General features: G+C 40.2%; 3 protein-coding genes, 1 long non-coding RNA gene, 1 other non-coding gene and 1 pseudogene across 6 annotated transcripts; 1 reads left to right on the top strand and 5 right to left on the bottom strand.

Moving 5' to 3' along the window:
• Positions 1-25,084: 25,084 nt before the first annotated feature.
• On the bottom strand, positions 25,085-50,085 carry LOC133804935 (uncharacterized; annotated as a pseudogene).
• Positions 33,899-34,849, bottom strand: LOC133804944 (uncharacterized). The gene is made up of 2 exons (XR_009878713.1): positions 34,664-34,849; positions 33,899-34,365 (listed from the first exon to the last, which is right to left on the bottom strand). It is a non-coding gene; the product is annotated as an uncharacterized LOC133804944 (long non-coding RNA).
• A 180-nt stretch (positions 50,086-50,265) lies between the features above and the next one.
• LOC133804921 (uncharacterized) lies at positions 50,266-53,013 on the bottom strand. 2 transcript variants are annotated; one of them, XM_062243029.1, is made up of 3 exons: positions 52,648-53,013; positions 51,174-51,931; positions 50,266-50,898 (listed from the first exon to the last, which is right to left on the bottom strand). In XM_062243029.1, the coding sequence occupies exons 1-3, from the start codon at positions 52,933-52,935 to the stop codon at positions 50,382-50,384; spliced, it is 1,563 nt and encodes a 520-aa protein (XP_062099013.1). In that variant the 5' UTR covers positions 52,936-53,013; the 3' UTR covers positions 50,266-50,381. The 2 variants fall into 2 exon arrangements, with proteins under 2 accessions (XP_062099013.1, XP_062099021.1); XM_062243037.1 differs by having other exon boundaries at positions 50,700-50,884.
• Positions 53,014-53,384: 371 nt separating this feature from the next.
• Positions 53,385-57,422, bottom strand: LOC133832006 (uncharacterized). The gene is made up of 4 exons (XM_062262403.1): positions 56,962-57,422; positions 55,440-56,844; positions 54,357-55,340; positions 53,385-54,209 (listed from the first exon to the last, which is right to left on the bottom strand). The coding sequence occupies exons 1-4, from the start codon at positions 57,420-57,422 to the stop codon at positions 53,385-53,387; spliced, it is 3,675 nt and encodes a 1,224-aa protein (XP_062118387.1).
• A 6,670-nt stretch (positions 57,423-64,092) lies between these two features.
• Positions 64,093-64,821, top strand: LOC133832000 (uncharacterized mitochondrial protein AtMg00810-like). The gene has a single exon (XM_062262399.1). It carries the CDS (start codon positions 64,093-64,095, stop codon positions 64,819-64,821), a length of 729 nt encoding a protein of 242 aa, XP_062118383.1.
• Positions 64,822-70,522: 5,701 nt separating this feature from the next.
• LOC133813753 (small nucleolar RNA R71) lies at positions 70,523-70,629 on the bottom strand. The gene has a single exon (XR_009884753.1). It is a non-coding gene; the product is annotated as a small nucleolar RNA R71 (small nucleolar RNA).
• Positions 70,630-72,089: the final 1,460 nt, after the last annotated feature.

Genomic DNA, 72,089 nt, shown 5'->3' with positions numbered 1-72,089 from the left:
CGCATCTCCGGTCAGGCATCCTCCCTCACCAATAAGATATCCATCTCCACCTCGGCCCATCCGAGATATTCCAGCTTATGGAAGCATTGGGAGAAACCCGCCATCCGCGGGACCTTCCCGACGTAGCAGGGCGCCGAGAGAAAGCCCGGATCCTCACCCCCAAAGGCGGACTCCGAGCATTTCTAACGGGAGCTACTGGACCGGCAGTCGCCAGAGCAACCTTTCTAGCGGAGACCTACGTCAGCGTTTAAGCTCGGCACAAAGTCCTCAAACCACCCAGGGGGGCGACCTGCGAGATCGCCTTAACTCTCATAGAGGAGAGCCAGTAGGAGGCGGCAGCCATGCTCGTTCAGGGGGGGACCTGTCCGAAGTGCGTAACGGCGGGAATGACCCAAATAACCTATCTCAAGATAGGAGGGGCAATAACCCACCAAATATGTACAATGGATCCGGAGCTGTTGAGCAGCTCCGGAATAACCAAGGAAATCAGGACAAAACCCTCGAGCGCCTGGCTCAGATGAAGGAGCTAATGAGGAAGCTCCTGTCGGAGAAAGAGAAAGATGAATATGATTCGGGGGACGAGATGGAGCTCTTCGCCCCCAGCATAGCAGCAACGGCTTACCCACCCAGTTTCCGTATGCCGCACCTGTCCAAGTTCAATGGAGACGGGGATCCGTCGGATCATCTGGGGATGTTCAACACCCTGATGATGGCCCACAACATTGGCCCCGAGCTGAGGTGTCTAATATTTCCCTCCACACTGACTGGACCAGCCAAGCAGTGGTTCAAACAAAGCAAAAGGCAATCAATTAGCTTCTGGAAGACTTTCTCTGCTGACTTCAAAAGGGCATTCCGAGCCTCCCAGGCTGCCCGCGTCAAGGCCGATTCTCTGGCTAACGTGAGGCAGCAGCCCGACGAACCTCTAAAGACTTACCTGGGCAGGTTCGCGAGCGTTGCTGCTCGGGCCAGAGACGCGGATGACAGCTCCAAGCTCATGGCCTTGAGAATTGGGATCCTCGTCGGAGGGGGACTCTGGAAAGATATACAAATGAAGGGAGTTAGCTCGGTGAACGAGTTCCTAAATAAAGCCCAGGAATGGATCAACTTGGAGGAGGCCGAAGCCTCATCTGCAGGGACCAGCCAGGTCCCTGAGCAGCCCGCTGGAGTGGGGACGGAGGTCGCGACAGTGACCCAAAACGTCACACAGAACAACCAGCTTGGTGGAGGCAAAAGAAAGGGGAACGGCGAGGGCAGCCAGCACAGCCCAAAGAAGAATAAGTCCGTAGACAAGTTCAAGCCGGTCTACGCGACTTATACAGAGCTCACCAACTCTAGGGAGAACATCTTCCTGGCGAACTCTACTCGCCTCCCCTGGAAAAGACCGGAGCCATTAAAACACCAAAAGGGGAAGAGAGACACCTCCAAGTTTTGCCATTTTCACAACGACGTTGGCCACAATACCGATGATTGTAGGCATTTGAAAGATGAGATTGAAACTCTCATCCGAGCCGGCCCCTTGGCCCAGTACGCGCGGAACAGGGTTCCAGCGAGTCGACCTGCTCCGGAAGTCCCGGTCAGTCAGCCCGGGTCTCGGGTAGATCAGGACGTCCCTCCTCCCGTGATAAGAGGAGAGATATCCACAATATCTGGAGGTCCGCATTTAGCTGGCGTGAGCAGAGGTGCCCAGAAGAGGTACGTAAACGAACTCAAGGCGCATAATGGAGTAGAATTCGTCCCGGAACAGCGTCTGCCAAAGCAGCAGCGATTGGAGAGGCCACCGATCATTTTTACGGAAGAAGATGCGGGCCATGTCCAGCTCTCTCACAACGACCCTCTGGTCGTAGCAAGTCAGCTCGCTAATCAGAGAGTTAGGAGGGTGCTGATCGACAATGGGAGCTCGGTAAACCTTCTATTCCGGTCCACATTGGAGAAGATGGGTTTGACTATCGCCGAGCTGAAGGCGACCTCCATGATGTTGTATGGTTTTTCGGGAGAAGGATTAGCGGCTATAGGGACTATTGAGCTGGTGATCACCCTAGGAGAAGGACCTCGGACAGTCTCCAAACTCCTCGAGTTCGTGGTCATCGACTGCTCCGCTGCGTACAACGCAATTTTGGGACGACCCACGCTCATAGCTTTTGAGGCCATCACTTCCATTCGCCACCTCGCAATGAAATTCCCTACTTCCACGGGAATATGCACTGTTCGTGGCGATCAGCTCGCTGCCAGGGAATGCTACAGCATTTCCATGAAGGGAAAATCGAAACCCGGGCAGCTAGCAATGGCCATCCAAGGTGGTGGAGAGGAATCTCAGGAACCCTTAGCTGGTCCTGAGATTGAAAAACCTCAGAGCGCCGAAGGGGAAAATATCGTCTTAAGTGAGGATATTGACCCCCGAATAGGCGAGGACAGGTCCGAGCTCCAGGCTATTGAGGAGCTCGAAGAAGTAAACATCGATCCGCAGAACCTTTCACGGATGGTCAAGCTCGGGAAAAACCTCTGTAGCAAGAGGAAGGCGGAGCTGACTAAATGGCTGTAGGACAACCTAGATGTGTTTGCGTGGTCTCATGAGGACATGGTGGGAATCAGCCCAAGTGTCATCATGCACACCCTTCATCTGGATAAAAGCGTTCCTGCGAAGTCCCAGAAGCAGAGGCGCCTCGGAACAACCCGGGCTGAAGCCTTAGAGGAAGAAGTAGCCCGGCTCAAGAAATGCGGCTTTATCCGTGAAGCCAAGTTTCCGATTTGGGTCGCCAACCCCGTGCTGTTCCCGAAGCCCAACGGGAAGTGGCGGACCTGCATCGACTTCTCCGACCTGAATAAAGCCTGCCCCAAGGATTGTTTTCCATTGCCAAGGATTGGCCAACTGGTGGATGCCACGGCGGGGCACGAGCTCATGTCCTTTATGGACGCGTACTCAGGCTACAATCAGATCGCCATGATTCCGGCGGACCAGGAGCACACCAGCTTCATGACCCCGACTAACGTTTATTGTTACAAGGTCATGCCATTCAGGCTGAAGAACGCCGGTGCTACGTACCAAAAGTTAGTAAATAGAATGTTCGCAAACCAGATCGGGAAGAACATGGAAGTGTACGTTGATGACATGCTAGTCAAGTCAAAGACTGCCGATAACTATGTTTCCGACCTGGAAGAATGCTTCAAGATACTACGGGAGTATGGCATGAGGCTTAATCCACAGAAGTGCACTTTTGGAGTCACATCGGGAAAATTCCTGGGTTTCATCGTCAATACCCGAGGAATCGAGGCAAACCCCGACAAGATCAAATCATTACTCGAGCTTCCCTCACCCAGGTCGCGCAAAGACGTCCAAGGCCTGACAGGAAGGGTGGCAGCCCTCAATCGGTTTATTTCAAAATCCACCGATAAGTGCTTGCCATTCTACAACCTGCTTCGAGGAAGTAAGAAGTTCGAATGGACAGAAGAGTGCGAAAGCGCTTTCCTCGACCTGAAGGCACATCTGGCCGAGCCACTCGTATTATCCAAACCAAAAGCAGGAGAGCCTCTTTTTCTCTACTTAGCTGTCACAGAGGATGCAGCTAGTGCTGTATTGGTCCGAGAAGAAGACCGGGTTCAGAGACCTGTCTATTACATCAGCAAGAGACTTCTCGAAGCTGAATCACGGTACCCGTTGATGGAGAAATTGGCGTTCTGCCTTATCACGGCCTCTCGAAAGCTCAGGTCGTACTTCCAATCCCACTCAATACACGTCATAACCGATCAGCCTTTAAGGCAGGTTTGGCAAAAACCTGAAGCATCGGGACGTCTGTTAAAGTGGGCTATCGAACTCAGTCAGTTCGAGATTTTGTACACCCCACGAACTGCCATAAATAGTCAGGCCCTGGCCGATTTTGTAGCAGAGTGCACAGGATTCCGAGAGGATCCTACAGAAGACTTGCCCCAGGTCACCTCGGCCCAGGCGTCATGGAGGATCTTCGTGGATGGTTCATCCAATGAGAACGGCTCTGGGGCTGGAATCATTTTAATATCCCCTGAGGGACATAGATTCCACTCTGCGCTGAGATTCGGATTCAAGGCCTCCAACAACGAGGCCGAACACAAAGCTTTGCTGGCCGGGCTAAGAATAGTCCAGGAGCTGAAGACGAGCTCCGTCCAGTGCTTCAGTGACTCCCGGCTCGTGGTAAACCAGGTTCTGGGCGAATATCAAGCACGAGGACCCAAGATGGCTGCCTATCTAGCAAAGGTAAAAGTTGAACTGTCCGCGTTTGGGCGAGGCTCAATCGAGCAGATACCTCGGGAACAGAACGCTAACGCAGACACTCTTGCCAAGCTCGCCACCTCCGGGGAGACGTAGGTTTTGGGGTTAGTTCTGGTAGAGTTCTTGGAAAAAACCAAGTATAGAAGAAGCCGGGGCGGAGGTCAAGATGATTGACGCTAGGCCGACCTGGATGACCCCCATCCTTGAGTATCTCACCGAGGGGAACACACCTGAAGGGCGTAATGATGCGCGGCGAGTACTGTACCAGGCCCCAAGATATACGATGGTGGACGGGGTGCTATACCGACGTGGGCACTCCCTACCTCTCCTACGATGTGTTCTTCCAGGCGAAGCAAAGGCCATCCTGCAGGAAGTGCATGAGGGTTTTTGCGGAGATCACACTGGGGGGGCAAAGCTTGGCCCTAAAGGTCCTTAGGCAAGGATATTACTGGCCCACTCTGTCCAAGGATTCGATCTCGTATGTCAAGAAGTGCGACAAGTGCTAGCAATTCGCCACCATTTCCCGAGCTCCCCCGGTCGAGCTGAAGATGATCTTGTCCCCATGGCCGTTTGCAGTTTGGGGGATCGACTTGGTTGGCGCCCTCCCTAGAAAAGGCGGGGTTCGTTACGCCGTGGTGGCCATCGACTACTTTACGAAGTGGGCTAAGGCAGAACCTTTGGCAATGATAACTTCCAAAAAAGTCCTCGACTTCGTGGTTAAGAGCATTATCTGCCGATTCGGGCTGCCCAAGAAAATCGTTTCCGACAATGGGACTCAGTTCGACAGCGACCTCTTCACCGAATTTTGCGAAAGGTACGGAATTGTGAAGAGTTTCTCCTCCGTGGCCTATCCTCAGGAAAATGGCCTAGTCGAGGCCGTTAACAAGACGTTAAAGGCGAGCCTCAAGATAAGACTAGACGAAGCGAAGGGGGTCTGGCCAGAACAGCTCCCCCAGGTTCTGTGGGCATACCGGACCTCACATCGGACTCCTACGGGTCATACTCCTTTCTCCCTGACCTTTGGGAGTGAGGCAGTCCTCCCTGTGGAGATTAAGGTACTTTCGCATAGGGTCCAGGCATATGACTAGGACCGCAACCACGAGCTACTTTGCACTTCCCTCGACTTGGTTGATGAAAGACGAAAAGATTCGCAACTCCAGCTTGCACATTACCAGCAAAAAATCACTCGTTATTTCAACTCAAAAGTCAAAAAGCGCGCCTTTAGCATGGGTGACCTGGTCCTCAGGAGGGTTTTCTTAGCCGATAAGGATCCCAAAGATGGAGTATTGGGACTGAACTGGGAAGGGCCATATCAAATCATCGAGGTCATTGAAGAAGGAACTTACAAATTAGCTCGGCTTAATGGAGGGGCAGTCCCACGGACTTGGAACGCCATCCATTTGAAGAGATATTATCAATGATTCCCTTGTAAGGCCTAAAAGGCCATTTTCTATGTATTACACAATGAGAATTAACTTTTCGTTTATGATTGTACATATTTACAAGTGTAATCTAAAGTAACCACGAAAGACCCTTTCCCAATTACTTGGGGGGCATATGGTACCTAGATATAACCAGGTCGCCTTAAAGACTTAGAAGTTAATTTAAATCGATTGATCGTTGTTTTTCTTAAAGAGCACGAGATATTGATAAAAGTTAACACGAACTAAGTTTTCAAATTAAGTTCCTGGACATAACCAGGTCATAAAACTTAGAAGTTAATTTAAATCGATTGATCGTTGTTTTTCTTAAAGAGAACGAGATATTGATAAAAGTTAACACGAACTAAGTTTTCAAATTAAGTTCCTGGACATTACCAGGTCATAAAACTTAGAAGTTAATTTAAATCGATTGATCGTTGTTTTTCTTAAAAAGCACGAGATATTGATAAAAGTTAACACGAACTAAGTTTTCAAATTAAGTCCCTGGACATAACCAGGTCATAAAACTTAGAAGTTAATTTAAATCGATTGATCGTTGTTTTTCTTAAAGAGCACGAGATATTGATAAAAGTTAACACGAACTAAGTTTTCAAATTAAGTTCCTGGACATAACCAGGTCATAAAACTTGGAAGTTAATTTAAATCGATTGATCGTTGTTTTTTTTTCACGAGATATTGACAAAAATTAACACGAACTAAGTTTTGCAAAATAGTAACTAAAGTGCGTAAAGACAAAAGGAAATAAATCGATTAAAAATAAAATTGATAGTTAGATGTCTCGAGGTGAAAAACCTCATGCAAAGTTACAAAAAAAAAAAGTGAATGATAATAAAAGAGTGGGAGCAAAATGGAAAGGCCCTAGGCTCCACCAGTCGGCCCCGTGGAGGTCGCCGTCTCGCCCTCTTGCTCAGCTACGCCGGAGACTTCCCCGGTCTCGGAAGGTGCTCCTTTCTCGAGGCGAGCTTTAAACCCCTCCAGCAAGGGCTCCCAGACGTCCGCTCCCAAGAAGGAGAAATCACCGTCCGAGTTGTAGATCCAGCAGTGGTAGAGCATGTCCTCCATGGCGGTGCTGGAGGCTGCCTTCTCGGCTTCCAGGGCGGCCTTGGCCTCCTCGGCCCCAGCCTTCACAGTGTCTAGATTTGCCCGCGCAGCTGAGAGGGCGGCTTTGGTCGCCTCGACCTCTTGAAGCTTGGGACGGGCTTCTTCCAGCTCAGCCTGCGCGGCCGCCAGGGCATCCTTAGCCGCCTGCAAAGAAGTCTGGTGGGTGGCCACAACCGCCTGATGCTCGCCCCTCATATCCTCGAGCTGGGCCTTGGTCTGGGCTATGCTCCTGTGAAGGGCCAAGGCACTCTGCAAAAACGGAGAGGCAACTACCTTAAGAAAAAAAAAAGGGAGAAAGGAAAAACAGGGCAAGGCATGATAATCAAAAACCATAAAAGGGTAAGGTCAGCTTACCATTAGGGCCATGCCTAATGAAGATTCCAGTACGCCCACCGGGCTCCTTGTTTCGATGGCCCGCAACTCCCTCTCGTTGAAACGGTAGAAGTGGCTGTCGGCGTAGTTCCCCGTCTCATACACCGTCGCCCGAAAGACATCTGGAATCTTCTCCAAGTCCTGGGGGTCAACCGGGATGCGCACCTCGGGAGGCACAATCTTAGAAGCCCCGGGCTCCACCCCTATGTCCCGGACGAAGGCCAGAGCTCGCGGAGGGGGTGGGGGCATGCTCCCCCCTGCAGCAGGAGGTGCAGTTTCCTCGGCCTGGGCGGCTGGGGGCTGCTCTTTCTCCTTTGCAGGAGACTTGGTTGGGGTCCTGGCGGCTTTCTTCGCCATCCGGAGCTTCTTCATTTTGGGCCCAGAGGCCCCAGCTAAGGAGTTCCCCCCGGTGAACACGGCCTGCAGATTTTTTCCCCAGGGCTGAGACATCTCCTCTGGCAAAACAAAGATATGGTTAGTACACAAGTTAGCAGTCATGCAAAAACAAAAACAAAGAAAAAAAAAGCGAGATTCAAGTATATATATATATACTAAAGGGAATCCTACCCCCCGAGCTAGAGGAAGAATCTATGGTTACGACCATCGGCCCCGGAGCTTCCGCGGGGGAATCTAAGGCAATTACTTCTCGAGCTGGCGCAGGTTCTGGATCCGAGGCTGTCTCAGGACTAGACTCTTCTACGTATTGCCTAAGACCTGGAGCTACGGCACCCTCGCGGAGTGATGGCCATGACCGAAGGTTAGTCCCGTACTCCTCGAATAGGACCGACCTAAAGGCTAGGGTATTGTCTACAATTACGGTACCCCTAGGGCGGCTACTTTCGTAATCCAATACGAGCTGGTCGACGCAGTGGAGCAAGGTTTCATCTAAGTCTGGGTCACTTCGATGGCGTTGGACGATCTGTCTGGGATTGACCTAGCTAGCCGGGGGTCTGTAGTGGCCCTATCTAAGTTCCTAAACATGTAAGGGTTACCTTGGCCGGAGGGACCTGCAGCTGCTCCGGACCGGATCCTCTCCTCGTCCGTTCTTTGGGCGACCTCCAATGCCCGCTTCCTCGTCCTCACGAGGGGCACCTCGTCCTCCTCATCCTCATCCCCCGCGACCCTACGACCTCCTCCACGATGATAGGCCTTGTATCACGAGCTGGGGGAAGCACCCGGGGCCTCCTCAGGTTCAGAGTCTGGCCTGGGGAGATCAGCTTACAGGCCAGCATCGTCTCGTCCGTCACGAGCTGACGATAGTCCTTTTCACTGGGGGCAAGCCCGCCAGTGTCTCGTACTGGCTCCCGAGGATCACAGACTTCTCTGTCCTCGCGAAGATAGCTGCAGAATTATTCTAAGTCAGAAATGGATATAGGGGGAGCTAACCGATACTTAACTTACGAGCTAAGGTTGAAAGGCACTTACGAGGACGGTTAAAGTAGTGCAGCTCGCAGTTTCGGAACCCCATCGACATAAAGAATTGATCTTTGAAGTCGTTGGGGTGGTTGGGCAGCTCGATGACCGCAGTCGTGTTGGGGAACCGGGTTAAGTAATAGAACCCGTCACCTCGCCCCTGCTGCTCCGGGCTGGCCTTGAGGCAGAAGAAATACAGAATGTCTGCAGGAGTGGGGACCTCCCACTCTTGTTTCAAGAACAAGTATCTTAACCCAGCCAACAAACGGTAAGAGTTAGGGGGGAGTTGGAAGGGGGCCAACCTCACGTAGTTGACGAAATCGGCAAAGTACTGGTCCAACGGGAGGAAGGCCTCCGCCTTGAAATGTTCGTCGCTCCAGGCCGAGAACACCTCATCAAGCGGCGCGCAGCTCCGCTCGCCTTCTAAGGGAGGTCGGGCAATCACGATTCCTCTCCCCAGCTCGATGTTATGGGAGGGGAATATTTTGTTTACCCTCGCCTGGTCAATGATCTTCGAGACGATCCTCTCCGCCTCAAAGAATGCGTCGGGGGCCACCCCGAGCTCCTGTTCCACTGCTGGCCCGAAGTTGGGAATTGGGGATTCAACCATCACCTCATTTCCCTTGTTTTGTTAGGAGGACGAGCTGCCTACGGACTTCTTGGGAGCGTTCTTCTTGGATCCCATCTGGTCGCCTAGCGAACAGAAAGAAGAAATTTTAGAAGAAGGCGACCTAAAAATGGAGAAAAATCTGAATGTGTTTCCTTGGCACGAGCTGAGGTAAGCCCAGCCCGTGGAGAGTGAGACCACGCAGTTCTATGAACACGCGCCTGTGCTCCCAACAGATCCCCGATTACTCGGAATTCGTGTGTCAGGAGGGTCAGGATAGAATTTGCCTTGGAAGGAAAGTTTCAGTAGGCGAGAAAGGCAAAACTGCCTGTGAAGCGTGTCCCCTAAGCTACCCGGTTTCGCACCCAAAATACTGGGTACTTTAAACCAGCATACCTAAAATCCTACCCAGAAAATTTCCCCAGAAAACGCACCCTATAAACAATGCTCCTAAATGGTTTTCTACTGCAAACGATACCCTAACCTAAAAGGCTTTTACCCTTCATGCCCACAAAAAACCAAAAAAACCTTGCATGTGGCTACAGTAAATATTTACCTAAGCTACAGTGAAAAATAATTTCAAAACATGCACAGTCAGGAGACTTACGGAATGTTCTGGTTGAGAAGAGGATGAAGGGATCGCCTGGGTTGGGGCTTCGTCGGAGTAGTTGATTCCAAAGCTTCGAAGGAGCCCTTACACCTGAACTTCTTGAGTGCTGGGAATGGTAGCCGGAAAGAAGAGAGTTTTTTCTTTTGAAAATGAAGAGAGAAGAAGAAGAAAATTTATGAAAATTTTCAAATGAGCGGGTGGCCCATGCGTAAGGTGGCCACCCCTTTTACATACGTGAAGGGCCACGTGAGGAGGGCCGTTGGATTGCCCTGATGTGGGATCCAAGGCTCTCCACTCGAAAAATGAAACGACGGCTGAGTATAGGCTAGGCCATTAAATGCGGTTCTCGGAAGACGTACCGTCACCAACCACGATGTTCCACGTATTCGGGGCTTGCGTAAAATGTGGAATATGAAGAGTTCATGGGGAAGCCTAAAAGCCCCTACTGTGGCCCTATGCGACGTCGTGTACCACGAGCAGGGGCTTGGGGGGCAAATGTACACCCTGGTTTTCCCACGGGCTGTTAGCAAGCTGAGATACGGCCTAATCATAAGATACGACCTAATCACGTCTACCACGTGGACATCCCCAAGACCGGAGCTGCCACTCGAAAGATCCTACCTCCTCAGCTCAAGGTAACCTAAGGGTTCGCCAAGATTAGACTGAGTTTGGACTTTGAAGGCCAAAGGTCGAGGGAAGCATCCAGCTCGTGGTGCGAGCTAGAGTTGGAGGCTATGACCTTTTATAAAGTCAACCACGCAAGGTAAACGTGCATATATCAGACATCACGTGTCTGATATATCCCTGACTTCTCGGACACGCAGCATGAACGTGCGCATTCAGACACCCACGACTGGGTTGGGCCGTGCGGCCCATTATCCCCCTTACCTATTGATTAGACCACACTTCATGTGTCAGGTTTTAGGAATTAATCATGAATGTCACAGAGTTGACATGATAGGTAAGAAGGTCACGGGATGACCTTCTTACCAACTCCCAGGTGCCCTCTCCTATAAATATGGAGACCCTGGGAGTTGCAAAGGGTTGGATTCTATCGTGTAAGAAATACCCTGTAAAAGAATACCAAGCATATAGCAATAATATTGACTGTTGGAGTATAATGATTTTAACCTTTGAACCACCTAAAAACGTAATTGTGTCACCAGCCCATTTCTAAAAAGATCATTCATCTATTTCGGTTCAACATAAGCACTAATCCCTTCCTCTTATTTTCTTAATTACCTGTTGGCGAATAACCGCGTCAACAACAAGATTATGCCAAAAATGAAATTTTGATGCAGATAACACACGAGTACATGTTTGTATGGGTAAAAGTGTGTAGAGACAAGGTGTGCTGACCAAGAGATTTAAAGATATAGTAAAATAATATACATAATAAGAACAAAGTTGAGGTGCCCGAGTTAAGAAAAAGAAAATTGATCATCATCGTGATTATTTGAAGGAGTTGGGTTTTTTTTTGGCTTCTTGTTGTTTTGTGCATTTTGATACTGTTTTGCCCCAAAACACCAGTTGATAGCAGATATAGATAGTGTTATCCCTATTTTCCCCTGGACACGTGGCATGACACAATGGATCCATGTGCTCTCTCGAAGAGATCAAAGGCCCAGCCTAAGCCCACTGGATGAGGAAAAAGAAAGTCCTATTGGCCCAATCGTCAATAAGCCCAACATTGTTCGATGGACGTCACCATAACGAGGGAATCGGGAGCAAGATGTGGACCCAATTCGTCTTCCCAGTCTCAACCTAATGGCATCATCTGGGATGCGAGTAAGGGTGGCAGGCTCAACAGTCTGAGAATGCACCCTTGTCAAGAATGAACCCAAGCTCTGGTAAACAAACCAGGGTCCCGATGAATGGACCGAGATGTTAATAAATGAACCCGAACTAGACTTTTGGATAAGGCAGGATTGAACTTCCCGGACGCTGACACATTCCCAAGAAATGCAGAATTTGGTCTCCTTAACTAACCTGCAGAAGAGGTTACATACGAAATGCACGTTGTTATTGGGAAACAATACTGCCACTACCATGACAGATCCTGTCCTCAGGATCTCCTTAGAAGTCCACGCGGACCAGTCTGAGGCTACATACTGCTATCTGTTGTAAAACTTGGTTATGCTCAAGTCGACCCAATGGGCCCTGATTAATGTATATTATTTAGCAAAATCCTTTGTATTAAGCCTCCATTAGTGAGCCAACCATGGTTACATCCCTATTGGGCCCAGATTAGTCCGGTCAAAGCCCATTGCACCCAACTGCCTATAAATAGGATCAGTTGTGTGCTATAGGGGGGATCCCCAATTTTCTCTTGTAAGAAATTACTCTGCTCAAACTTGCAGAAAACTCCATTGTCAGAAGCTCTCTAAGCTCTAATACAACTGACTCGTGGACTAAGGCTCATTAATGCCCCAACCATGTAAAAACCTTGCTTGCATATTCTAAATCCTTTCTTTTTAAGCTCTCTTATCTTTCATAATTCTAGTTTCTGAAAAACTCGGAAAATATTTTGGTGCTTTCATTGAGAGCCGAAGAAAGTTTGAAAAGATCTTGAATGTCTGCAACAATGGTGAACACCAAGCACATCATATTTGATCCTGCTCACCACCAACAACAAGGAAATGAAGGACCATTGCCCAACCAACCATTCCCTTAGGACCAACCTGAGAGAACACCCTATCAAGAGCCCTTACCTGACGACTCCCAGAACTTTGAGGACGGGGCTGACTGCGACAAGGGTTACTATGAAGAAGACGAAGAGAATAAGGGGGAATATCCGGATTACGACGTTGAAGATCTTGGTCCTGAAGACATGAACCCCAAATAGGAGGACCCAGAAGTGGCCTGTCTGAGATGACAAGTCCTGGATCAAGAGGCTAGGATAGTTGAACAGAAAAAGGCCACCTGCCAGATGCAAGAGTCCCTCCTGGCTCTTCAGGCCTTCATTTCTGCCCAAGGATCGACAGACGATCCTCCGACCGTTCTGATTCCAGGAATGCAATTGCCGGCCCCACCGGTTAGGACCGGCGCGCCTAAGAACACTAGCCCAATCCCTCATCCGGGACCACATCCCGAAGATGGCCCGCTGAATCCGGCTCAAGAAAAAGGAAAAGCCAAGATGGTTGATCCCGTGGGAAAAACAAACCCACAGAGGAAAACTCATCCCGTTCCAAAAAGTGGGGTGAACCCAGGGCAACTCCCTAGGAAAGAATGGATGCGTCCTGTCCCAGGACGGGATCATCCAATCGATCCACAAGGGAAGCGCTCGCAGGGTGCCAAGCACTGGACTGTCCCTAGATAGACCGGACGAGAATAGCGTTTTCATCTCAGTGCCTCCATGAACAAGGATCACAGAGGACACCAGCGCGCAGAGATACAGAAGCTATCAGTTCGGGAGACGATACTAGACTTACGCGATGGCCTAAATGACCGAAAGGAAAGGGCCCGCAAGGAGAATATTTTCCCTTGAGGGGGCGATCTGAGGAATAATCTCAACGACAGGAGGAACGAAAGAGTCCCCCTGGACGATGGAATGACCAAACAGTTCATGGAACAGTTGGCCGCATTAAAGAAGGTCACAGACCGCTTGGTCCGGAAACAAGAGGGAGGAGGCTTCGATTCCGAAGAGGAGGAAAAAGAGCCATGCGCCAAACACATCCTGGATGTGGCGCTACCAAAAGGGTTCAAAATGCCAAACCTACCCGCCTACACCGGGAACGCAGACCCTAGGGACCACTTGTTCCACTACAACCACCTGATAATCGTATCCCACGTCTATGACAACAACAAATGCCTGTGTTTTTCGATCACTCTAGTTGGACCCGCAGAGAAGTGGTGGAAAAGACTGAAACCAGAATCAATCCAGTCCTGGTCCGGATTACAATCGACATTCCGCAAACAATGTGGCTGCCATGAAGATGGATATGCAGATCAGTGCCCTTGCGAATGTTAAACAACAACCCACATAGACCCTCATGGCCTATATCCAACGCTTCACGGAGGAAGCATAAAAAACCAAAGTGGACGATGGACAGCGCCTGGTGGCTCTCCAGGCCAGGATCAGGGTCATATCCCCTCTCTGGGACGATATGCAGCGCAGCAAGGCGACCACCCTCAAAGAATTCATTAGGAGGGTACAAGGTTTTATCAATTAGGAGGAGACCCGAATCCAAGCTTTCGGGTGGCTTCCGGCCTCCTAGTCGAGTGCCCAGACCTTTCCTGGATATGGGATGCAGTATCCCACAAACCATTATCCGACATCCCCGGCAGCGAAGAACCTCTTGAGGAAAGGTCTTCGCGGACCATGTATATCCGACATCCCCGGGTAATGTTCGAGCTATTCGGCATGAGAGGGTCTTTGAATGCAAGTTAGTGGTTTGGTCATAACGGGGTTAATTTCGGGGCTCGTGGTGAGTCTCGGGGTGATTTGATGATTAGTAAATTATCGGGAATTAAAGGGTAATTGGATATGATTTATTAGCATTTGAGAATATTGAGAATAACGAGAATTGGAGGACATTAATTATAATTAACGAGATAGACGGGAAAAGACGATTTTGCCCTAGCTAGCCTTGAAAGGGTTTTACTTAACCTAGGGGCATTTTGGTCATTTGACCAAGGGTTATATTTAACTAGAAAGGTGTAGAAAACCAAACCAAAACAGAGCACGTTTCTCTTCCTCCTCCCGATCCTTTTTCTTCTTATTTTCCTTTGAATTTTTGAATCTCCAGTTGAGGATTCAAGCTAGGGAATCAAGCCTTGAGGGTCTAGGATTATGTTCAGCCATTGAAGAGGGTTTAATCTTGAGCTTGAGGTAAGAATTCAGCCATGGAAACTCTGGTTTTTGCCCTGTTTTTCAATTAGTTTTCAGTTGGAATTTTTGGATTGGATAGTTGAAAATTCAATGAAGTTTTTGGGAAAGCTTGATTAGGTTTTGATGCCTAAGACTTGTAGAATGAGTTTTTGGGTTCATTTGTGAGTTTGGTTGAGGTTTGGAATCAGTGTTTGAAGTTTGGAAATTGGAGAACTCAAAGGGGAAAAACCAAGGCTGAAACACCCTAGTTCTGGCGCTACAACGCTGTCCAGGGCATGGCAGCTCTGGTTGTAGCGCCATGGCGCCTGGGGGGCAGCGCTACCCTGTTTTTCCAGAGTACTATTTTGGCTACTTTTGAGGGTTTTTGGCTCGAAGTTTCAATTCCTAAGGCTTGTGATCGAATCTACTAATAGTTTTAGTACGATTCGAGGTCTCGGGAGCGAGGTTTAGATCACAAAACCTTTTATTATTGATTTTATTGATGGAATTCCATATTTGGTTATGACTAGGTGACTGCTAAGGGATTTAAGGACCGATTGTTCTCAAGGGTCGCTCTTTTATTGTTTCACCTCAAACCGAAAGTAAGAAAACTGCACCCAGTATGTGACATGCTGGTTATTAATGAGGCATGTTGAGTGCTCTATATGTGGACATTGATTGCATATTAAATGCTTAGCAATCTTGCTTATTTGTGAATGGTACTGAATTATTAGTCAGAATCGGCAATGGTGTCAGTATTGATTATCATAATCATCTGTTGATATTGAATACATGCAGTAATGAGTTTTCTTGCTGAGCCTTGGCTCACGGGTGCTATGTGGTGCAGGTAAAGAGAATGAAACGCTCACCTAGCCTTGAGTGGAGAGCTTAGGTGGTGATGTGTACATATGTGGCTGCTTGACCACCACGGCCAAGGTGTTTCTCAGAGGAACTAGGGGTTAATCCTATTTTTGCCGCTTAGGTTAGCGGGTTGTAATTTTTACACTATAATGACCATTTTGGATTGTAAATAACTTGTAAACGCTTTTATGGGCCCATGTACAGTTTTATGTTATAAATAAAATATATCATTTCCTTTTGATCGAGATTTTTCACCTTAACCTATTAATGACACCTAGATGCACGTTTATAACCAAATGACTCGTTTAGCGAGTTAAGCACGGTTTAAAGTTCACAGTAGCGGTCTTGGAGTAACCAGGGCGTTATGCTCCCTACTCAGTGGTATATAGATGTGAAGCTGTCATCCTAGTGGAAACGACAGTCCCATCTCACAAACGAGACACGTATGATCCCGTCCAGAACCACGCCTTACTCCAAGAATCCCTAGACCTCATTGAAGAGATCCAGGAAGAATCTCAGGTCTAGCTGAAGATGTATCAGGGAAAGATCGCCAGGCACTTTAACTTTAAAGTTAAAAGTCAAAAATTTGAAACCAACGATCTAGTCCTTAGAAGAGTCTTCCCTGCAACCCAAGATCTGGGAGTGGGGCTTTGAGACCGAACTGGAAAGGACCCTACGAAATCCAAAATGAAGTATGTCCGGGAACATATTGCTTAAGGCGACTAGATGGAACAGAGGTCCCAGGGGTCTGGAACGCAGAACACCTCTACTAGTACTATCAGTAGTCGGGAGGGCCGGATTCTATTCTTAATTTTTCTTGTAAACAATGTACGCCCCAAGACGATTTCTTACTTAATAAAAATGGTGTGTGCAAAACATAATAAAGAAATATTGTAAAGAAATAAAAGTTCGCGTCCATCTTCGTTCTTTTTCACACTGACAAGTTCGATCACTTGGGGAGTATGACCATCTATACGAACAAGTCCAGGAATAAAAACAAAACAAGATACAAAACGCAAAGTTTAGTCCTAATCTGGATCGTATAGACGGGGTAGCAAAACCCAACAGGATGCAAGGCTCAGGCCTAGTCCTAACTCGGACCTACATGGTTCGGGAGGTACAAAATCCAACAAGACGCAAGGCTCAGGTCTAGTCCTAACCCGGACATACATGGTCCGGGGGTACAAAATCTAAAGGGACATACGGTTTAGGCCCAGTCCTAACCCGGACATACATGGTCCGGGAGCATAAAACCTAGGACTTACGGCTCAGGCCCAATCCTAACTTGGAATACATGTTCTGGGGGTACGAAATACCTAAAAAATCGATTGACCCAGCGTGGTCTCAAATAACCGAATCCCTATTCATGTCTCCTCTATAATGGTCCAGAACCATTGGAACATGAGCGTCTAAGTTGTTTAAAATTACTTATAAATAGCACAGGCCATTGGAACCTAACCCCTAGGTTAAAAATAAGCTAATCAACCAATCTTTGATGGCCCAGACCGTTGGAACCTGAACATCAGAATCAGGACAAATAAATATGATGATAATTATTAACTCCCCAGCGGTCCAGCCCATTGGAACCTGTCTCAACCTAATGGCATCATCTGTGATGCAAGTAAGGGTGGCAGGCTCAACAGTTTGAGAATGCACCCTTGTCAAGAATGAACCCAAGCTCTGGTAAACGAACCAGAGTCCCGATGAATGGACCGGGACGTTAGTAAATGAACCCGGACTAGACTTCTGGATAAGGCAGGATTGAACTTCCCTGACGCTGACACATTCCCAAGAAACGCAGAGTTTGATCTCCTTAACTAACCTGCAGAAGAGGTTACATACGGAATGTACACCGTTATTGGGAAACAGTACTGCCACTACCCTGACAGATCCTGTCCCTAGGATCTCCTTAGAAGCACACCCAGACTAGTCTGAGGCTACGTACTGCTGTCTGCTATAAAGCTTGGTTATGCTCAAGCCAGCCCAATGGGCCCTGATTAATGTATATTATTTAGCAAAATCATTTGTATTAAGCCTCCATTAGCGAGCCAACCATGGTTACATCCCTATTGGGCCCAGATTAGTTCGGCCCAAGCCCATTGCACCCAACTGCCTATAAATAGGATCAGTTGTGTGTTGTAAAGGATCCCAGATTTTCTCTTGTACGCAATTACTCTGCTCAAACTTGCAGAAAACTCCATTGTCAGAAGTTTTCTAAGCTCTAATACAACTGACTCGTAGACTAAGGCTCATTAATGCCCTGACCACATAAAAACCTTGCTTGCATATTCTAAATCCTTTTTTTTTAAGCTCTCTTATCTTTCATAATTTTAGTTTCCAAAAAAATCGATAAACAGATAGCTATATATACCCTGCTGCTATACCCTTTTACTTTGTTATGTTCAATAAAGAAAAAAAAAACTAAACAAAAAAAGATTTTTCTCTCTAAAAAACATACATGTTCAATCACATACATACAGTTCGTGATGTATAGATATATAGATAATGCTCAGTGAGGAATTTTATCAAACACCTATGGAGTATTGACTTTAGCACCATAAGAACTACATCTCTACAAAAGCAAAAACAATAATAGAATAACTGATTGTACACACATGTCAATAAGATATCCACCTAATGATCTCTCTAGAACAGTCAGTGAAGGGACTCAATGAACACAAGAGTTAACAACAAAGCAAAGATAAAATTTTAACATACCAATTCAGTAAAGTTGGAATCTGATGACTCATGAAATTCAAATCGTCGCATTGTTCGGTTTTTTACTGATGGCTCAGATGGTGGTGAAGGTGGCCTCATTAGTTGTGGTAAACAATATTGTATTGAATGAGTTGGTGATACTGATGATGGAGGTGGTTGCAACGGTGGAGGAGGCAACGATCGTGGCAATGGAGGAGGTGGTGGTCGCGCCGGAGGAGGTGGTTGTCGCATTGGAGGAAGAAGTTGTGGCTTCATCGGTGTGTTGAAGGAGAATGAGGAGAGTCGAATGTTTTCTCTCTTTTTCTCTCAGTTTCCTCACGAAAAAATGAGGAAAATGAAATCCAAGTTTTGTATAAAGTTTTTCCCTCACTTTTCCCTTGATATATTTTCCCCCAACTTTTATAATACTCCAAATAGAAACTCTTTTCCCTCACTTTTTTTTTTTTTTCCTTTTTCCCTTGTGAAATCCTAACTCCAAAGAGACCCTTAGATTATTAGGTGGGAAGATACCAAAGCTACTAAGTTTCCAAACGAATTTGGGAAACAAAATATAAATATTGGTATTATAACACATGAAATGAAATAATCTATATAAATATTAGTATATAATATAAAGCTTTGTCAAGTGAAGATATTGAGATATTGTGTAAAATGATTCTATCAGCTCAAAATGTTGCTGACAGAGGAGAATTGCATTTATACTGATAGGGCCAAGGCCGTACACAAGGGAGAACCCAATACAATGATTACACGTATATCAAGCATAACAGAATACATATTTCTATGCATAACCGAATGAAAAGTGGAATATACAGATTGTACAAAAGTGCCTAACAGAATGGAAGGACCCAGAGCAGTAAAACAATTGTTCCTAATGTGCCCCTGTATATTTATTTCTTGACACCACCCCTCAAGCGAAGAGGAGATGAAGTGATTCTGAGCTTGTCAATCAAGTACTGGAACCGAGCGTGTGGAAGTCCTTTCGTTAGGCAATCAGCTATCTGGTCATGTGATGGCACATAGCGTATCTCAAGTTCCTTTTGTATGACTTTATCTCTTACAAAATGGACATCCAACTCAATGTGCTATGTTCTTGCGTGGTAGACGGGATTGGTTGCTAGTGCACTTGCACTCATATTATCACACCATATTACTGGAGCTGCTGGTGATTTAAATTTGATTTCTCTTAGTAACTCTTGAATCCATGCGATTTCTGCTGCCAGCTGAGCTAATGCTCTATATTCAGACTCGGTACTTGATCTAGCCACCACAGTTTGCTTCTTTGAACTCCATGATATGAGGGAATCACCCAGAAATACACAATAACCAGCAGTTGATCTTCGGTCATCTGGGCAACATGCCCAATCGGCATCTGAAAATCCAATAAGAGACAGCCTATCGCAGGGAGCAATGTGAATACCGTGACGCAGAGTTCCTTTCAGATATCTCAGAACACGTTTGGCAGCACTCCAGTGAGTATTTGAGGGACATTTTAGGAACTGACTGAGTTTGTTTACAGCAAAAGAAATGTCAGGTCTAGTGTGGCTGAGATACTGAAGTGCTCCTATGACGCTTCGATATAGAAATGGATCTGTCATGGGTTCTTCGTCTTGTATTGAAAGTGGTTTGCTGGTTGTCATTGGAGTAGAACAGGGCTTTAAATTTTCCATGTTAACTCTCTGTAATAGATCTGAAACATACTTCCCTTGAGATAGATATAATCCAGTGGCATCTCTGAAAACTTCAATTCCAAGGAAATAGTGTAAGGCACCTAAATCCTTGAGGGAGAAAACTTTGTTCAGCCGATTAATGAACTGTCCTAGTTCCTTTGAATCACTCCCAGTAACAATTATGTCGTCCACATAGATTAGAACCATGATTACATGCCTAGGATGTCTCATCATGAACAAGGAGGAATCTGCCTTTGAACTTGTAAATCCCCATTGCAGTAAAGTGGACTTTAACTGATCATACCAAGCTCTTGGAGCTTGTTTTAATCCATAGATTGATTTCTGCAACTTACATACATAATGAGGCTTAGTAGGTTCTTCAAAACCTTGGGGTTGAACCATATATACATCTTCATCCAATGTTCCGTTCAAGAAAGCGTTATTTATGTCAAGTTGTCTAATGTCCCAGTTATGAGCGATTGCAATAGTGAGTATAACACGAACTGTAGAGACTTTAACCACTGGACTAAAAGTTTCTCCAAAATCTACTCCTAGGCGTTGATGAAACCCCTTGGCTACTAATCGCGCTTTAAATCTTTGAAAGCTGCCACCTGCGTTATACTTAATTTTGTAGATCCACTTATTTCCGACCACATTGTAGTTTGGAGAAGGAGGCACTAGCTGCCATGTTTGATTCCTTTTAAGGGCTGTCATTTCATCACTCATGGCATTTTTCCACCCTTTATGTTGCAACGCTTCTTGAACGGAATAAGGCTCATGACAATCTAGAGAAAACCCAGCTTGGCCGATGTAAGTTTTGGGTTTGAAAATCCCTGCTTTGGAGCGAGTGAGCATGGGATGTGATGGCTGTAATGACTTTGTTGAGGCTGAAACAGTATGCGAATCGTGGCTGGTATCATCTGGGGCCCCAATATTTGATGAGGTAATCTGATCCTCAAGAGGTGAAAGTGCTGTAGCCGAACCTGTGATAATATCCTCATTTTGTTGTTCAGAAATCACACCAGAAACACTATTAGGCATGCCAGATTTTTTACTGTCATTATCTGAGATAGGCGAAGAATGTACCTGTTCTGGGGATGCATTGACCCGATTTGGTGGTGCTGCAAGGAACTCATTCAGGGTAGAGGATGGAAATGGGAGATTAAACCAGCTGGAAGGAGTGGAAATCAGCACTTGTTGTTCAGCCTGATAGTTGTTTAGAAACCCAGCAGAGAATGGAAACTCCTTTTTGTTGAATATTACATGCCTAGAGATGTAGATTCGGCCATGAGGACTTAAGCATTTGTAGCCTTTGTACACATCACTGTAACCCAAGTTAACGCATTTGATGGAATGGAACTGGAATTTGTGTGTTTGATAGGCACGAAGGCATGGGAAACAGGCTGACCCGAACACTTTGAGGAACTTGTAGTCTGGGGTTTTGTTATGAATTATTTCATACGGTGATTTATGGTGAAGAGTTGGTGAAGGGAGCCTGTTTATTAAGTAAACAACGGTTTGGAAAGCATCAGACCAGTACTTTAGTGGCATTTGTGCCTGAGCAAGTAGTGTTAATCCAGTCTCTACAATGTGGCGGTGTTTTCGCTCAGCTCTACCGTTTTGAGCTGATGTATGAGGACATGTGTGCTGCATTGTAATACCATGATCTTTGGTAAAGCCAATAAACGCTTGATACTCTCCTCCTTGGTCTGTTCTAAGGCATTTAATTTTCCTCCCAAACTGAGTTTCTGCCATATTCTTAAATTGTATGAAGGCTGATAATGCATCAGATTTCTTTTTGAGAGGATAAAACCAGGTATAGCGGCTATAATCGTCAACAAAATGTATATAAAATCTAAAGTTGGTGTGAGATGCTATTGGTGCGGCTCCCCATAAGTCAGTATGTACCAAGTCTAATAATGCAGCAGCTCTAGTATTAGATTGTTGGAAAGGAAGTGCATGAGACTTGCCGAATTGGCATGCATCACAAAACATATGAGTTTCATTAATTGGACATTTTACATTTGACAATCTCAGGACTTGATTTAAAACATTGCTAGAGGGATGTCCTAATCTTTGATGCCAAAGGTCCTTGAGGGAAATAGCATAAACTGGATTAACTGAAGAGGAAGCCACAGCAGTAAAATGTCTGGGAGAATGAGATGATTTATGTGAGGTGTTGGAGCTGGTTTGAAGTTGATACAATCCATCCTTAAGAGTTCCTTGCAGTACCACCTTCCCCGTTGTTCGATCCTTCACACAACAAGAATCAGAGAAGAATTCAATGAATACATTATTGTCTGCTGTTAGTTTAGAAACACTGATAAGATTCTTCGATATTTTTGGAACATGCAACATATCATGTAATATCAGGGGAAACTTATTATTGGAGGAAATATAACCAGTGCCGATTTGTGTGATTGGAAGTTGACTGCCATCTCCAATCATAATCTGTTCCTTACCACCATATTCAGTCTTCTGCTCCATTTTGGTAGGGTCAGATGTGAGGTGGTTGCTCGCCCCACTGTCGGCATACCAGCTTTCATCGGACAGTATTTCAGGAGTTGCGATAAGTGCTGAGAACTGTTTGTCTTGCTTGCCACCATTGCTGGGTTGTTGTCCCATATAACTTTCGTCATACCTGTTATAACATATGGCAGCCGAATGTCCATATTTACCGCACACTTGACACGTCGGTTTAGAGTTGTTTGTTCTTCCTCCACGACCTCTACTTCTGAAACCTCCTCTGTGATTCCCTGCTTGAGGTTGATAGCCACGTCCTTGTGACTGTTGAGGAGCAAAACGCCTTGATTGATTTGAGTTGATTGTATTTGGGGGTTTATGAGCGAAATTGGCAGAGGCATTTGCAAGAAGTCTTTCAGGAGGTGAGGCAGCATTGAGTCTCTCAAGTCTTCCATCAAAACTGAGTAAAATATTCTGTAGTTGCTGCCAAGTGGTGTGCTCACGAGCTTCAATCAGCACCACTATGGATAGATAATCTGCATCTAAACCAGATAGAACATTAGAGATTAAGTGTTTTTCAGGATAGGGGTCACCTGCGAGAGCCAAGGAATCGGCCCACATTCGTTTCATCTTCAAGTAATCAGCCATGGAGTGGGTTCCTTTTCGTGCAGTCTGAATCTTCGTACGGAGATCATCCATCCCCGCCTGAGCGTGAGCTCCATAGAGATCTTCGAGAGCACGCCACAGCTCTGCAGCAGACTTGCAACCCATTACTTCGGAGGCGATGCCCTCGGTCATGGACCCGTACAGCCACCCCATGAGCAGCTGATCTGAGACGAGCCAAGCTTCATAGTCAGGATTGACTTCCATAATAGGTTCTGTAGTTCCTTCAAGGACGGAGCGAGTGGGTCGAAGTTCCGGCGGAGGAAGTCGATGTCCAAGGATAAACCCATCTAATCGGTGACCACGGATGATGGTATTTACCATCGTTTTCCAGAGAGGATAGTTATGGCGATCAAGTTTGAGAGAGAAAGGTTGGCTCAACGTATTGCTAAAAGGGTTAGCAATCGGAGAAGGAGTGGGAGCATATGGTGTGTGAACCATTGCTGTAGCTGGAGCTGAATTCTGGACAGTTGGTGTTGATGGAGTCTGATTGTTGTCTTCGCTTACTGAGTGCGTCGGAAGAGGCTGGTCCGAGGGAGTGGCCATGGCGGTTGCCGTGTACGGCTCTGATACCAAGTGAAGATATTGAGATATTGTGTAAAATGATTCTATCAGCTCAAAATGTTGCTGACAGAGGAGAATTGCATTTATACTGATAGGGCCAAGGCCGTACACAAGGGAGAACCCAATACAATGATTACACGTATATCAAGCATAACAGAATACAGATTTCTATGCATAACCGAATGAAAAGAGGAATATACAGATTGTACAAAAGTGCCTAACAGAATGGAAGGACCCAGAGCAGTAAAACAATTGTTCCTAATGTGCCCCTGTATATTTATTTCTTGACATGTCATCACTCGAGCTCGCGCTGTTCTAGCTAGACTCGTTTTGTAACCGTTAAATTTAGCATATAAGGGATGATCTGATAAGGATTTTTGAACAACGAAGATAAAAATTCCAAAATAGATCTATTCATACCAAATTTTAATTAGATTGATCATATAACAGAGCTAACCATTATTGATTCAAACTAGCTCTCTCTATTAGGTTAGTTTTAGTGATCTTTGCAGGCTTAGTTTTGTGCGTGGACCAACTATATTGATAATCAAAATGAAATTTGATTGCTCATCCAAATCAGCTTTAACTGGGAAAAAGAATAAGAAAAAGGAAGATAAATGGCTACAAGATATTGGTCTATGAATGAACGTTGTCGATAAATAATCAATTAATCACAAGACAGCATAACAAGTCGCAAGATGGGATTCTAACAATTGATTTAAGATTATCCCCAAAATCAAAGAACTTTGCCGAATTTGAACGAACACTTACTGTTTTAGTTTAGAGAATCATGAATACTTCGCAATTGTCCAACAATCACAATAAGTGCTGCCAGAGATGAAAAGCAATTCTCCAACCAGAACTCTCATGAATGATGTTCAAGCAATTAGCATAGCACAAAACCAACGTAGATTGAGACAATGAGACGAGTTTTCGATTCAGTTGCCTCCATCCGAAAGCTCTCACACGGTTGCTGAGATCAGTTGTCTTCAACAACGGGGCTGCATGTTTGGTACCAATGCCAAGTCCAATCCAATTTAGGCCGTTTAATATTTCCACTAAATAGACCAAATCACCAAATTAGGAAACTGAAGATACTATTAGAAGTTAGAATAATAAACGAGATATTACATTGTCAACGAGTTTTTGTATGAACACTGCCAGTGAATGAATGGCTTAATGCATGAGCCATTCTATGTTGTATTTACCATTAGGATATTTGTGCATTGGCAGCTAAATAAGATGAAATGGTTACCAAAAATATTACTCAATTACTTGACAGATGAAGCCAATATATAAGAAAATAAACTAAAGAATAAGTTTATGTTTAGTAATTAATGATATGTTAAGTAATGTCGTTTTTTATCTTGTAATATATCCCTTTATGTTGTTATTGATTGATTGTAGGATCTACTTGAGCACCAAAGAAACTCAGATGCAATTCAAAGTATGAATTTAATTATATAAAAAAAAAACATGTTTAGATTATGACAAAAATCAACAAATTGAGATCATAATAGATGATGTTATTCTTTCTCAAATCGTGAGTACATAACAATAGAATGGTATGATATACAGAACAAATCTATGATTTTGTACTCATAGAGATGACATAAGCTAATACTGAATGATATCAAAGAATGAGGATAAAACTTTTTCATCACTCAATTTGAAAAATCAATTTCTGCCTGCGTTGTTTGAAAGTGGTAGCTGACGGGAAAGCAAATATTTAATATCACTATTATCCAATTCAATGCCATCTTCTTCCCCATATTCTGTGTCTATTTTATTTCTTTCTTTTCCTTTCAACTCTTGTTTCGATTCGAAAACACGGATTTCAGTATATTCTTCTCTTGAAAGAGAATCGTCTTCCTCTAGATGTTCCATTTCGGACTCTACCAAAACATCCATTCTTGCTCGTTCACGGTCACTCGGATACGTGCAATAGAGGAATGAATAAATGAAACAACAAATTGCCATTGGAATGCCCATTGATGCATAGAGTGCCTTAGCTAGTGATGCAGCATTCTCTCTGTCTGTTTCAACTTCTACTGCATCTGAAGACCCTATCGGAATTGGTTTATATCCATAAACATGCTGCGCCAACACTCCAACAACTGCAGGAGCAAATGAGGCTAAGATGCTTTCAAAAGAACAATCCAGAGCATAGACGCTTGTCCGAGACTTCTCAGGCACTATCTCTGCAAATATTGGACTGTGACAGCACTAAACAACATTGGTAGAGTTATATTTTCATTCTTTGTTAGTCAGATCAGGATTTTAAGCGATTAGTACTAACCCAATTTAGCTACAATTTACAAACACAGCAGTTCAGACCAACTCTCAATCAAATTAATCCTATAAAAGCTTCAACAATTACTGCTTCACAATCCTTGAATGGTCAGTGATGTTTAAATGTGTCTCTCATGTTCACAATAGGTCAATGATAATCAGAGCAATTTTTTTTTGCTTTTGTTTTTTGGTCATCCTCCAAATCAGTTCTAAAGATGGAACAATGGAAAAGGCTAATGTGGATGAAAGATACGTACTTGTTTGTAGCTGGAGCATTCCAGGACATTGCGAATCCCATAATGAACAAAACTAATCCATGAACAAACGCTGTCGATGGATCATCAGGCAGCACTAGCATCAAAACCGCAGCTAAAGGAATGGCCGACTCAGAACTAATCTGCGAAGAATAATTCTCCCTGTGTTGGGTAAGCTCTTCGCTAAGATATCCCCCATTTTTCCTCTAAATAGTCCTCCTAACGAGAAAGCAACTATGAAAACAGTCCAAAGGAAAGCAGTTTTTTCACGAGAGAATCCTATGAGTTCCAACCACGTGGGAACAAACGAAAGAGACGACCCGGCAAAAGAACCAGAAATACCCTGACCCACAATGATCTGAAAAGATGGGATTCTAAGAACTGACTTTGTTTCATTGATCATATCTTTCATGTCTACGAGGAAAGATTTCCGTGAATTTTGATCCTTAGCTCTAGTATCTGCCTCAGAGAATCTTGGATCGTTAGCATACAATACCAATATACCAACTATTACACTGATAAGACCAACCAAGTGAAAAGCAATTCTCCAACCAGGTATTCCCAAGAACGATTTTGAGGCTAGCAAAACGGAGCAAAGGCCGCCGACAATTGAGCCAACATTGCCTGTCAGTTGCAGCCATCCAAAAGCAGTCCCACGGTTGCTTTCATCAGTTGAGTCTGCAACAAGTGATTGAATGGCTGGTATGACAATGGCGAGTCCTATTCCATTCAGGCCTCTTGAAACTGCTACCTAATAATATAGGCAACCAAATATGATATTACAAAATTTCACATTATTAGATCTTATGCTGTTTATGAAGTTTTTGATTGAACAATCCAAAAAAAATGAATGAATAAGTGAGTAATACTGATATTAGTCAATGCATATGTATATAATAAGTATCCATATGAAAAGACATGAAGCATTCTATTCCAATTCAAAGAAAGCAGTTGAGATTGTTAAGAGATAAGTAGTTAGTAGTTAGGCGATTGCTATTATATACTGTAATTTCTGTTATCCTCAACAGTATTCTGTTAGAGGTTTATTTCTTGTATTGTTCTAATATACAAAAACATTACAATGTCTTGTTCTCATCTCTGGTTTAACATAGTATTAGAGCTCTAACTCTTTCTGAGCTCATTTCATTGCTCTTCGTCCGCCATGGCCAACCAGTCATCTGCTGGGGTTTTATGTCCTATTTAAAACTCAAATTCTTTGTAATCTCATTTATTATCAATAAAAGAATAGAAATTATTTTTTGACTTGGTCAATCATTTTGCTCGAATGTTTTATTTTCATGATTATTTGTTTAATATAAACTTCTATTAAATCCCGAGCATATAGCTAATCTTATTTATAGTGACGTAATCACAGTGGAATATAAATATGATTATATGTTCAAAATAAGTTAGTCCTAAGATTAGTCAGTGCACAGGATTTACACTGACTTGTCAATCTACGATATGATCTACTTACACATTACAGTGTTATGTTCTTTTGAGAACATTAGCAAAGTAGATAAGATCAGATGTATTTGTTACATCGGACTGGACTCATATTGGCAGTTGATAAGATAAGTAAATATACTGTTATTATCTATTCTAGTCATATCATATAGTTGACCATAAGTCAATTCAATCTCAATTCTGAGTGGTTAATATTCTAACTGATTGTATTATTTGAGTTCTTTGACTTGTTCGTTACCAGCTTACCCTACGGACTAGCCCATACTTACATCTTGGGAACTCGGTAGTATGATTGAGTGGGAGTGTTAATCATAGATATGAACATCTATAGCTTCTGATAAAGAAGTGAAACAATGATTTCCTTTTAGTTTAGTTCAAGGTGTTAAATGATAGATATCTCATTTCAGTAATTAAATTAGTTTACTGAAATATCATTTACAAGGAACTAAGTGCTTTAAAGATAAAATACAATGAGGGGTAAAACGGTATTTTAGTCCTATCTCATTGTAGACCGTTTATAGAGGATTGAGTGACAATTATGGTTGTAACAATGGATAATTAATAGCGTATCTATATTTGTTATAGAGCGTTCTATGAATTCAAGAGTGCAATTCCGAGTCTATAGTGGAATTACGAGGAATTAATAAGTTAGTAAATTTATTTGTTAGATTTATGATAACTTATTGGAGCTTGATTTCATAGGCCTATGGTCCCCATTGTACCTTGGATAAAATCATCTAGATAGTCTCAATTAATTGATTTAATTATCAATTAGAACTATCAAAGTTGACTAGGTCAATTTTGGATAGTTTCACAGAGTTATGTAATTTTGAGAAGAAAAGATAAATTATGGCAGATTTATTAATTAAGATAAATTGGTATCTAAATTAATAAATAAGTTTAAATCAAGGTTCAAATTATAAATAATTAATTTGATAAATGATTTAAATAATTATTTAATTAATCAAATCAATAGAAAATAATACAGGCCTTGATTTTAAGTCCAATGGGCTTATAATCAAATGGGAAATTTCACGGGCCTAAAGCCCATGATAATTTCGACTTAGGGCTTCAAATTGGCTATTATTTTATTGATTTTTTAATTAAATTAAATGGCCTAATTGAGTCTATAAAAGGAGTGCTTAGAGAGAAGTTAAAACATAAGTTTGATAAGTCACAAGTCAGAAATTCTTATAGTTTTAGATTCTCTCTAAACACAAGTCATTTTCTAAGTCTCTTTGATTATTTTCTCTTCTTCTCTTACCAAGTCAGAAATAAGGAAATTTTCTGATATATTATTTTATCGTGAATGATACAATATATACACATATAAGAAGTTGCCCTAAAACAATACAATAATATTCTACTTTAATGTCAAATCACCCTATTTAACAATTTTCCTAAAATAAATAAAATCAGCAAACAAATCAGTTATTTTACAGCTTTAAACAATCATTCTAAAATTAGAAAACTTCCTAAAATAGTTTGATTTTCTCCAACACTCCCCCTCAAGCTGGTGTAAAGATGTCTTCCATAGCCAGCTTGCTACTCAGAAAATCAAACTGCTTTTTGAATAATCCCTTCGTAAAAATGTCTGCTACTTGCTCTTCGGTTGGAACATAAATCATGCAAATCAGGCCTTCCTCTATCTTTTCTTTAATGAAATGTTTATCCACTTCTACATGCTTTGTACGGTCATGCAGAACTGGATTATGTGTAATTGAGATAGCAGCCTTGTTATCACAGTAAAGTTTCATAGGGGATGCTTGAGATACCTTCAACTCTTCAAGTAACCTTCTTATCCATAATATCTCACACATACCATGAGCAACAGCTCTAAGCTCAGCCTTAGCACTACTTTTGGCAACTACATTTTGTTTTTTACTCCGCCATGTGACTAAGTTACCTCCAACGAATGAACAATAACCTGAGGTAGATCTTCTATCAACTATACTCCCAGCCCAATCTGCATATGTATAGGCTTCAATTTGTAAATGGCCTCTTGACTTAAACATGAGTCCTTTTCCAAGTGTTCCTTTTAGATACCTTAAGATTTTGTAGATTGCTTCGAAGTGTTTAGGTCCAGGTGCATGCATGAACTGACTCACCATACTCACTGAGAATGCTATATCTGGTCGTGTGTGTGATAGATAAATCAGTCTCCCTACTAAACGTTGATAACGTTCCCGATCCTTCACATTCTCAGCTTGTGTGGATTGCAATTTGACATTTGGTTCAATGGGTGTTTCAACAGGTTTACACTCTAGCATACCAGTCTCTTTAAGCAGATCAAGAACATAATTACGTTGATTAACAAAGATTCCTTCCTTGGACCTAGCAAATTCCATTCCAAGAAAGTATTTTAAAGTACCAAAGTCTTTGATCTCAAACTCTTGAGCAAATCTCTTTTTCAACTCATCAAGTTCATCATGATCATCTCCAGTTAAGACAATATCATCCACATAAACTATTAAGATAGCTACTTTTCCTTCCTTTGAATGTTTATAGAACATGGTGTGATCTGCTTGACTCTGAGTATATCCATGGCGCCTCAACACTCTACCAAAGCGCTCAAACCAGGCTCTAGGAGACTGCTTAAGCCCATACAAGGACTTTTTAAGTTTGCAAACTCTCCCAAAACCAACAACCTCTTCAAAACCAGGTGGAGGACTCATAAACACTTCTTCTTCTAGATCCCCCCATTAAGAAAAGTATTTTTAACATCTAATTGGTATAAAGGCCAACTAGAATTAACAGCAAGAGAAAGTAAAACCCGAATGGAATTTATTTTTGCAACTGGAGAAAAAGTTTCTTGATAATCAATTCCATAGGTTTGAGTAAACCCTTTTGCGACAAGCCTAGCCTTATACCTTTCAACACTCCCATCAGCTTTGATTTTTATTGTAAAAACCCATTTGCACCCAACAATCTTTGTCCCCTTCGGTACTCTTACAATCTCCCAAGTACCATTTTTAATCAAGGCATTCATTTCCTCCATAACTGCCAAATTCCAATTCGGATCATCCAATGCTTCCTGTATATTTCTAAGCACAACAAGTTCTGAAATATTCGCAATAAATGCTCTATGGTGGTTTTGACAAATGATTGTAAGAAATATATTTAGCAATAGGATACTTAGTGCAAGTACAGGTTCCTTTTCTTAAGGCAAAAGGAAGATCTAAATTGATATTTTCTGGAATTACTCCTAGACTAGATTCAAGTTCAGTAAGAGAAGTAGAAGTAGGAGAAGAATTACCTGAAATATTTGGAAGACCGTCGCTTAGGGCTTTTGTTTGACCATGTGCTGGGATGATTACCTGGTCTTTATTTCTTTCAGGTACATTTCTCCTAGAATAAACCAAAGGCTCAAGATTTTCACAATTTTTAATAAATCGTAGTATTTCTTTTTCTGACAAACCAATTTCAGATTCACATTCAGTAGGTTGAGCTTGAGCTGTTTCTAGAATGATATTAGGGAGCGGATCAATTTCCCAAAAATTTGATTTCACTACAGTCTCCCCCTGAATAAAAATTTTGGTAAAAAAGGGAGTTTGTTCCAAAAAAGTAACATTCATAGTCATATGAAATCGTTTGGTAACAGGATTAACGCACTTGTAACCTTTTTGATTGGGTAAATATCCAATAAAAATACATTTTTCAGCTCTTGGTTCTAATTTGGACCTAGACCTTTTTGGAGTGTGAACATAGGCAGTACAACCAAATATTTTCAAAGGAATATCTGAATTAATTCTACAACCTGGAAATAATTTTTTCAAGCAATCAAGAGGAGTAGTATGTTGTAAGACTCTAGTAGGCATCCTATTAATTAAATAGGAAGCAGTAAGAACAACATCTCCCCATAAGTATTTTGGAATATTCATTTAAAACATCATAGCTCTAGCCACTTCTAATAGGTGTCTATTTTTTTGTTCAGCTAAGCCATTTTGTTCAGGTGTATCAGGACAAGAAGATTGCTGAATAATTCCTTTTTCCTTTAGAAAACTGCCTAATGTACTATTAAAATATTCTGTTCCATTGTCAGATCTCAAAATACTGATTTTACTCTGAAATTGTGTTTCAATCATACAGTAAAAATCTTTAAAAATTTGAGCCATATCAAATTTTTCTTTCATTAAATAGACCCAACAAAGACGAGTATGGTCATCGATAAAAGTAACAAACTATTTCTTACCTGAAAATGTGGTGACCTTGGAGGGTCCCCAAACATCGCTGTGAAAAAGGTAAAAAGGTTGTGAAGGACAATAAGATTTTTTAACATAAGTGTTTTTATGGCTCTTGGCCAATACACAACTTTCACATTGAAAAGATAAATGATTTAATTTTTTAAATAAACCAGGGAACAAATGTTTCAAATAGGAAAAACTAGGATGGCCCAACCTATAATGCCATATCATTATTTGATCAAAAACAGAAAAAGAACTGATACTACTAAGTCCTTGAGCAATTTTATTAATAGATAGAGTATCCTCAAACTAGTAGAGACCATTAATCATCCTAGCACTGCCAATCGTCTTCCCCGAGCGTTGGTCTTGAAAAATACAATGAGATTCATAGAAAACAACACAACAATTAGAATCTCTAGATAGTTGACTAACAGATAAAAGATTACAATGAAGTTGTGGAACATGGAGAACAGATTTAAGATCTATTCCCTCAGATATTTTAACAAGGCCTTTTCCCGCAATAGGTGCGAGAGTTCCATTGGCTATCCTAACCTTTTTATTACCTAAACATGGGATATAAGATTCAAACAGTTTAGAAGAATTTGTCATATGGTCAGAAGCTCCAGAATCAATTATCCATGGAGTAGAATTTAAAAAGGAATGGAGAGCATATTTTTCAATACCTGTTTGTGCCACAGATGCAACAAAAATACCAGATGATTGCGGATTGGATTTCAACAGCTCATGAAGATGAACCATCTGCTCTTTTGTAAAGGGAAGAGCTTTAGCCTCATTGGCAACATCATTACGCCCATATTTCTCTCGTGGTTTCCAGTTTGCTAGTTTCCCATAAATGCGCCAACATGTCTCACGAGTGTGACGAGGCTTGTTGCAAAAATCACACCAGACCCGTGGCTTTTCATCAGATTTATTCTAGGTGGATCTGCTATAGCCTCCTCCATTAGTAGTAGCTAAAGCTGATCCTTCAACAGCTGCTCCAACAACCTTCTTTCCCAACGTGACATTCCTTCGACTTTCTTCTCTTCTAACCTCCAAGAAGACTTCAGCAATAGAAGGCAAAGGTGGGCGGCCAATGATTCTCCCCCTCACCTCATCAAACTCAACATTAAGACCAGCCAAAAACTTGTAAATCTGATTGTCCTCAACTGTCTTTTTATGATGTTTACCATCTTTAACAGATTCTCATTCATATGTGTCAAAAAGAGCAAGATCTTGCCAAATCCTTTTCAACACAGTAAAGTATTTGGTAACATTGTCCTCACCTTGTTTTATGTCACCAAGTTTGAGATTCAACTCAAAAATTTGAGATTGATTCTCCAAATCAGAATACATCTGATGAACATTATCCCATAATTCCTTAGCAGTAGGATAACACATATAGTTTGAACTAATCACCTCCTCCATAGAATTAACCAGCCAAGTCACAACCATGGAATTTTCTACATCCCATGTAGCATAAGCCAAGTCATCCTCCTTAGGTGCCTTCTTATCACCCGTCAAATAGCCCATCTTCCCGCGTCCTCGCATGTACATTCGAATCGATTGAGACCAGCGCAAAAAATTATCACCATTAAGACGAATGTTGGTAATCTAAATAGAATGGGATTCAGAAACATGTTTAGAGGATTCAGGGGTGTTAAGGTTGATAGGTTTGGTTGGTGGGATAGTAGTGGACTCATGGGAGGTATCTGACATCGTGATGAGAGAAAGAGACTAGGGCCGGCTCTGATACCAAGTCAGAAATAGGGAAATTTTCTGATATATTATTTTATCGTGAATGATACAATATATACACATATAAGAGGTTGCCCTAAAACAATACAATAATATTTTACTTTAATGTCAAATCACCCTATTTAACAACTTTCCTAAAATAAATAAAATCAGCAAACAAATCAGCTATTTTACAGCTTTAAACAATCATTCTAAAATTAGAAAACTTCCTAAAATAGTTTGATTTTCCCCAACAGTATCTATCTCATGTGTTGAGATTTGCCCACACTAGTCTATGTGATTCTAATGATACATTGGAAGGTTGTGAAGAAAATAGAAGATCGGTTCAATTTCTTGATAATACTCTGCGATAGAGAGGATACAAGAGTTAGAGAAACTGAAGGAATGACTCTTTCATTGTGCTGTGTATATTGTAAGTATTCTTGTCTTTGTTTCTCTTTGAATTCAATTTTAGAAATATGTTCTAGGTTATCTCATATTAATTTGTTTAATATTAGATCTACTTGAAAATAAATAAATATTCTGTATAAAGTTTCCCAACATCATCATCCTCATGCACAAAAGAGATTGTTTCCTTCAAGCATTCATTGTCTTCAAAGCTTGATGAACACAACTTTCTCTCCTAGAAACATCAGATTCTCACAGCCGTTCGGGGTCATCGTCTTCAATGATTCTTTGACGTTGATTCAGCTCCCTCCAAATTCAACACTGAAGCTAATCGCACCGCCAATCGTCTCTCCACAGAATATCTCGACTGGGAAGCCCAAGACCAACTGCTATTCTCATGGATGCTCTCCTCCATGAACGATCAGATGAACAATTGGATGATTGGATTTGAAACTTCAGCTGAAGGCTGGGCTGCCTTGCAAGAATTCTTTACTGCGCAAACAAAATCCAAGATAAGTCAATTTAAGACTCAATTACGTAATACAAAGAAAAATTATTTAACAATTACTGAATATTTGTTAAAGATCAAGAATATTGTTGATTTGCTAAATGCCATTGGGGAGAAAGTCTCTACCTCAGATCACATTGAAGCCATCTTCATGTTAGATAAGCTTATACAGGATCTTTATTTATTTTCATGTATATCTAATATTAAACAAATTAATACAAGATAGCCTAAAACATGTTTCTAAAATTGAATTCAAAGATAAACAAAGAATAGAATACTTACAGTATACGGAGCGGAATTAAAGAGTCCTTCCTTCAGTTTCTCTAACTCTTGTATCCTCTCTGTCGCAGAGTATTATCAAGAAACTGAACCGATCTTCTATTTTCTTCACGATCTTCCAATGTATCCTTAGAACCACCTAGACTAGTGTGGGAAATTCTCAACACATGAGATAGATATAGAGAGAAGAAGAGAAAATAACAAAGTGGCTTAGAAAAGGACTTGTGTTTAGAGAGAATATAAAACTATCAGAAAATCTGACTTGTGACTTATCTGTCGTCTCTAAAATCTTCTCTCTAAGCACTCCTTTTATAGACTCAATTAGACCATTTAATTTAATTTAAAAATCAATAAAATAGCAGTCATTTTGAAGCCCTAGATCGAAATTATTATGGGCTATAGGCCCGTGAAATTTCCCATTTGATTATAAGAATCAAGACATGAATTATTTTTTATTGATTTAATTAATTAAATAATTATTTAAATCATTTATCAAATTAATTATTTATAATTTGAACCTTGATTTAAATTTATTTATTAATTTAGATACCAATTTATCTTAATTAATAAATCTGCCATAATTTCTTTTTTCATCTCAAAATTACACAACTCTGTGAAACTATCCAAAATTGACCTGGTCAACTTTGATAATTCTAATTGATAATTAAATCAATTAATTGAGACTATCTAGATGATTTTATCCAATGTACAATGGGGACCATGGGCCTATGAAATCAAGCTCCAATAAGTTATCATAAATCTAACAAATAAATTTACTAACTTATTAATTCCTCGTGACTCCACTATAGACTTGGAATTGCACTCTTGAATTCATAGAACGCTCTATAACAAATATAGATACGCTATTAATTATCCATTGTTACAACCATAATTGTCACTCAATCCTCTATAGACGGTCTACAATGAGAAAGGACTTAAATACCGTTTTACCCCTCATTGTATTTTATCCTTAAAACACTTAGTTCCTTGTAAATGATATTTCAGTAAACTAATTTAATTACTGAAATGAGATCTCTATCATTTAACACCTTGAACCAAACTAAAAGGAAACCATCGTTTCACTTCTTCATCAGAAGCTATAGATGTTCATATCTATGATTAACACTCCCACTCAATTATACTACCGAGTTCCCAAGATGTAAGTATGGGCTAGTGCGTAGGGTAAGCTGGTAACGAACAAGTCAAATAACTCAAATAATACAATCAGTTAGAATACTAACCACTCAGAATTGAGATTGAATTGACCTATGGTCAACTATATGATATGACTAGAATAGATAATAACGGTATGTTTACTTATCTTATCAACTGTCAATATCGGTCCTGTCCGATGTAACAAATACATCCGATCTTATCTACTTTGCTAATGTTCTGGAAAGAGCATAACACTGTAATGTGTAAGTAGATCATATCGTAGATTGGCAAGTCAGTGCAAATCCTATGCATTGACTAATCTTAGGACTAACTTATTTTGAACATATAATCATATTTATATTCCACTGTGATTACGTCACTATAAATAAGATTAGCTATATGCTCGGGATTTAATATAAGTTTATATTAAACAAATAATCATGAAAATAAAACATGTGAGCAAAGTGATTAACCAAGTCAAAAAATGATTTTTATTCTTTTATTGATAATAAAATGAGATTACAAAGAATTTGGGTATTAATTAGGGCATAAAACCCTAACAAACTCCCACTTGCACTAATTGAAACTAATGCCTTAATTCTACTAATCTTATTTCCTTGATATGCTTATCAAATGTAGCTTCTGGTAGTGTCTTTGTAAACGGATCCGCAAGATTGTCTTCAGTTGCAATCTTCATAACCTTCACATCTCCCCTGGCCACATATTCTCGAATAATGTGATACTTCCTTTCTATATGCTTACTCCTCTTGTGACTTCCAGGTTCTTTCGAGTTGGCTATCGCTCCTGTATTGTCACAAAACAACACAAGCGGTTTATCCATTTCTGGAATAACTCCAAGATCCGAATAGAACTTCTTTAGCCAGACTATTTCCTTAACTGCTTCTGATGCAGCTATGTACTCAGCCTCCATGGTGGAATCTGAGATTGCAGACTGCTTTACGCTTCTCCAAATCACAGCTCCACCCCCAAGAGTAAACACCATTCCAGAAGTAGACTTTCTGTCATCGACATCAGTCTGAAAATCTGAATCGGTGTAGCCTATAGGGTTCAGAACACCACCCTTGTGGACTAACATATAATCCCTAGTCCGTCTCAAATACTTCAGGATATGCTTAACTGCTATCCAATGTTCCGGTCCTGGGTTTGACTGATACCTGCTCACTACTCCCACTGCATAGCAGATATCTGGTCTAGTACACAACATGGCATACATCAGACTTCCAACTGCAGATGCGTAAGGAACTTTTCCCATTGCATCTTCCTCTTCAAGAATCTGGGGAGACTGCTTCTTTGAAAGATGAATTCCATAGCGGGATGGTAGACACCCTTTCTTGGAATTTGTCATTGAGAAATGTTCAAGCACTTTATCAATGTAAGCTGCTTGAGATAGAGCTAAAAGTTTGTTCTTTCTATCCCTGATGATCCGGATACCTAGAACATAACTTGCTTCACTCAAATCCTTCATCTGGAATTGAGTGCTCAGCCAATTCTTCACATCTGATAATTTCTTAACATTGTTTCCAATGAGTAAGATATCATCTACATAATGAACCAGGAATACCACTATTTGATTTGCCTTCAGTTGGTAAACACAGGGCTCATCAATATTTTGTTCAAAGCCATAGGTTTTGATTATTTCATCAAACCTAAGATTCCAGGAACGAGAAGTTTGCTTAAGACCATAGATGTACCTATTTAACTTGCAAACTTTTCCTTCTTGTCCAGATACTTTAAATCCTTCTGGCTGATCCATATAAATGACCTCGTCAAGCTTTCCATTAAGAAAAGCTGTCTTGACGTCCATTTGCCAAATCTCATAGTCGAGAGCGGCTGCTATGGATAGGAGGATGCGAATGGATTTGAGCATGGCTACCGGACTAAAAGTTTCCTCATAGTCCATGCCTTCTCTTTGGGTATAACCCTTTGCCACTAATCGAGCTTTATAAGTCTCGATATTTCCATCAACACCTCGTTTCTTTTTGTAGATCCACTTGCACCCAATGACCCTAAAGTCACCAGGTGCTTCCACAAGATCCCAGACGGAATTTGAGTACATAGACTCCATTTCCTGTTTCATGGCTTCGAGTCATAGTTCCTTTTCAGGGCTAGCCATTGCCTATTTGAAAGACAATGGATTATCATCACTAGTGTCACCAACAATGATATTGGTTTCACCATCCAAACCATAGGGAACTGGGTTTCTAGAAACCCTCCCACTACGACGAGGCTCCGTGACTGTTTGCTCAAGAACAGTGGTACTTTCTTCATTTAAATCGACTTGCGTCGGTTGTACATGAAGAGTGGGAATTTCATCATCAACACGCGTTGATGATGATGGAACATTGGTTGGAGTCAATTCTTTAACCATCTCCTCTAAAACTACTTTGTTGCGAGGTTTAAAGTTCTGGACATAGTCATTTTCCAGAAAAGTAGCATTTGTAGAAGTAAACACTTTCTTTTCTGAATGACTGTAGAAAAGTCCACCCCGAGTACCTTTAGAATAGCCAACAAACATGCAAACTTCAGTTCGCGGTTCTAGCTTTCCCTCCTTTTTCCTCAGGACATGAGCGGGACACCCCCAGATTCTATAATGGCGTAAACTAGGTTCACGACCATTCCAGCGTTCTAAAGGTGTTTTGGGGATTGATTTTGACGGCACGACATTGAGAATGTCATTTGCGGTTTCAATTGCATGTCCCCAGAACGAAGTTGGTAGAGTTGAGTAACTAAGCATGCATCTAACCATTTCCAATAAAGTTATGTTTCGGCGTTCCGCTACACCATTTTGTTGCGGAGTACCTGGGGCAGTAAGTTGTGATAAAATCCCAAGTTCAGTTAAATGATCTTGGAACTGCATATCCAAATATTCTCCACCCCTATCAGATCGCAAGATCTTTAACCTTTTACCTAATTGGTTCTGAGCCATTGCTAGGAATTCCTGAAATTTTGAAAATGTTTCTGATTTCCTATGCATTAGGTAAAGACATGAGTATCTAAAGTAATCATCAATGAAAGTGACGAAATACTCAAAACCACCCCTTGCTTGTATATTCAAAAGTCCACAAACATCTGAATGCACAAGACCAAGTGGTTCTTTGGCCCCCTTTGCAGAGAATGGACGCTTGGTCAGTTTGCCTTCTAGACAAGATTCACAGACAGGTAATTCACCTAAGGTGAGTTCCCTCAAAGGTCCATCCTTTGTAAGTCTTTGAATCCTATCATAGCCAATGTAACCTAGTCTCAAGTGCCATAAATACGTCATATTATTGTTATCGGTCTTTTGACGTTTATTGGTCCTAGGTTTAGTTACTTTGAATAAATCATTGTTAAGAGCGAGGGGTTCGTTAGGTCGCAGAATATAAAGTCCGTTTTCCAAACATGCAATACACAATTGTGATCCATTGAAAGAAATAGATATATTAAAACTTGTGAAAGTCATAACAAATTGTTCTAATTGCAACATGGAAACTGAAATTAAATTTCTACTAAAATCCGGAATAAAAAATACATCTTTTAAAATTAAGTATTTATTTCTGAACTTCAGACGAGCTATTCCTCTAGCTTGGACCTTAACGAACGCTCCGTTCCCAACTCTAAGCTTTAAGCCGCCTTCGTTCACTTCCTCCCACTATTCAAGAAGCTGTAAAGAGTTATAAACATGGTTAGTAGTTCCAGAATCAATAATCCAAATAGAGTTATCATTCTCTAATACACATGTTTCCAATATAAATGAACTATAATCATTATCTTTGTTTTTCGCTACTAGAAACTTGGGGCAATCTTGTTTCCAATGCCCATTTTCTTTGCAGTGAAAACATTTACCTTTACCTTTCTTGTTTTTCTTGTTTTTCCCCTTAGGCGTCTGTGCACTTGGTTGTGCACTCGCCTTTGCAGCTTTTGCAGGCTTGGGGTTATTGTTTTGCCCACCTTTCCTCTTGTTTCCAGCTTTTGAAGATGAAGCTTGGTTAGCTTCAGCCTTAGCTGGATCAGCAGCAGTAGTAGTAGGTGTCTTCGTTTCTCCTCCCTTACTAGGTCCACCCATAATAGACTCAAAAGTCTGAAGCTCATTCATGAGCTGCGTCAGACCATAGTTGAGTTGAGCACGAACGTGCAGACACGGTGCCATCCGAGAATTTACGGTGCCATCATGAACGTGCAGAGACAGTGCTATCCAAGCATTTACGGTACCATCATGTAGGGGTGGCAATTTGGGTCACGACACGATAACACGACACGACACGACACGACACGATTAAGGTAAACACGAACACGACACATTTAATAATCGTGTCGTGTTCGTGTTTGAGTTTTTGACACGTTTAATAATCGTGTCGTATTCGTGTTTACCTTAATCGTGTCGTGTCATAATCGTGTCGACCCATTTAATAATCGTGTCGTGTCATAATCGTGTCAGACACGATAACACGAATATTTTACATAGGTTTTCTGATTTTTTTCGTATAATTATGATTAATCGTGTCATAATCGTGTCATAATCGTGTTATCGTGTTCGTGTCGTGTTGACCCGTTTAATAATCGTGTCGTGTTCGTGTTCATATTTTTGACACGTTTAATAATCGTGTCGTGTTCGTGTTGACCTTAATCGTGTCGTGTCATAATCGTGTCGACACGAATCTGACACATTTACACGAATTGCCACCCCTACCATCATGAGCATTGACGGTGCCATCACTAACGTGCGGACACGGTGCTCGTTCTAGGGATTCCTCAATCATGACGAACTCGGAGTTGTCACCAATCAACTTTATATTAATATTCTGCTTCCAATTAAGGAAGTTTTTTCTAGTGAGTTTCTCTATCGAAAGTTGAGAAAGGATGGGAGTATACATAGACACTTAAAACTACAAATTATTAATAAAATAGAAATCAATCACATTTGCTTAATAAAACTTCTATTCACACAAATTTCAAGAAATAGCACAACATATACCAAAAATATGTAAGATATGAGAAAAAATACCAAAAACAATCATATCTCTATTTCTTTAGGTTTTTAACTAATCTATGATATCCTTGTCCCGGTTGGCGAGAGTCAAAAATACCACTAGTTAAATAGAGTTGTAAACTCATTTAATAATGGACACCATTATTAACAACCTACTATTCGATCAAAATAAGAAAACAAAATATTTTATTTTATGAGCTAGACCCACGGTTTCAATAATCATAGATTTAGTCCTAGTAGTCACCGTAGGGGTGAGTCTAGTAGAATTTGACCTATAATTATCTATCTTTCGAAATTTAACCTTGTCAAAATAACTAATGAACACCTTCCGTAGGGGACGAATCAAAGCACCTCGAGGCCCTATTAAGCTATTGACTATGTTAAACCAACGGTGGAGATCGAATAAAATTCTTAAAATAAGCTCATTATAAAATTAAAATTAGTATTTTTATTATTTATTTTTAGAAAATTAATGACTATGGTTTTCCAAAAAAAAATTATACAGATTAAATTTTTTAAAACCAAAGTCCTATAATTTCTTATTAATTCTAAAGTGTCACATTGAAACAAATTCAATTAATTTAGAATTAATTTGTTGCTAATCAATATTTAGGTTTAACTAATATAATGAACCTATACAATTAAGTCCAACTCAGGTAAATGAGCCTTAACAATTGGGCTTGTATGGAGGAGGGCTGGGTCCAGTATGTCGTTCCCACTACAAAGGCCCCCTATCTTCCATACAAGGTCCAAAAGACATGAATTTAAACCTTCATTTTATTAATTGTTATTAATTGATTAAGCCCATTATAGTCATGCAAAGCAAATGGGCCTTCACAAGTGGAATCACCCACAAGAGAGGAATTTAAACTTTACATTTTCTAATGGGCCCAAATAAAACCTATCATTTTATGAATATTTTATTTGGCAAAATACTATATATCTAACAAACATATGGGTCATTATATGCATCTAAGTTCAATTGTAAAAATACCACATATAGTGCAAACAGACATGTTATAATTGGATGGGCCTAATCATGTTACTATATGAGCAATTCTATGAATTTATGCAAAAATACCACAATTTATTTCATTTGCAAAAATACCACAATTAATTATCTAGAATTTATCAAAAAAATTCCAATTAATTAAATTTTTACAAAAATAAGTCAATTTAAATGAAATTTATCAACAATTAACAATAGTTAATTTAAATTTCATTTATCAACAATCAACTTGGTTTTAGGTTAATTTTAAAAAATATATTAATTTAATTTAAATAGGATTTATCAATAATTAACCAAAGTTAATTTAAATTCCATTTATTAAAAAAAATATTTTATTAATTGGATGAAAAAAAATTGATATTTTTCAAAATTTAACCAATTTTAAATTTTAAAATCAATATCTAAACTATTTTCCAAAAATATCTTGTGTTGTTACAACTATTATCTAATATTTTAATCATTTAAAAATAATAAAATACAAATAGTTATAACAAGCCTAAAATATCTGAAATAGTTAAACAAATTCAAATATCCATAAAAATATCTAACTAACAATATTAAATTTCAAATAATTTAAATATTAAAAACTATAGAATAAAAAGATATTTATATTTTCAAATAAAGATTTAATAAAAATATCAAGAATTTAAATGAAAATATCTTAAATATCTTATATCATAATTCTAATATTTTAATATATTAAAAGATTTAAAATTAAGTTGTTAGTCTATTTTTAAATTTGAATTTGAATATTTGTAGAAAATATCTAATTATTTAAAGCTCAACTAACAAAAATATCTTATTTTTTTTAAAAGAAAATTAAAAGATAAAACAAAAAAGATATTTTTGGTTTTGATTATAAATAATTTATTTCTACAAATTTTATTAATTTAAAAAAAAAAATTGATGAATAGTACCCGTGGTACTGTTCACGGGGTATTGTTCATCGCTGGTGGCTGGTGTGCGTGGGCACGCGCGGGTGGTGTGGGTGACGCGGGGGCGCGCGCAGGCGTGCGCGTGGAGGTGCGCGGGCGTGCGCACGGGTGCGCGCGTGGAGGTGCGCGGGCGTGCGCACGGGTGCGCGCGAGCGTGCACGCGCGCATGGCAGCCATGCCAAAAATTTTCCAAAAATTTTTTTGAGCAATTTTTAAAACCAAAATCATTTTCTAATTAATTTTTAACATGTTTTACACAAAATAAAACATATATAAAAACTAATAGCATAGAAAACATAACAAAATAACCTAAAAATTGCTAAAATTCACATAAAATCAATATGTTCATAAAAACATGAAAAACCATCCAATTATTCAAACATATCATATAATCCAATTTTAAACATTTTCATGCATGAAAATAAAGATTACCAAAGTCTCTAAGGCCAGTTGTTGGAAAAACTTATACAGGATCTTTATTTATTTTCATGTATATCTAATATTAAACAAATTAATACAAGATAGCCTAAACACATGTTTCTAAAATTGAATTCAAAGAGAAACAAAGAATAGAATACTTACAGTATACGCAGCGGAATTAAAGAGTCCTTCCTTCAGTTTCTCTAACTCGTGTATCCTCTCTGTCGCAGAGTATTATCAAGAAACTGAACCGATCTTCTATTTTCTTCACGATCTTCCAATGTATCCTTAGAACCACCTAGACTAGTGTGGGTAATTCTCAACACATGAGATAGATATAGAGAGAAGAAGAGAAAATAACAAAGTGGCTTAGAAAATGACTTGTGTTTGGAGAGAATATAAAAATATCAGAAAATCTGACTTGTGACTTATCTGTCGTCTCTAAAATCTTCTCTCTAAGCACTCCTTTTATAGACTCAATTATGTCATTTAATTTAATTAAAAATCAATAAAATAACAGCCATTTTGAAGCCCTAGGTCGAAATTATCATGGGCTATAGGCCCGTGAAATTTCCCATTTGATTATAAGCCCATTGGAATTAAAATCAAGGCCTGTATTATTTTCTATTGATTTAATTAATTAAATAATTATTTAAATCATTTATCAAATTAATTATTTATAATTTGAACCTTGATTTAAATTTATTTATTAATTTAGATACCAATTTATCTTAATTAATAAATCTGCCATAATTTCTCTTTTCTTCTCAAAATTACACAACTCTGTGAAACTATCCAAAATTGACCTGGTCAACTTTGATAATTCTAATTGATAATTAAATCAATTAATTGAGACTATCTAGATGATTTTATCCAAGGTACAATGGAGACCATGGGCCTATGAAATCAAGCTCCAATAAGTTATCATAAATCTAACAAATAAATTTACTAACTTATTAATTCCTCGTGACTCCACTATAGACTTGGAATTGCACTCTTGAATTCATAGAACGCTCTATAACAAATATAGATACGCTATTAATTATCCATTGTTACAACCATAATTGTCACTCAATCCTCTATAGACGGTCTACAATGAGATAGGACTTAAATACCGTTTTACCCCTCATTGTATTTTATCCTTAAAACACTTAGTTCCTTGTAAATGATATTTCAGTAAACTAATTTAATTACTGAAATGAGATCTCTATCATTTAACACCTTGAACCAAACTAAAAGGAAACCATCGTTTCACTTCTTCATCAGAAGCTATAGATGTTCATATCTATGATTAACACTCCCACTCAATTATACTACCGAGTTCCCAAGATGTAAGTATGGGCTAGTACGTAGGGTAAGCTGGTAACGAACAAGTCAAATAACTCAAATAATACAACCAGTTAGAATACTAACCACTCAGAATTGAGATTGAATTGACCTATGGTCAACTATATGATATGACTAGAATAGATAATAACGGTATGTTTACTTATCTTATCAACTGTCAATATCGGTCATGTCCGATGTAACAAATACATCCGATCTTATCTACTTTGCTAATGTTCTGGAAAGAGCATAACACTGTAATGTGTAAGTAGATCATACCGTAGATTGGCAAGTCAGTGTAAATCCTATGCACTGACTAATCTTAGGACTAACTTATTTTGAACATATAATCATATTTATATTCCACTGTGATTACGTCACTATAAATAAGATTAGTTATATGCTCGGGATTTAATAGAAGTTTATATTAAACAAATAATCATGAAAATAAAACATGTGAGCAAAGTGATTAACCAAGTCAAAAAATGATTTCTATTCTTTTATTGATAATAAAATGAGATTACAAAGAATTTTGGTTTTAATTAGGGCATAAAACCCTAACACTTCAATGGACTTGGACCTGACTACGATGTCTTCTACACTTCGTACAACATTCAAAAGGAATCCTTCACCGTTCGTGAGCTTGAAGTGCTCCTCATGGCTCAAGAAGCTTGGAATGAGAAGTCTTCCAAGGATCTTGACATTATTTGAGAGGCCAATCTTGCCCATAATGGTGCTAATCGACCGTTCAACAACAATCGTGGATCTTTTCCCAATCACAGAGGCGACCACTCATACTCTAGATCAGGACAATCTCACCAACATGGCAGCTACAATCCTAAAAAATATGGTGGGTATACTGGTCGTGGTAGTGGTCGTACTTCCAATGGTCGTGGCAGAAGGTTTAACAACCAATCTTGGCCATCTAAACCGGTTTGTCAACTCTGCCAAAAGCCTGGTCACAATGTGCTTCAGTGCTTCTATAGGTTCGACAAATCATTCCATGGTCCAAGCACTTTGTCTAGTTCGACCTCACAACCCTCTGCGAATATGCAAGCTTTGATAGCTACCCCCGACTCAGTTGCAGATTCCAATTGGTATCCCGATTCTGGTGTGACAAACCACTTAACTTCTAATGCACAGAACCTCATACCTGGGACAGGAACAAATACTTGTTGGCAATGGATCAAGTTTGAGCATTCAAAATATTGGTCATTTCACGTTTCATTCTCCTTTTCAGCCATAAACATTACTTCTTAAAAATCTTTTACATGTTCCTTCAATTACCAAAATCTTGTTAAGTGTTTCTCAGTTTGCCAAAGACAATAATGTCTTCTTTGAATTCCATGCTAACACATGTTTTGTCAAAGACCAGGTATCCAAGAAGACTCTCCTTATTGGCAAGGCTGAAAAGGGTCTCTATGGTTTTGATCACACTCAGATCAGCACTCTTCACCCACCTTCCTCATCTGCTCAAGTTCACTTCAGCTCAACTTCCTATTCTCCATGTCCATCCTCAGCTGCTTTTCTTTCCTTTCAAGATGTACCCTCTCAATTTCAAATTTGGCATAGCAGATTGGGTCATCCCTCTGCTCAAACTATAAAAACCATTATGACTAGCTGTAATATTTCTCCAAGTAATAAAACTATTTCTGATTTTCTCATGCTTGTTTTTTAGGCAAAACTCACAAGCTTCCTTATTTTGATTCTAAAACAATTTATACTCAACCATTACAGCTGATACACACTGATCTTTGGGGACCATCTCCTCAAAATTCCTCTTGTGGTTATAAATACTATATAAGTTTTATAGATGCCTATAGCCGAGATACATGGATATATCTTCTAAAAACCAAATATGAGGCATTTCCCACCTTCCAAATTTTCAAAAACCAGGTTAAGCTACAATTTGGTCTCCCCATTAAAGCTCTTCAATCTGACTGTGGTAGAGAATTCCAACCATTTCACAACTTTTTAAAACAGTGTGACATTATTCACCAACAATCCTGTCCTCATACTCATGAGCAAAATGAGGTTGTTGAGCGTAAACATAGACACATAGTTGAGAGTGGTTTGTCCTTATTGGCTCATGCTCACATGCCCCTTAAATATTGGGATGAAGCCTTCCGAATAGTCGTGTACCTAATCAATAGACTTCCTTCTCCTAAGCTCAACTCTCTCTCTCTCTCCATTTCAGATTCCTTTCCGCCGTGTACTTGTTACCACTCCCTTAAAGTCTTTAGTTGCTCTTGTTATCTCAATCTTCGACCCTACAATAAACACAAACTTCAATTTCAATCCACTAAGTGTACATTCCTTGGATATAGTCTTACTCATAAGGGCTATAAGTGCCTCAATTCCGATGGGAGAATTTATCTCTCAAGAGATGTTACTTTTGATGAGCATTCCTTTCCATTCTCGGTCACATCTACTCCCTCCTCTTCCTCAATTTCCTCTTCCTTTCCTATCTCTGCCTCACCTCCAATTCTGTCTAATTCTATTTGCCCTCCCTCCTCAGTTCCCTCACATCATGACCAATGTAGAGATTTGATTGACACTAATATATCACTAACAACTTCATTTCCTGTTTCAACTTCTGGTGTTGTTTGTGATTTTCCTACAGGTTCAGATGTTCCCCAAGCTGCACCCTCTCCTTCTGCTCCTAATGTTGCCTCTTAGGACTCTCCTACCACTACTGCCATTGTTGAAACGTCACTGCACGCTACAGTTTCTACAACTCCAATCATTGACAACACTAACAATCATCCTATGAGGAACCGGTCCAAAAGTGGCATCTCCAAACCAAAAGTGTATATCTCAACAGTATTTCCTTCCGAGGTTTCACAAGCCTTACTTGATGACAAATGGCACTCAGCCATGGTTGAAGAGTTGACTACTCTTTCCAATAATCACACCTGGACCTTAGTTTCACTACCTGAAGGATGAGTTCCCATAGGCTGCAAATGGGTTTTCAAGATCAAGGAGAATCCGGATGGTACCATCAACAAGTACAAGGCAAGGCTTATTGCCAAAGGCTTTCACCAACAAGCTGGATTTGATTTTTCTGAGACCTTTAGCCCTGTGGTGAAACTAGTAACTACTCGCATTGTCCTTAACTTTGCTCTCTCTAAAGGCTGGCTGGTTCGCCAGTTAGATGTGAACAATGCCTTTTTGATTGAAGGAGTTTATATGCAACAACCTCTTGGATTTGAGGATCAACAACAGCCTCAAGCAGTTTGCAAACTTCACAAAGCTTTATATGGACTAAAGCAAGCTCCAAGAGCTTGGTTTGACAAGCTAGCCTCGGTTTTGGTCTCCTTCGGCTTCCATTCTTCCAAGGCAGATCACTCCCTTTTTCACAAGCATGTTGATGGTCACACTACTCTTATTCTCATCTATGTAGATGATAGACTTGTGACAGGTAGCAGTCCCACTCTCATTTCTGCCTTAATCTTGGATTTGCACTGCATTTTTGCTCTAAAGGATTCAACTATTTTCTTGGGATAGAGGTGACACACACCACAGATGGGATGCACTTGTCTCAGTCCAAATACTTAATAGACTTGCTTGCTCGAGCAAAAATGAAATTTTCCAAGCCTCAGTCAACTCCAATGACTTCTGGTCTGCGATTATCAACTCATGGCAGTGATCCTGTGGAGAGTGCTCAGTTTTACAGGTCTATTGTTGGCACCCTTCAATACCTCACTGTCACAAGACCTGAAATAGCATATAGTGTGAACAAGGTGTGCCAATTCATGCATGCTCCGCTGCAATCTCTCTGGTGTGCAATTAAAAGAATTCTAAGATACTTATCTGGCACTGTTGACTATGGTTTGCATCTTCAAAAGTCAGCCTCTTTTGACTTAGTTTCTTTCTGTGATGCGGACTGGGCAGCTGATCCTGACAATAGAAGATCCACTAGTGGTATCTGCATCTTTTTTGGTGTTAATCTTGTTGCTTGGCAGTCCAAAAAGCAACAAACGGTGTCCCCTTCCTCCACTAAAGCAGAATTTAGAAGTCTTGCAAGTATCACTGCCGAACTCAGCTGGATCACTTCACTTCTCAATGAACTTCGGGCTTCCTTTGTTGGTGTCCCAGTTGTTTGGTGCAATAACCTTAGTATTGTGTTGATGACTGCAAATCCCGTTTTACATGCCAAAACTAAGCACATTGAATTAGACCTCTATTTTGTTCGAGAAAAGGTTCTCAACAAGTCACTGGAAGTTAGACATGTACCCGCTATTGCTAGCTGACTGCCTCACCAAAGCAATTTCAAGTTCACGTTTTCCTATTCTACGGGACAAACTCAGAGTTCAAAGTATTTCCACTCTGAGTTTGAGAGGGGCTGTTAAGAGATAAGTAGTTAGTTTTTTTTGTCAGTTATTAGTTAGTTGTTAGCTATTATACATTGTAATTTCTGTTATTCTCAACAGTATTCTGTTAGAGGTTTGTTTATTGTATTAGCTCTCTTCCTACTGAGCTATATATACCTTGTATTGTTCTCATTAATCAATATACAGAAACATTACAATTTCTTGTTCTCATCTCTGGTTTAACAGATTTCCCCTCTTCTATACGACATCTATATTCTCTCACAGCTTATCCTCATAATGCTATTTATTTAGTAATTTATAATAACATGATTATTATTTATTTTTCAGTGCAATTATAAGAAAAAAGGATTTTATGCAAGTGAATAAATCTCATAATTTGAAAAGGAAAAGAAATTGTATTCTATTTATAACTAGCACGTTATTTATATGTACGGATTGTACATTGGCTACTTATAGAAGCATCGCAAATCACATGTTTACCACTAAAAGGGAATGAAAACCTTTCTTTAAATAGTAAAAATGAGTCAAAGTCGGAGTCAAAGCCGGAGATAGATCTGAACCTTTAAAATCTCGAGAATACAATAAAAGTTTATCATTAAAAAAAGAAGAAGAGGCAAAGGGGAGAGAGAGACCTGGAAGAAAGTAGAGGAAAGTCCGACGAGGAAAGTGGCGGCGGCCCAGAGAAAAGCGCCGACAGCAATGACGTGTGCCCGGTTGTGACGAACAGCTAGATAAGCAGCGAGAGGATAGCACAAGGACTGAACTATGGATCGGAAGAGAGTCAAGGAGCCCAACCCAGTTGGGTCGGTGTGAAGGGCCAACCCCACTTCTTTATATACTCCAGGCAACAGAGACTCGTCGGCCCTTTGCATGATTCCCGCCAGATTCACCAGTACTAACGTCAAACTCTCCGACTTCATCTTTCTCTGTCTCAGCTCCCTGGAACTTAGAAGGGGGCAGAGCAAGTAATATGGTGGTTGACTCACAGTGATTGACAAAGAGGGTGGGAAGGGTATAATGGGAAATGTGGTCCCAGGAATGTGGGACCAAGGTCCAAGGTGTGGGAACTTGGGGGGTTTGTCCACGTGTAGAAGGCTTTATAGGATGGATTTGAAGCCAACTTCAACGGAAAATTACATCAGCCCATGTACTTCTTGTTCTTTAAACACACATATATTTTCTCATTTTTAAGCATAATTTGCCAAACATTACCCAAACTTTTTCGTTGTTTTGTTTTGTTTTTTTTCCTTCTATTTTTTGCTAGTCCCCATGTGGTTACCATACAACTCCTTAGGAGCTTATTCAACTTGTTTTCAAGCAAAAGAAAAAAAATTAAAATTTTATGACTTGGACTTTGGTGTCGTCAAAGTTCCATGAGTTACTTGAATTTGAAGTCTAATGACCTGCAATGTTATCTATGCATAACACAAGTTTACAAATAAGTATGAATTTGCTTGTTATATATATCATAAGCAAATGTTGATCTTGATCATCAAAGAGTGTAGGGTGAAGAAGCTTTTATCATTGTACACTAATGGAAAATACGAATTTTATTTCAGGTTCTTTCTTCTACTTTGTTTGAAAGAAGTGGTAGCTTGTGGGAAAGCAAATACTTCTCATCATCGTCATCTAATTCATGATCAATGCCATCTTCAATCCCATATCCCATATCTTTTGTAACATGAATTCGACTTGATCCAGCTCTTGAAAGAGAATTGTCTTCCTCTTCATCTTGCTGAGGCAACTCTGACTCTACCAAAGCATTCATTCTCGCTCTGTGGCGGTCTTTCGGGTATGTGCAATAGAGGAATGAGTAAATGAAACAACAAATTACCATTGGAATGCTAATGGCCGTGTAGAGTGCCTTGGCTAGTGATGCAGCATTCTCTCTGTCTGTTTCAATGTCCGCTGCATCGGATGACCCTTTTGAAATTGGTTTATAACCATAAACATGCTGAGCCAAGAGTCCCACTATTGGGGGAGCAAATGAGGCTAAGACCGCTTCAAAAGATCGATCCAGAGCATATATGCTTGTCCTAGACTTCTCAGCTACTATCTCTGCAAAAATTGGACTGTGATAAAGCATCAATACACATAAGTAGAGTTATAAGTTGTACTCCGACTGAGCTAGAAATTTCATACAAAAGAGTAGTAAGATACAATAGCAGCTTTAACCATTACTGATTCATAATAACTTATGAAGTTATAGTTATTTTTCTATGCTAGTTCATGTGCATTACGAGTGACTATGATAATCACAAATAAGAAGCGATTTGTTGCTCTTATTCTACATTAGGTCCAAAAAAGGAACAGAGGTTAAAAATAGATTTCGAAGATGTATACATACTTGTTAGTAGCTGGACCATTCCAGGATATGAAACATCCCATGACGAACAACATTAGTCCATGGATGAACGCTGTGGATGGATCATCAGGCAACGCAAGTAGCAAAACCGCCGCTAAAGGAATGGCCGAGCCAGAGCTTATCTGAGAAAGAACTATTCTTCCGGAATTAGGAAAACGCTTTGCCAGAACATCTCCCATTTTACCTCCAAAAAGGGCCCCTAATGAACAAGCAACGGTGTAAAGAGTCCGAAGGAAAGCAGTCTTCTTATGGGAAAATCCAATGAGTTCCAACCACATTGTAGCAAATGACATAGCTGACCAGGGAAATGATCCAGAAATACCCTGCGCCACGATTATCTGAAAAGTTGGGATTCTGATGACTGATTTTGTTTGTTTGATCAGTTCTTTCATCTCCGAAACAAATGATTTTTCGGACCTGTACTGATTCTTAGCTCTACCATCTTTAGTCTCAGAGAATCTTGGATCATTTGCATACAAGCTTACCAATATACCAACTATCACACTAACGAGTGCAACCAGATGAAAAGCTACTCTCCAACCAGCAATTCCCATGAACGACGTTGACGCCATTAAGACGGCACAAAGGCCACCGATGATGGCGCCGAAGTTTCCTGTTAGTTCTAGCCATCCAAAAGCTACCCCACGATTGCTGTCGTCAGTTGAGTCTGCAACAAGAGATTGAATAGCTGGTATTACAATGGCGAGTCCAATCCCATTAAGGCCTCTCGAAATTGCCACCTAATACATAAGATTTTGTGCTGTTACTTGTTTTAGGTCCTCTATCTTATATGTTCCATTTAATGTTATAACCAAAAATAAATAAATAAATCACGGCTTCCTTAAATAGATCAGTAAAAGGAAAGTTCTAAGCATCATTAGCAAAATCCCATGAAAGAAAAAGAAACGACGTGGCATAAAAATAGCATACATGCATTGCCTATTGTTGGGAAAAAGGACAAACTTCCCAAGAAGCAAAGAATTTACACTGTTAAATAAATTACCAAATCCACAACGATAAATTTATTTCACCTCAAATTTCAATATTAAATATACTCAAAACTCTCTCCATCTCTCCACCCAAATCTTAATACACCTTTGCTTCTCACTCTCACACTCCTTAACCTTCAAACTCACTCAAACCACTCTCTTCAAAACTCACTCTTACTCTCTCTTCAAAAACCCAAACACTCATTTTACACATTAATAATTACCAAAAATTAAAAATTCTATAAATAAAAACCATAATAAATTAATTTGATCGACCTATGAAATTGAAAATACAGAAAAAGACAAAGAACCCACCTAGAAATCAATCTATCTTTGTTTTTTTCCTAATAAATAATCAATTCAATCACGGTCTTAGATTCGAACAGATTATAGAATAAATCTGAATATTACACACTCAATTGAAACAATGCAGTAAAAGTTGCCTATAGAGAAAAAAATAGAGGTACCTGTAAGAAAGTGGAGGAAATTCCGACAAAGAAAGTTGCGACGGCCCAAAGAAAAGCGCCGAGAGCAATGACGTGAGTCCGGTTGTAACGAATAGCTAGATAAGCAGCGAGAGGATAGCACAGAGATTGGACTATGGATCGGAAGAGAGTCAAGGATCCCAAGCCAGTTGGGTCGGTGTGGAGAGCCTCCCCAACTTCCTTGTACACTCCTGGCAAGAGAGCCTCGTCGGCCCTTTCCATGATTCCAGCCAGATTCACCAGCACTAACGTCAAAGTCTCCGACTTCATTTTTGTTTCTATAATGAAGAAGAGAAATGAGAGCTGTTGGGCTATGGGGTGAATGTTTGACTTTGGGTTGTTTAAGCTTGAACTCAGAAAGAGGACAAAGACAGTGGAGGGTATAATGGCAAATAATCTTACCTGGAATTTGGGAAGTTTGTACACGTGTAAAAAATTAATTGGTGAGATTTGTAGGTAGAGTGCGCTGGAGGGCTTCTAAGAGAAATTGCTCGCTTCGTTTATACGACTGTCAGAAAGAGAAAGATATCCGCGTTGTTTGTCAAATAATTGAATATTGCTCAATTAATTTTTATCTTTTTTCAACATGTATGATGAGCTAATACACGTTCCAGTTAGTTTTTTTTTTTTTTTTTTGAAAAAGGGCTCATTAAAACCTGAGGAGTAAATCCAATGGGATAAACCTCAAGAGGAAAAAGAGTGCCTATAAAATATATTGATCAAGTAATGTTATTCTGAATTACAACATTGATACACTCGGGGTATCCAGGCCACCAAACAAAATCATTAGAAAGAGATAAAGCAAACTTAGCCAAAGAGTGAGCAACACTATTGGCCATTCTAGGACAAAAACTAAAGGAGATACTATGAAAAGAGTTACAATAAGCAAGAATATCCCTAATAATAAATCCTAGATAAGAATGCTCGATCTTGTGACTGTTAATAGCACGGACCACAATGGCACAATCAGATTTAATGATCTCCGTATGATACCCAAGTCTTGAGCACAACAAAATACTGTGATAAACCGCCAAGGCTTCGGCAATAGTAGGGTCCAATAAATGATCCCAAGAACACGTACTAGAGGCAAGGACCATGCCATGAAAGTCACGGAATACCGCCCCAGCTCCTGCCTTCTTCGCAACATGGTCAAGGCCAGCATCACAATTAATTTTGACAACACCCTCTACTGGTTTCTCCCAACGATGCACTTTCGGGGTTTCCCTGAAGGACTCACTGGCGGGGAAAGAGCCCCCATTGGCATTCAAGTGACGATCTAGAAATGTCAAGCTCCAATCAATAACCATCTGATCAGGAAGAGTAGTCTTCTCATTAACAAATATATTACGCCGATACCAAATACGCCATAAACACACAATGAGTTTTCCAAAGTCAGTTACAGATAAAGAATCTAAGCAATTTAACAAAAACTCATAAATGTCCATTCCAGTGTAAGGAGGAACATGCATAATATTACCAACCGCGTGTCTAAAGTTACTCAGTCTATCACAATTCCATAAAGCATGGAACGTAGTCTCAGGTCCCTTTAGGCAAAAGGGGCATAAGGAAGCAACAAAAATACCTCGATTGCAAATGTTGGAAAAGGTAGGTAGCCAGTTATTTGCACTTCTCCACAAAAATTGCCTCACTTTTCCAGGAATATTTAATTGCTAGATTTTAGTCTATATCACCGAAACTCCATTAGAGCCTGAAGCCTGGCCCATCCCCAACAAACGAATGGCCTGCCAATATCCACTTTTAACGGTATAAAAACCTGAAGACTCAAAATGCCATATAACACAATCAGTAATAGGAAGATGATAACGAGGGATAGAGAGAATAGCAGTCGCCTCTTGCAAATTAAAAGCCTCATTGATCAAAACAGAGTTCCAATTACCATCAGGGAGAAGAAGGCTAGAGACCATTGCATCTTCAAGAAGAAAATGATTCGAACAAGACCTATCACCATTCAGGCGGGGGATCCAGCAGTCATGATACACAGAGACATTTTTTCCATCTTTGATAAGCCACCTAGCCCCTGAGAGAAAGAGCTCTTTACCCCATAAAATTGATCTCCAAATGAAAGAGGATTTTTTTGAGCTAGTGGCAGTGAGCACTGAGGAAGTAGGATAATAGAGTACTTTCATAACCTTAGCAACGAGAGAATCCGGATTAGAATAAAGTCTTGCGGCCTGCTTAGCTAACAAAGCTTGATTAAATAAGGCAAGGTCTCTAAACCCCATTCCTCCATCTGACTTGTGCCAACAAAGTCTCTCCCAAGTACACCAGTGTAATTTCTGTTTATCCACATTACCTCCCCACCAGAATCTAGCACAGAGCCGATGAATTTCTTTAATGAAACTAGCAGGAACCTTAAACAAGTTCATAGAATAAGCAGGGATAGATTGGATGACAGATTTAATAAGCACCTCTTTCCCAGCAGCAGAGAAGGACCGAGATTTCCAGCTAAACAATTTATTCCAAATACGGTCTTTGAGGGATTGAAAAAGACCTTTCTTACTCTGGCCAGCATAACAGGGAAGACCAAGGTACTTCTCATGGCAAACAACCATAGGGACACCAAGAATAGCGGCCATGTCAGCAGCATCACTAGAAGAAATCCGAGGACTAAAACACATGGCAGACTTAGAAAAATTCACAAGTTGACCAGAAGCCTTACCATACCAATTCAGAAGCTACTTAAAACGGTGACAAGCAAACACTGATGCTTTGAAAAAGAAAAGGCTATCATCAGCAAAAAGGAGATGGGATACCTGGGGACCAGTACGCCCACAAGAGAGACCCGAGAGTGCACCATTCACACAATCACGCTGTACAAGAGCAGACAAACCTTCCACACAGATCAGAAATAGAAAGGGTGACAAAGGATTACCTTGTCGAAGACCCCTGCCATGAATAATTTTACCCAAAATTTCACCATTCAAATTAAAAGCAAAGTCAACCGAAGAAATACAAGCCAGAACTAAACTGATCCATTTCTCATGAAAGCCCAGTTTCCTCATAAGGCTACATAAAAAACTCCATTCAACACGATCATAGGCTTTAGACATGTCAAGCTTGAGAGCAAAAGCACCATTTTTACTTTTAACACGCCGTTTCAGATGGTTAACACACTCAAAGCCAATCATGGCGATATCAGTAATAAGGCGTCCAGGGAGGAAGGCACTCTGCTCATCAGAAATCACTGAACCCAGAATCTCACATAACCGATTAGTCATAGATTTTGCGATAATCTTGTAAAGCACGTTACACAAACTAATAGGACGAAAATCCGAAGCATATTTAGGATCATCAATTTTTGGGATAAGAGTGATAAGAGTAGAATTGATACCTTTAATATGCCCACCCTCATTCAAAAAACGGAGACAAATAGAGCTAACTTCAGGACCAACAGTATCCCAATACTTCTGATAGAAGCCTGCAGACATACCATCCTTGCCAGGACTTTTAGAAGGATTCATTTGGAAAAGAGCCTTCCTCACGTCCTCGCCAGTATAGGGTCTAGTCAGTTGCTCGTTCATACGAGAAGTGACCTTGGGAACAATAGCATTAAGAACAGGATCCATATCAGCACAAGTAGGAGAACCAGACTCGAAAATAGACTGGAAATAGTCTTGAAAGACACCCGCGAGGTTCTCTTGCCCGAACACTTCAGAATCATTCTTATCGAAAAGAGAGCCAACAAAGTTTCTTTTTTTCCGAGCTGTGGCACTCTTATGAAAATAAGCAGTGTTGTGGTCACCCAGCTTGAGCCAATTCTGCTTAGAGCGGGGTGCCCAATATTTTTCTTCTTTATAATGAAGCACATCCAAATCCTTCTCAAGAGACACATAATCTTTCAAATTAGCAGCTGAGAGAGAAGCATCCAGAATTTTTAATTGCTTTTGTTTTTTCTTAATATCCCGATGATGCCTTTTAAACACGGTAGTGTTCCAATGACCAAGATTAGTAGCAACATTAGCAATTTTAGTAGCCAAAGTCTCAAAGTTATACCCCACACCGCTATTCCAAGCCAAAGAAACAATATTCCCACATTCCTCATCCTCCTCCCAAGCAGTCTCATAATGAAACCGAGACTTAAGCAACACATGCCCCTTAATGCCCTCATTAGTATGATTAAATTGGACATGAAGAGGGCGATGATCAGAACCCCAAAAGCTAAGATGGGACACAGAAAAACTAGGGAGTAAATCGAACCATTTCGGGTTACCAAGCATGCGGTCAAGCCGTACCTGAGTGAACGTGCTATCTTTGTGCCGATTGCACTAAGTAAACTTCGGGCCCGAGAAACCCAAATCAATAAGATTACAATCAGATAAAGCTTGTTTGAAGTTCCTCATGAGGTAATTGGGCCTAGATGCTGCACCATCTTTCTCACTAGCAACAAGAATTTCATTCAAATCACCCCCGCATAACCAAGGGCCATCATAAGACGAAGCCAACATACCCAAGAAACGCCAGAAATCCTTCCTAAGGCTAGCATCAGGCTGACCATACAACCCCGTAAAACGCCAAGATGGGGAACCAACAACATGGATGAACACATCAATATGAAACTTAGAGAATTGGATAAGCTCAACATCAACGGAGTCCCCCCACATTAGACAGAGACCACCGCTACGACCAAATTTCTCAACAACAATCTTACCGCAAAATCCAAGACGAACTCGAACAACTTCCAATTGAGACTGCGAGCTAAGAGTTTCAGACAGAAAAACAAAGTCTGGCTTCAACATCTTAACGTGGCCAAGCAAAGCTTGGAACGTCCGGTCCTGGCCTAGACCTTGAACGTTCCACATGAGGCAATTCATAATGATCGGCGGCCTAGCTCCACCGCTAGGTCCACCGTTGAGGTAGTATCAATAGCTTCGTCATCAACCACTTCCGGTAAAACAACCGAAGCAACAGGAAGAGGGACCAAGACCTCATCAACCAAAGAGCTCAAGAGTTGAGGTTCCGCTTGACTCTTTAATTTACGTTTAACCACACGGGGTGGTTTTTGAACAGATAAAAAATCACCACGGGATCCCGTATGAGTACCAGCTTTGCGTCCCCGGCGACTACGAGAAGCAGCGGCAGCTCCAAAAGAAGCAAGGAGTATTCGTCTCTTACTTCCAGCGACAAAGGAAGGAGGAGAGGGAGAGCTGGTCTGTGCTGTGGAGCCAAAAACGACAGCACTGTTTGACTTCTTGAAGGGGTTAGTCTCATGCACGTTGGAGTAATCTTCATGCAAGCTATTATCACGTGAGGAGGGGTCCCTGTTCAAGTTCAAAGCAGCATCACTATTGATTAGTGAGTTAATACTAGATATACCATCTATCTTGTCAATTGGAATAGGCCCATGCATATAGTGTTCCTTCCCATGCAAAATAAAATCACGTGAGGAGGAGTCTCCACTCAAGTCCAATATAGCATCAATATTTTTTAATGGATTAAAAGCCAAAGGATGACTTTCAACGGTGGGGTCCACACTAATAACATGAGAATCAATCAAAATTTTGCCAATATTTAGAGATTTAATGCCCGAGCAAATTGAAGGACATAATGGAGGAGAGACTTCAGGAGTAACTTCTTTAAGAGCCACACAATCAGCATTATCCCCATTGATATTATCTTTTTTAGTAACAGATTTTTTGCCACAGTCAATCACGGGTATACTATCCTTATTAATAACAATACCGTTAGGGAGAGAAGAAATCGGGATAGTTACAGCTTTGACAGCAGGTTCCGAAATCATAGCCTTCCCCTTCCCTGAGTGCCGGCGCAAATCGGGGCGTGGCTGGCGTACGTTACCAGTCGGAGTTTTTTCCTTCCAAATCGGTTCAGTAGCAGTCCTTGCCGTCACACCACTGGGCTCTGAACCAGAACCATGAATATCAACCATACGAGAACGTTTAACCGGGGCATAATTTCTCACAGAGGGCAAGGCTTTGATCCATTCTCAATACTTGAAGCAAGGTTTCCCATTCACACTAAAAACCTTAGCTTTACATTCTCTAATCGGGTGCCCAATAATACCGCAATTAAAACAAAGATCCGGGAGGTGTTCAAATTTCAAAGCAATGAGACTTTTATCCATACCAGAGATTAAACCAACCTTTACGGCACGGGGAAGGGGTTTAGTGATGTCAATGGAAATCCAAACACGGAGAAAACGACCCAAATGGTCACCAAAAGAACCAGTCGCCACCTCAATCACAGGGCCAATGAGCGCACCAACTTCGTATCCAACCTCAGTCGAAAGACAGCAGATCGGTAAGTTATGCAACTGAATCCAGAAAGAAACATAATTAAAACACAGATCTGAGTAGTTACCAATCCCAGTTGGTTCAACCAAAACCAACAAGGAGTTCTCCACTATCCACGGTCCGCCTCTAAGAACACGAAGACGATCGTCGTCAAGGACGAACTTAAAGAGAAACAGATTAGGCTTGAGAAAATCAACCTCAAACGTCCCCTTCAACTTCCACATATTATTAGTTGAAATCAAAACAGCCTCACGGGGTATATTACGTGCCGAAATGATACTTCCGACAAGAGAACGAGCAACCTTCTCTAAACCCTTAGAGATAACGTTCACATCGAGATCACCTTGAATAGTTTCATCAGAAATATCAACATCTAAGGCGTATTGAAGCGCGACTAACTCATCGGAATCCATAACGAAATACGACCAAGAGACCACAATCACCACTTCGGACTCAACCACTAACGGTGACAGAACTTCAAAGGAGAAGAAGGACAACCGAGAGAGAGAGCGAAAACTTAAGTACTTTATAGTTTATACGTTCCAGTTAGTTAGTTTGTCAATGCTTAGTCATATTAGTGCATTTCTGTTATTCTTGTCTTGTTATTTTTACTTTTCCTGATTTTGTAAAGGCTTAACAGAATGTATTTTTCTTTTATAAATACAATAAAGTCTCTAGGCTCAGTAACTTTTTGCAAGCCTGCGAGACACTTTCTGAATTGTGTCTAAGATAGAATTTGCAATTGATAAGCTCCTTTATGGCATCAGCCGCCATTGACGAAAGTCAATCATGGATCTTCATATAGACAATCCTCCTGCCCCTGTCACCGGAACCGGCATCGGCACCGACACTTCGCCTCCACAGTCGTCCTCTTCATCTCCGACCACTTCTACGAACGCCTCTGTCACCTTGATGTGGAATCTGTTTCAGAACTCTCTCAGTTCTTCCCTCACCGCCAAGTTAGATCGATCGAATTTTCTTGCTTGGAAATCACAAGTCCTCCCCACTGTCATTGGTCATGGGCTCAATGACATTCTCTTGGCTGGAGTAGCTCCTACTCGACTTCTTCTCGGCGGCTCCGTCAATCCTGAATACACTTCTTGGGTTCGGAAAGATCAACTTCTTCTCAGTTGGCTCCGATCGTCGATGTCCGAAGCCATTCTTGGATCTTTGGCTCAATACACAACCTCACATACTGTGTGGAAAGCAATTAAGCAACGCTTTTCAAGTCAATCTAAAGCTCGACTGCTTCAGATTAAATCTCATCTCTCGACGATTCAAAAGGGTAATCAATCTATTTCTGACTATTATGACAAAGTCAAATTACTTGCTGATTCCTTATCAACTGCTGGACATCCTATGGAAGAAAATGATATTATTATGCATCTTTTGAATGGTCTTGGACCCGAATATGATCCTGTTGTGGTGCATGTCACTAGTTTGTTGATAGTCTCTCTTTTGAGTCTATTCAGTCTTTACTTCTTTCTCATGAAAGTCGACTTGAAAAAAACTATCATATTGGTGATTTGTCAAGCAAATGTCTGCAAATATCTCTGTTGGATCCTCCAGATATGGCTTTCAATATAATGCAATAGGTTCTCTGCTTCTCCTGCCCGTGCCACTGGTTCCTCCTTCAAATCAGCTCGACCACCCAACAAATTTTCTGGTAGAGGAGCTCCCTTCATTCCTCGCCTAATTTTTCAAGTATGTCACAAAGCTGGACACGCTGCAGAATTTTGTCATTATCACTTTGACAAAGCTTTTGTTACACCAAAGATTGGCGAATCTCAGCAACTTGCCTTCTTGACTGAAATTGAAGATGATGGTCCATAAGTTTATTCTACAACAACAGTTCTTGATCCTGGTGTTGATCATGAATGGTATGCAGACACAGGCGCCACCAATCATGCTGCTTTAGGATTGGAGAGTCTTGAATCTGAAATATCGTATAATGGTTGTGAATCTTTAGCTGTTGGCAATGGTAAGCGGTTAACTATCTCTCACATTGGTCACTCTTCTTTACCATCTTCTTCCACTCCTCTCAAACTAGATTTTGTTTTGAAAGTAGATTACCAAAAATCTAGTTAGTGTTTCTAAACTTACCAAGGATAACAATGTTTTTCTAGAATTTCACTCCACCTGTTGTTTCGTTAAGGACAAGGATACTGGGAGGGTTCTACTTAAAGGAAGATTCAAAGATGGGTTGTCCTTGCTGTCCCAAAATTCTCTATCTCGCCAACAAATTCATCTAGAGTGTCACCTAGCCACTACTCAATCAGATTCTAGTTTTCCATGTTTTTCATGTTCGTGTACTCATACATATAAAAATCAATTACATCATATTCTACTTCTTGTAATTCATCACAAGTTAATAAAAGCGAATCTTTTTCTTCCAATATCAGATCTTATCCTAAAGTTTTTCAATCAAATCTTGTGCAAAATGTTAACATTTGGCATTAAAAATTGGGCATCCAGCACCTAGAATTCTTGCAAAAGTTCTATCTAAAGTCAAACATATAGGTTCATTAAAAGACCTAGCATTTTGTGAATCTTGCCAAAAAGGAAAGAGTCATAAACTTCCCTACAGTATATCTCAATTTAGAGCTTCACAGCCATTAGAACTCTTGCACACTGATCTTTGGGGCCCATCACATCTCCCTTCTAAAGAAGGATACCAATATTATGTACCTTTTTTAGATGATTACAGTCATTTCATATGGATTTTTCCACTAACATTAAAATCTCAAGCTTTTGGCACATTCATTCAGTTCAAAAAACTTGTTGAAAAACAGTTCAATCTTCCTATTAAAGCTGTCCCATCAGATTGGGGAGGAGAGTACATGTCTTTTTCACATTTTTTGGCTAACAATGGTGTTAAGTTTCAACATCCTTCTACTCATGATCATGAGCAAAATTGACGGGCAGAACAGAAACATAGACATATCATAGAGATGGGACTTACATTGCTTGCTAAATCTACCCTTGATTTCTCTTATTGGTGGCTTACTTTTCAACATGCTGTGTTTGTTATTAACAGGCTTCCCACACCTATTCTTCATGATGAATCTCCTTATGAGTGCTTATTTCATCGACCACCTCAGTATGAGTTTTTCAAGACATTTGGCTGTGCTTGTTATCCACACCTACGACCATATAACAAACATAAATTGGACTTTAGAACTGACCAGTGTATCTTTGTTGGCTACTCACCTCAACATAAAGGCTATCTCTGTGAACACAGCTCGGGCAAGGTGTACATAGCTCGCAATGTCAGTTTTAATGAAGAATTCTTTCCAGCTTTTGTCAAAACTGATGATAGTCAGGTACCAATTTCTGAAAACTCAGTTTTTTCCTTTGCTACATTCACTACTGCACCAGTTTTCTCAGCTTCTAGTGCTCCCTCTGTATCTCCAAGTGAGGTTCCATTACCAACACTAGTTACAACCTCTGCTAGACCATCTCCTAACCCACCAAATGACCAACCAGCTCCACAAAATATTCCCTCCTTTAACCCTTTATCCGCTACCAACACAACTTCACCAGCATCTATACATAAAACTTCCCAATCAAACCAGCTGCCAATCACCATGTCCACCATCCCACCAATTCCACAAATCACTACCACAACAAACCCTTTACCTCCAACTCCCACTAATACTCACCATATGACCACAAGAACCAAATATGGTATTCACAAACCTAAAGCCCATTCAACCACAAATTACCCTTTACCCGAGTCACTTTTACCAAAAGAACCAACCTCAGTAAAGCAAGCACTAGCTGATCCCAAATGGTTAGACTCTATGCAGAGTGAATATGATGCCCTTATCAGAAATGGTACATGGACTTTGGTCCCTTATGAACCACACATGCATCTTATTGGTAACAAGTGGGTATATCGAGTAAATATTAAGCCCGATGGTACTTTGGACAAGTATAAGTCTTAGCTGGTTGCTAAAGGATATTTGCAACATCCTAGCATCGATTTTCTAAGACCTTTAGTCCAGTAGTTAAGCCAACCACAATTAGAGTTGTATTAACAATGGTTGTCTCACTAAACTGGCAAATCACTCAACTGGATGTGAGCAATGCCTTCTTAAATGGCACATTAGAAGAAACAGTATTTTTAACGCCCCACGTCACTATGACTGCTTTCTAGAATGATGACTAGCCCTACAAACCAACACGAGTCTTTCCAGCGTGCTTTGTCCCCACTCGCACGCTTCTTGGGAAAACTTCCCAGGAGGTCACCCATCTTAAGATTGCTCCAGGTCAAGTACGCTTAACTTTAGAGTTCTCAAGTGATGGGCTACCGAAAAGAAGATGCATCTTGTTGGCATAACTAGTACCCATCAATCCATTTAAGTCGTCGTTAACTGTGCAGTCTCATACCTACACAGTCTTAGAATCATCACACTTGACCTTCCCCAGGCGATGTGGGATTGCACAGCTTTACCCGGTTTTTCCCCTTACGGATCACGGGATTCTGACTGTCACAATCACCCACCCTTAGGGGTCCGACATCCCCGTCGGCCACACTTCCGGCTGGGTCAAGGCTCTGATACCATTTGTAACGCCCCACGTCACTATGGCTGCTTCCTGGAATGACGACTGGCCCTACAAACCAACACGAGTCTTTCCAGCGTGCTTTGTCCTCACTCGCACGCTTCCTGGGAAAACTTCCCAGAAGGTCACCCATCTTAAGATTGCTCCAGGTCAAGCACGCTTAACTTTGGAGTTCTCAAGTGATGGGCTACCGAAAAGAAGAAGCACCTTGTTGGCATAGGTAGTACCCATCAATCCATTTAAGTCGTCGTCAATTGTGTAGTCCCATACTTACACAGTCTTAGAATCATCACACTTGACCTTCCCCAGGCGATGTGGGATTGCATAGCTTTACTCAGTCTTTCCCCTTACGGATCACGGGATTTTGACTGTCACAGTATTCATGCATCAGCCTCCGGGTTTTGAAGATAAGTCCAAGCCTAATCATGTGTGTAAGCTTGCAAAAGCTTTATATGGTTTGAAACAGGCTCCACGTGCCTGGAATGACAAGCTCAAGTAGACCTTATACAGTAAAGGTTTCACTGCCTCAAGGTCAGACAATTCCTTGTTTATTCATGGTTCAAATGAGACACTGATCATTCTTCTTGTCTACATGGATGATATTTTGATAACTGGTTCGAATCAAAAGCTTCTCTCCCAGCTTATTTCTGATCTCAACAAAGAATTTGCTGTTAAAACTTTAGGACCTTTACACTATTTTCTTGGGGTTGAGGTAAGTCGAACATCATCTAGTATGTATATTTCCCAGTCCAAATATGTTGCTGATTTGCTCACTAAACTACATATGGAAGGGGCTAAGCCAAGCTCAAATCCCACTAGTTCAACTCATAAATTGTCTTTAACAACTGGTGATCCATTTGCTGATCATACCCTATACAGAAGTACTTTAGGTGCTCTCCAATATCTCACTTTGACTAGACCTGATGTTGCATTCATTGTGAATAAATTAAGTTATTTTTTTCATGCACCTACTACTTTACATTGGGAAGCTTGCAATAGGCTATTGAGGTATCTAAAAGGGTTAATACATGAGGGGTTGCTCTTACGACCTGCTCCACAACTTACTCTTCATGCCTACTCTGATGCGAATTGGGCTAGTTGCCCTGATGACCGACGATCCACAGGTGGATATGCAGTGTTCTTGGGTGAAAATTTGGTGTCTTGGTCAGCAAAGAAACAACAAGTTGTTGCTAGGTCTAGTACAGAGAGTGAATTCCGTGCACTAGCCAATACCATTGCTGAGGTTAAGTGGCTTTCTTCGCTGTTGTCAGAACTTAAAGTTCATATTTCAGATGATCCAATAATTTGGGTTGACAATTAAGGAGCTACATCCTTAGCTACAAATCCTATCTTTCACGCTAGGTCTAAGCATATTGAAATAGACCTTCATTTTGTCCGAGATCTGATCCTAGCAAAGCAAATTGAAGTTCGTTATTTCCCTTCTATAGATCAAGTTGCTAACATTTTGACTAAGCCACTGCCAAAGGATCGATTTGTGTACTTAAAGTTCAAGATTAAAGTGTATTCTACACCCTTTCGCATGAAGGGGGATGAAGAGCTAATACACTGTTCGAGTTAGTTAGTTTTTCAATGCTTAGTCATATTAGTTGTACATTTTTGTTATTCTTGTAATAATTAGATGTTGTAACAGCTTCTTGTTATTTTTACTTTTCTTGATCTTGTAAAGGCTTAACAGAATGTACTTTTCTTCTATAAATACAATCCAAGTCTCTAGGCTCAGTAACTTTTTGCAAGCCTTTGAGACACTTTCTCTAAATTGTGTCTAAGATAGAATTTGCAATTGATAAGTTTCTTTATACAAAAGTAATCTATTGATGATTTGTTTTTTTTTTTTTTGCTAAAAAAGAAAAGTAACACACATATATTAAACTGCTAAAGAAAATTACAAACAAAGAGGTGCCTCCTAACTAGAGGCCCTCAACAGTATAGAAAGAAAACAACACCCCCTAAACACAAGAAAAAGACTGCGCTTGGCTATGACTCCAAGGAAGTAAATACTCTAGAGTAACAAACTAACAGACTAGCCTGCAATAAAATGATATTGAACAAAAACCAACACATAACAAAGGGAAGCCTAATCCTCACATAAACGAAAAACATCATTAGACAAACATTAGAACATAGAAGACACTAACAGATAACAAAACAACAAAGGATGCAGAAACGACGGCTACACTGCAGTCTCCCACCCTGCATCATAACCTTCAAAGAGAATGTCAAGGTGGCTGCCATGCCTTATAGTTGTTTAGGATTGAGTCGCTGCAATTCTCCCAATTAATTCGGCCTTCAATTCCAAAGTGGAGAGCATATTTAGCCAAATTGTGGGCCAAGTAGTTTACTTCCCTATCAATTTTAGTGATTTCCCAATGCTCCAACCCCTTGGATACATGGATAAACTTGTGTATTATCCCCTCTAGGCAAGCAATCTCATGGTGATTCCTCTTGGAAAGTGCATTTACCGCTAAGAGACAATCACTTTGAAATATCACAGCTTTGCAGGAATAAATCCTGGTAGTTGTAGCCGCCAGAAACAAGGCAGTTCCCTCAGCAAGAGTGGGGTCCGAAGCAAGGATTTTTCTTCCAGACACAACAACAATTCCGCCATTCGAATCTTGACCCACATCCACTGCCAATGTGCTAGAACTAGACACAACTACATCAGATGAGAGAACACCCAACCCGGAGGGGGTGGTACCCATTTACGGGGATTGGAAGATATAGCCAGGTTGTCTAAGTTCCAACTCGCCAATTTTTTAGCATACAGAGAGCATAACAATTTAAACGATTTTGGGGGCGATCCATGGATAATTTCATTTCTTTCTCTCCAAATAATGTCAATCAAAGTGGAAGCTTGAAGAAAGAACTTCTAAAATGATGTTTGGCTTAGGAGTTGTTTGGATCTTTGAAGAATTCGAACCATTCTTCCCAGCCACTTACATTTATGTGATCAATGCACAGACCCTTTAGGAAAATGAACCATAACCTTTCCGTGAACGGGCACTTCCAAAACAGGTGGAAGGAGCTTTCAACTTCTTGCTTACAAAAACAACAGCTAGTGGACTGTAGTCCAATGAGGCTATTGAGCTTTGCCTTAGTAGGCAGGGCATCAGCAAGTGTTTGCCACTAGAGAATCTTAGGCCTTGTTTATTTTAAGAAAATGAAATCCTAAGAATTCCATTTTCCTATGTTTGGATTGAATCAACAAATTTTAAAAAAAATCTAGAAAAATTCAAACTTAAATGTAATATAATTTTTTAAAATTTACAACAATTATAAATATCTACAATTTTTTGTTTTTTTAAAAAAAGTCTCTAATCAAATTGGTGGAAAACATTTTCCTCAATTTTTTACCTTATATTTTCCCTCATGAAATTTTTTCTCACTAAAATCCAAGATCCAAACAAGGCCTTAAGTCTTGGATAAATTTTACTTTTCCAAATGAATGTCCAACCCATGTGTGTCGATGCCTCAAAACAAGGTAAATTTTGTGCCAATTTGATTTAAAACTTTCCGAATGGGTCAGGATTCCATAACCAATTGTTCGCCAAATTGGAACTAGGGAGATGAATATTAAGAATTCGCTTAACATCCGAGGGGGAGAACCATTGCTGCAGTTTTGGTATTCTTCACTCGTTGTTGTCAATAAATTGGTTTACCCAACTCACCCCATGGGATGTGATTAGTGCTCAAAAATACAAATTTATTGGTTTTAAAGTGTAAAATAAATTAAGTTTTAATTAATATTTTCATGAACTTATTGTAATATTTTTTTAATTGAAAATATTAATTTTAATGTAATTTATGTTTAATTTTCAGGAAAAAAATTTGCATTTGGACATTAATAAAAAGAGAAAAAAAATATAGCTAAGTCTGAAAAGGAAAATGAAGAAATGGTATTTTTGAGGAAATTGGCCCAGTCCCGAAGGCCCAGTCCTGAAGGCCCAATCTTCCCCCCTCCCAGCACTAGGTGCCGCATCTGCATTGCGCCATGCGTCCAGCTGCCTGTTCCCTCCCAGTGCGCAGCGTGTCCGCTCCTCTCCTCCAAAGTAAGTGCCATCAAGCGTCCCAGCTGCCTCACGTTTCCAGCTGGCCCAATTGCCCAGCAAAGCCCAACACCCACGGCCTAACTTCACTTCAGCTGAAGCCCAGTTCGGCCCAAGGCACCCAACTCCTTCAGCCTTCATTCCAGCCAGCCCGTTCCGAAACCTTCCCAGCAGCCTGCCTACGTGGCACTCCCTCATTGGCTAAAAATGGGTCAAAACCCTCTTGTGTCACCAGCCATATTTTGTGGGTATTGGGCTTGTAAAATTGCCATTTTGAGTTTTAAAGCTCATGTTTTTGTGGTATTTTAGAAAATGAGCATTTTGACTATACACAAAAATTGCTAGGGTAATATTAATAATAAGATTTAATTTTTCAAAATCATATTTTATTATTAATATTTCAGATTTATTTTGTAAACCCCATTTTGTTGTTTAATTTCTTTTTAGTCATTTTCTCCATCTATAAATAGAGACACTTTCTTCACATTATGTATGTAATTTTTAGAGTAGAGAAACTATAGCAAAATTTCCACTCACTTTCTTTTCATATTTTCTTCTTAGAATTTTGTGAGAATCATGAGCATAATGGCCTAATCTTCCTAGGAAGGTTAGGGATGATTCCACATGCTAGTGATGTTATTTTGCTACTTTGATTTACTATGTTCTTAATGTAATATATTTGAGTTATTTATGTTCTTTCATCTCTATCTTTATTTTGTTATCTTTATTCACTTATGCTAATAGTATATAGGATTAGTCATGCTCTTTCTATGTGCTTCTAATTAGTAAAAGTAATATTGATACATAATTTTATGTCTAATCTTCTATTGCATTATTGCCCTTGGGTATTTTGTCATTTTTAGATTTTTCATAAGATTAACATTATGCTTTTAAAGTAAAGAATTTTATAACTCAAATGGACTTTTGTTAGAAAAAATATATGGACTTTAATGTTAGATTTTCCAAGTAAATGTTGGAATGTGAACTATTTACTTGTGTATTTTTGCAAATCAAGTAACCAAGTAACTAAACAAGCATATGGATGATTCTTGAAACCTTTCCTTTTCTCAAACTCTTGATTACATCTTACCTTTATTTCACTTATCTCATTTCATCACTTTATCAAAAATACAATACCAAAATCTCAAACCTCTTTTCATTTCCATTTTTTTATTCATTTATTGTTACTAATTTTTGTGTTATTTTCTACTAATCTTTGAGTATAGGTTACCTCCTTGTGGATCAACCGCCTGATTATACTACAACCACCGCTTAGTGGTTGTCACGATTTGGGCGTTAAACAAATTTTGGCGCCGTTGCCGGGGAGGTAGTTTTCAAAGGTTTAGTGAAATTTCTACCAAAAGTGTTAGTAACCTTATTTATATTTTTGTTGGTGTAAATATTGTGGTAGTATAGTTTTTATTTTTATTTACTAATTTTTAGTTAAAATAAGTATTACTATTAAAAGAAAATCATAAAAAGAAACAAAAAAAAAGGGTTATTTATATATATATATATATTTTCTTTTTCTTTCTTCCTTTCCTTTTTTGGTAAGACAAAAATAAAAATAAAACTACACATGTATAAGTATACATATATAAAAAAACATATATATTTATTTCTCAATTTTTTTTTCTAGTTTTCGGATACCAAAAAAAAACATTATATAGCTATATATATAAACTTATATAATTTTTCTTTTCTTTTTTTTAGTTAAATAAATATTTTACACTTTAACTATAGTTTTATTAATTTTTTTTTTCCTTTTTTAGTTAAATAAATATTTGTAGAAAAAAAAATTAAGCTTGTTATTTTATTTTCACTTTAATTTTCTTTTCGTTATTTTATTTTTGTATTTTGTTGCTTAGTTTAGGTTTTTCTTTTCCTGTGCCTTAGTTTTCCTTAGAATTTAGGTTTTTAAAAAATATATATATATATAAAATTGCATAAAATTGTTCATAAAATTTCAATCATAAAACGCTTAGTATTGGGAATAATTGTGTAATATTACAAATGGTAGAAACCGATATTGTTCTGTCTAGAAATATTGGTTGTTAAATAAGGTTTGTGATAGCGTTAGCCTCCACACTTACTTAGGAACCTCGGGGAGTTCTGTCTAGGCAAGTGTGGGTCTAAAGCGGTACCTTGGCAACCTTCCCAATCGGCCTGGGAACATTTCGAGCATCTACCTTTGCACTATTACATTGTTGAACTTATTACTATAAGAAAACCAAACTTGTTCTGTCAAAATAAGCAATCTCACTCTGCTTAAAGGTTGTTTGGTCGAAAAGGTTGACTTGTGATCCACCATACTTACTCAGTAACATCGGGGAGTTCTAGTAAGGCGTTGGAGATCACCTGAAAACTTCCAATTCTACCTGGGAACAAGTTTAACAAAAAAAAAAATCAATCAAAAAAAAAAAAAAAAAGAGAAACATAAAATACATCTAATTCTGATTTCTGAGAGTGGATGAATCATCACGAAACTTCCAGTGACACTTCTTCCAATTCATCTGCCACTCCTACCGGAACTCCTTCCACCAATCCTGCTTCTCCACAAACTTTCGCTGATAATAACCCATTCGCAATGATGAAATCCAACCAAGAACTCTCAATGACTACCTCCATCCTACTCGCACTTCCACGCCTTCATGCATTATCTTCCCTCCTAATATGCCCGCATTAGACTTTAAACCTGGCATGATTCAACTCTTGCCTACATTTCATGGAATGGAAAATGAAAGCCCATACGTGCATATTAGAGAATTCGAGGAGGTGGTATCCACGTTCTATAATCGAGCCGAAAATGCTGATGATGTGCGACTGAAGTTCTTCCCTTTCTCCTTGAAGGACAAAGCCAAAAGCTGGTTGTACTCTTTGAGACCTGGGTCGATTGGAACATCGGAGGAGATGACCAAATCTTTCTTTCTGAAACACTTCCCTAGCCATAAGACCAACAGTCTAAAACAACAAATTTCCACATTCTCCCAAAAGGACAATGAAACGTTCTATCAAGTCTGGGAAAGATTCAAAGATCTGTTAAATCAGTGCCCACACCATGGCTATGAGAACTGGCGTTTGGTCAGTTACTTCGATGAAGGCCTCACGAGTCGTGAGCACCAGTTTGTAGAAATGCTATGCAATGGTGAATTCCTCGAAAAAGAGCCAGACGATGCTCTTGAATATCTCGAAGAAACTGCGAAAAAGTCTCACACCTGGACTGGTCCAAGTGCTACTGACAGCACCAACCGACACAAACCATCTGGGATCTATCAACTTCAAGAAGAGGATAGTATTAAGGCCCAACTTGAAGCTTTGAAAAAGCAGTTTGAGGTCTTAATGACGAAAAATGGGCAAAATTCGCACATGATTGCTCAAGCGAAACCGCAAGAACCTTACTTTGTATGTGGAGGGACGGAGCACTTAGCTAAGGACTGCTTAGCTTTGAATGAAATGAGGGGGGTTTATGAGGAGCAATGCAATGCCTTAGGGGCATATAACAAGCCATTCTCCCATACGTACAACCCTGGTTGGAGAAACCACCCAAATTTCAGTTGGAGAGATTCCAACCAAGCTCAATCGTCTGAAGGCCAATGGAGAAATGAGCAACAAGTTCAACCATCAAAGGCGTATTTTGCACCTCATTATAATGCTCATCCACAACGAAATTCTCTCGAGAATACTCTTCATGCATTCATGGAGGAACAATCCAAATTGAATCGCCAAATGATGGAAGAAATCAAGGAAATGAAATGTCAATTCTCAAAATTGACTGAATCCTTGGCCATTCTGGAAAAAGGCAAACTCCCTTCCCAACCAAAATTCAATGTTCAAGGCCAACACATGGCCCAATCTTCAAATTCTAATGATCAAAATGTCAAGGAAGTAAATGCCATCATGACGAGAAGCGGTAAAACTCTGCAAGACCCACCCATAAAATCCAACACTCCCAGCACTCCAAAAGTCATTTATGAAAATCCACCCCTCAATGCCACTCCAAAAATACCATTTCCCCAGGCTTTGAAACCTGTTGGGAGACTTCCTGATAACCGAGCTGAACTCCTTGAGCACTTGACCCAAGTAAAGATTAATCTTCCTTTGCTTCACATCATAAAACAAGTGCCCGCTTATGCCAAAATCATCAAGGATCTTTGCACTGCAAAAAGGAAGCACCATGTCAAGAAGACTGCTTTCTTGATCGAGCAAGTGAGTGCGGTGATTGAACAAAAGGCACCGTCAAAATACAAAGATCTCGGTTGTCCCACCATTTCTTGCCAAATTGGGACCCATGAAGTCAGCCAAGCCTTACTTGATCTTGGCGTGAGTGTCAATCTCATGCCTTATTCTGTATACTCACAACTCGGTCTTGGAGAAATGAAGCCAACATCTATTGTGCTACAACTTGCTGATCGTTCCACCAAAAAGCCTAGGGGTATCGTTGAGGATGTATTGGTCCAAATTGAAAAATTCTATTATCCCGTGGATTTTCTTATTCTTGATACCCAATGTGTGGTGAACATGGAGT

The sequence above is a fragment of the Humulus lupulus genome, chromosome 1 (genome assembly GCF_963169125.1).
Source record: "Humulus lupulus chromosome 1, drHumLupu1.1, whole genome shotgun sequence".
NCBI classification, from domain to species: Eukaryota; Viridiplantae; Streptophyta; class Magnoliopsida; order Rosales; family Cannabaceae; genus Humulus; species Humulus lupulus.
The sequence above is the reverse complement of the archived record's forward strand: the minus strand, read 5'-3'. Positions and strand labels throughout refer to the sequence as shown.

What these genes read in the sequence shown, in the direction of transcription:
- LOC133804921 (XM_062243029.1), bottom strand. Translation starts at nt 52,935, where the DNA reads ATGAAGTCGGAGACTTTGACGTTAGTGCTGGTGAATCTGGCTGGAATC. An exon ending in TTTCCTCCACTTTCTTACAG is followed by an intron (nt 51,932 to 52,647) that starts GTACCTCTATTT and finishes CTTATGTATTAG; the next exon opens with GTGGCAATTTCGAGAGGCCT. An exon ending in AATGGTCCAGCTACTAACAA is followed by an intron (nt 50,899 to 51,173) that starts GTATGTATACAT and finishes GCTTTATCACAG; the next exon opens with TCCAATTTTTGCAGAGATAG.
- LOC133832006 (XM_062262403.1), bottom strand. Translation starts at nt 57,422, where the DNA reads ATGTTGAAGCCAGACTTTGTTTTTCTGTCTGAAACTCTTAGCTCGCAG. An exon ending in TTGGGTTTCTCGGGCCCGAA is followed by an intron (nt 56,845 to 56,961) that starts GTTTACTTAGTG and finishes GTCCCATCTTAG; the next exon opens with CTTTTGGGGTTCTGATCATC. An exon ending in GTGGGCGTACTGGTCCCCAG is followed by an intron (nt 55,341 to 55,439) that starts GTATCCCATCTC and finishes TGGTATGGTAAG; the next exon opens with GCTTCTGGTCAACTTGTGAA.
- LOC133832000 (XM_062262399.1), top strand. Translation starts at nt 64,093, where the DNA reads ATGGATGATATTTTGATAACTGGTTCGAATCAAAAGCTTCTCTCCCAG.